Genomic DNA, 71,312 nt, shown 5'->3' with positions numbered 1-71,312 from the left:
TTTTTGGTTGTATAAATGTTGGTGCCATCTTGCTAATTGCCTTGGCAACTATTTTAACATGCCGGTTAATTGTTTCAAGTGAATGTTGAAAAGTTTCACAATCGTGAGGTGTGAGTTAAAGTGACTATATGTTAGTGAGAATAATAAATTTTATGTCGGTGATAATAATAAATTTTAAAAAATAATGATGTGATTATAAATTATATTTACATATGAAACAAATGGTTAGTAAATATAAATGTGGGTTGTTTTAACAAAATATAAACTCATGGATCAATTATTGTATTAAAATATCTCAAATCATGATATGAAATCACCATATAATTCCATATCATGGTTTTTGGAGAATATGGTATCACCTCTCATGATATGGAATCATGAGATGGAATCAACATAAAAAATCGCATGTTCAAACGCTGATTTCATCTCACGATACCATATCGTGATATGATATCGCATGGTCAAACGCCTACTAAATCTACATTTCATTTGATGATGCCAAAACTTCCGTTTTATGTTGTGGTATATTGTTCATTTATGTGAATCTAATATTTTCTTTTGTTCCTCGACCTATGCTACTCGTTATTCATTTCTACAGTTTCATGGCATACAATGATTGCATGCTAATGTTACTTAGTCTTTGCTTTTTAGGAAGAAACAGTAGCGGAATTATCAAAAACTGGTGCTGGTCCGCTCATTTTATTTCTTAACAAGAAGGACCTTGATAGAACTCTGTTTCTATTAAGATCATACTTAAGAACCCATGTCCCAGAGGTAGCCTTGAATTATAGTATCTTATTAAGTCTTTGATTTAGGTGATTTATATGGAAAGAGCTATAGTTCTTTAAGTTACCAGTAGTGTCTGTAAATCATATGATATGTTTGAGTGTCACAAGATTTCATCTCATAGTGTGTCCCAGCAGTTTATTCCATCTTCATTACTGCAGATCAAAAATCGTGCATTTCACATACAAAAGAATATTGACTCATGGGATCTTGTATCAAAACAAAAACAAAAATTTGCCAAAAGGTAAAGTTGTTCCATTGCAAAAAATCTTTCACAAATTCTCTTTTGCAGATACTCAGCCTTTTTTGAGTTTCTTCTAATTTAATGTTTCAATTCGCAAGATTACGATGAATTATGAATATACTGAACATGTTGTCTTGCTACAAGCAGTGATGTGAAGGAATAAAGCAGACGGGTGAGATGAAAATACTTTTCTTTCTTTAAAAATTGAGCTTTGAGAAAGTCACTCAGTGATCCAGCTTTCCAATAATTTTGTAACTAGTAAAGAGATTGAGAATTAAAAGAAAACTTGAATGATTTTATTCATTGCTTACATCTGCTTAAATACAAGTAAATGCAACTAACTTGACTAACTTAAAGGAACTAACTCGACTAGCTTTAAGCAACTAATCTAACAACTTAATCTTATCTAAAAGATTAGTTGACTTATTCAAACTAATTCAAAATTTAAACTTAAAATACTAACAAATAGATAACCACATGTTTATCTCAATACACCCCCCTCAAGTTAGGTGTGGTGCAACAACACCTAACTTGGCTAGACATCGAAGAAAGGCAGGTTTGGGCAGCGGCTTGGTTAGAGTGTCTGCTACTTGATCCATGGAAGGAAGATATCTGACAGTCACTTTGCCGGAGTTCACACTGTTGCAAAGATAATGGAAGTCTACCGCAATGTGTTTCATCTTAGTGTGAAAAATTGGATTCTTGCTAAGATATGATACGCCAATGTTGTCACAGAGAATACTTGGCGTGTTTGATATATGGTACCTCAGTTCATTCAAGAGGTTTTGGACCCATGTAAGCTCCACGAGTGCATTGGCAACCGATTTGTATTCAGCTACTGTGGATGATCGGGCAACTGATTGTTGCTTCCTGGAGGACCAAGATATGGGATTTGGTCCCAAGAATAACATATGACCCGATGTTGAGATTCTATCACTGGGATCACCTGCCCAGTCAGCATCAGCATATATATACAAATTTCTATCAGCATGATGACGAATTTCGAAGCACGATGTTGTTGTTGACTTGAGGTAGCGCAGGACCCTTTTTACAGCCTTCCAATGTTCCAGACTTGGAGAATGCATAAATTGGGATAATTTGTTTACTGCAAATGAGATGTTAGGACGCGTGAATGATAAGTATTGCAGCTTACCCAGAGTGCGTCGATAGAGGGTTGCATCGGCAGGGGGTGAACCATCATCTGCTTTAGGTGGCGAGCTAGAGCACATCGGTGTGGCAACCCCTTTGCAGTCTGTCATATCCACATCAGATAGAATCTCAAGAATATATCGAGATTGAGATATGATAATCCCATTTGGAACACGCTTAACTTATATTCCCAAAAAATAATTAAGTTCAACAAGATTCTTTAGTGAGAACCTGCTAGCCAAAGAGTTGATGACCTGCGCAACTAAGTTTGGATGGTTCCCAGTAATGAGAATATCATCCACATATACTAAAATGTAAATAGTAACAGCCAGGGATTTAAAAATTAACAGTGAGGCATCTGATTCGGACTTAACAAATCTAATAGTATTCAAATAAGCCATGAGGGCCTCATACCAGGCGCGCGGGGCTTGTTTTAGGCCATAAATGGCCTTTTTAAGGCTGCATACATGATCTGGAAAATCAAAATTAACATAGCCTTTGGGCTGAGTCATGAATACCTCCTCCTGTAAGTAACCCTGTAGAAATGCATTGTTCACGTCAAGTTGGTGAACCTGCCAGCTATTTTGGACAGCAATGGACAGAACAATTCTAATGGTGGTTGGTTTGACCACTGGACTAAAGGTTTCATGAAAGTCCAATCCCGGACATTGTGTAAAACCTTTTGCCACTAAGCGCGCCTTATACCTATCAATAGAACCATCAGCTTTTCGTTTATTGCGAAACAACCATTTACAGTCAACAATATTTTTCGTCGGCTCCCGATGAACTAACTCCCAAGTTTGGTTTCTCATTAGTGCTTCATATTCTAAGTCCATGTCTTTCTTCTATTCATTGTGCTTAACAGCTTGTTTAAAGGTGTTTGGAGTAGGGGAGAGATGAGCCAAGAAGGTAAATCGTTGTGTTGGTTTGAAAATGTTATTTTTGAACCTTGTGATCACACCAGATGATGTGTTCATGGTGGGAGGAGGGTTTTGTGGATGCTGGTTTGATATTTCTGAAGGGTGATTATGAGTGAGTGATGGAGTAGAAGTGGCATCTGCAAGATTATTATATAGACGAAAAGAAGAGGAAGAGATGGGGAAAATACCTGATTGATGGAGATCTGCTGTTAGTTGGCCTTCCGTCATGGACTCTTGATTATTTGAGGATGAGTTCAAATCTTGTGGATAACTAGAAGGAGATAGGATTGATAAGGAGATAGGGATAGGTGGCAGAAGAGTTAGAACAAGGTTGGAGTCCAAAGTCTGTTGAGTTTTTGAAGTCTTTTCTGAATGTGATTCTATTATTTCCCAGTTTATCTTGGAAAATTTATTTTTTAAGTGTGAGAACATGGTGGTAAAAGGAAAAATAGTTTCAAAAAATTGTACATCACGACTAACAAATACCTTTGAATTTACTGGATCAAAATATAAGTGTGCATGATGAACAATTGAAACTCCTAAATATACGCAAGGCGTGGATCTTGATTGAAATTTATTTTGAGTATATGGTTTGAGCCATGGATAACAGAGACAACCAAAAAAATTTAGCGAAGAGTATTTTGGGGTTTTGCCAAATAATTTTTGATAAGGAGACTCATTATTTAAACCAGGAGCAGGAAGTCTATTTATTAGATAGACTGCATGGTGACAGGCAAAGGACCACAATTCAGGTGGAAGTGAGGCTTCATTGAGAAGAGTTCTTGTTGTTTCGACAACGTGACGATGTCGTTGTTCAACTATGGCGACTCGTTGTGGAGTGTAAGGTGGTGAAATTACATGCTCAATGCCCTTTTGTTGTAGGTAGTGTTTAAGACCCATGTAGTCACCCCCGCCATCTGTATAAACAGAGGCAATTTTGTGTTTGAAAATATTTTTCACCAAAGGATGAAATTTTTCAAAGATAGTGGCAACTTCACTTTTATTTTTTATTGTATACAACCAAATATATTTGGTGTAGTGATCAACAAAGATGCAGTAATACAACTTTTTATCAATGGATAAAACGGGTGATGGACCCCATAAATCACTGAATAAAGTTTGTAATGGAGCATTGCTATTAAAAGTGAGTTGTTGAAATGGCAAACGATGAGCTTTATTGGATGAACAAAAATTACAAAACTCAAACTTTTCTTTGCTAGAAGTAGGAAGTGAAAATTTATTTAGGACAAAATTTAGAATTTTCAAATGAGGATGACCAAGGCGACGATGCCACAGTTGTCGAGAGACTTTGATGGAGGTGAAATTGATGGAGGGAAGATTTTGACGCATATGTGGCCACTCATAGAGTCCATTTTTGTTTCGGCCTCGTACCAGTAGTCTCCGAGTTTTGAGGTCCTTCACATGAAAAGAGTATGGAAAAAATTCAACAGGGGTTAGATTGTCACTACAAAACTTGGCAACTGAAATGAGATTCTTTTTTATAGAAGGAGCACAAAGAGTGTCAGAAAGCATGAAATTAGCATTAGAAACTTTTATTTGAGTTAAACCAGTAAGAGTAATGGGAATAGTTTTACCGTCACCCATGGACACTTCCTCATTGCCAGTGTATTCTTCAAGATTGTCCGAATCTGTCGTTACATGATGTGTTGCTCCAGAATCAAGGATCCAAGGATTTGCATCTGGGTGATGATTCGACACAAAATTAACCTTTGCTTCAAAGTGATTATGTGACTTTGAGCGAGACACATCAGCTGTGTGACAAATCTTTTGGCACAATTGACATTTCACAGCTTGCCTTGGTTGTCTGCCACTTTGTGGGTTGTCAGTGGACTCTTGTCGTTGGCCTGATGATTTTCATGATTGGTTGGAGAAGCGACGATTATTCTTGTATTGTTGAGGATGAAAGTTGGTCCTTTGTGCAACTGCAGCAGTCAAGATCTTGGTATTTCAGGAAGAGTTCTTGGTCCGTAAGTTTGTGGAATAGTTCTTCAAAGCTTAAGGCTGTATCTCGTGCTCATATGGCGGCAGAGATCTCACGATACTCAGGACCCAAGCCACTCAAGATCTTGACAGCGAGTTTTTCATCAGCTACTGGTGAACCAGCTACTTTGAGAGCATCAACAATTGATCTAATTTCTTGTAAGTAATTAGCAACAGACCTGTTGGCCTTTTTCAAATTTTGCAACTGATCTCGCAGACTGAAGATGCGAGTGTGACTCCTGTTGGCATATGGCGTATGAAGGAGTTCCCAAGCCAGTTTAGCCGAGAAAGCCATTGCGATCGTGGGAGCAATGGTAGGATCGACTGATGCCATCATTGCCTGTTGGATCAGTTAATCCTGGCAAAACCACATTTCAAATTCAGGATTTTCTATAGTGGTATCATTTTGAGTGATGGTGGATGGCGGAGCAGGTTTTGCTCCAGTGAGGTGCCCAATGAGTTTGTGTCCGTTGAGCAGCATCACCAATTGTGTTTTCCATGTTGCAAAGTTAAGATTACTTTGCAGTTTGATAGGTAATTGAGTAGCGGGATTAAATTGTATCAATTGAGGGATAGGAAGACCTGTAATGCCATTGTTGTCGGTGGTAGCAGCTGGACACATAGTATAGCTTAGTGAAGAAAAAAATGGACAGACTCGTGAGAGTTTAGAGAAGCTCTGATACCATAAGGAGATTGAGAATTAAAAGAAAACTTGAATGATTTTATTCATTGCTTACATCTGCTTAAATACAAGTAAATGCAACTAACTTGACTAACTTAAAGGAACTAACTCGACTAGCTTTAAGCAACTAATCTAACAACTTAATCTTATCTAAAAGATTAGTTGACTTATTCAAACTAATTCAAAATTTAAACTTAAAATACTAACAAATAGATAACCACATGTTTATCTCAATAACTAGGAATGTCATGATTCACGTTCCACTCTCTTTCTACATGTCCGTGTTGCTAAGTGTTTCATCTGCTGCTATAATCGTTGCATGATCTTATGCAAAACATTGTGTATCCTCCTAGATGGACAAGTCACTTCTTCGTCTGTCACTAATTAGTTCCTCAATTTTCATGGTTTACAATGTATTGCATGCCTAGTTCAACTGACACGAGGTGTAACAAAACTAAATTTTGACTTCAAGTACGGTTATTTAGGAACTTGAAAGCAATCAACGTCTTCACTCTCTATGGAGGGGAGGTCATATATACTTCTGCATCAACTTCTTACCATTTCGCGTTTTGTTCTTTTCTGACGTTGAATTATTTCCACCTTCCTTTTCTTCGCTTACCATCTAACAAATATTCATCTTAGGCCACTACATAATTTGTTGAAGGACTCTTATTGGCTCTGAAAAAGCTGTAAGCAGTAAGCATCACTTGTAATCATCTTCTTCACAATTGGTGTCTAACCCTGAAGAAGTGTGAATTTCACGCAAGAAATTACTGTAGGAAGAAACCAATCAAAATAATTTGAAGGTGTATCAGGGAATGAATATGCATATATCCCTTTTTATCTGAAAAATGAGGAGGTAGTATTCCATAAGGAGAAAAATAGAGTATGATAAAAATGGAGAAAAGGAAAACAAAACAGACAATATGATAGGGATGATCACAAGCCACAACTGATTTGAACAGCCCACCATGTTTGCTCTTTAATTTAATTATCATCACTTATTGTACCTATTATCCCATTAAATTAGAGAAATTCACGAGTAGAGTATTTTATCATTTCCTCCTCAAAACATATTTCAAATGATAGACAAGCAAGTCAGGAATGAAATAAAATAGATATCAAATCAAAAAAATTACTTAAAAGAAAGACCTTCTCAAAAGAGCTGAAGTTAGACTTGGATGCAATAGGCTTCATCCGTGCTTTTACTTGCTCGCATGTATCCAATAATGTAGCTCCATACATGTCAGAACTCGCAGAAACAGCTGTTGGTGAAGCATTAGGTACCTAGATTGGCAAGAAAACTAGATGATGCACGTAATAACTTTTTTTATAATCTGCAAACAAAATTGACATGCAACACAAGGAATTTGAATAAAATAATACGATGTGCTAGAAGAAATATCCACACACATACACCCCCCAAACCAAGCAATCCACCGCTTGGCTGAGGAAGATCAGTTTCAATTATTTTAGGTAGCAAGTGAAGGCAGTATCTAAGTTCAACATTTACAGACTGAGTAAATTCAAGTTTTAATATTGGTTATTATGGAAGGGGAGCCTTGGCATGAGTGGTAAGTGTTAGAAAATGAGATAGTTCTAGATGTTTTTTGTTTAATTGTTATTTTCTTAAATATTATGTTAAGTATGTAAAGGAAAGGTAGTCTTTATTTTATGGAATATGTTTTGTAAGAAAGTCAATAGTGGTTGGATATATATGGTCCTCTACTAACTTTGGAAAAACTTATGTAGATATATGTGTGTATGCTTTTTAAAAACTGAATATAAATGAAAATTTCCTCTGTTAAACCTTTTTTTTTCTCTAAAAGTTTCAAATCCTAACAGTGGTATCAAGAGCCCTTCTTCTTGAAGGATCTGTGAAGGCAAGAAGGCTAAGATTTTTTCTCATTCTAAGGTGAGAGCTGAGCAATAGTAACATGGCATCCAATAGCTTCTTGGGTGCAGGCCCTCCTATGTTTACAGGAGAAAATTATCACATATGGGTGATAAAGATGAAGGTTTATCTCAAAGCTCTTAGTCTATGGGAAACAATTGAAAGTGAAGATGTCCTCTTCCACTTGGACCAAATCCAACAGTTGCACAAATGAAGATTTATGAAGATGCAAAGTCAAGGAAACCCAATGCTCTCACATGTATTCATTCAACACTTTCAGATGTGATTTTCACAAGAATAATGGCTTGTGAAACACCTAAAGAAGTATGGGAGAAACTAAAAGAGGAGTTCGATGGAAGTGACAGAGTGAAGACTGTCAAACTCTTAACTCTCAAAAGAGAATTTGAGATGTTAAGGATGAAAGAAGGAGATACTGTGAAAGAGTATTCTGCCAAACTTGTGGAGATTGTAAACAAAGTAAGGCTGTTTGGTGAAACCTTTCCATATTCAAGGGTGGTGGAGAAGATGATTATAAGCTTACCAGCAAGGTTTGAGTCCAAGATTTCAGCAATAGAAGAATCTTGTGATTTGAAGACTTTATATGTGGCAGAACTGATCAGCAAGTTGCAAGCCCAAGAACAAATATCAAATATAAAAGATGAAGAAATAGCAGAAGCGGCATTTCATGCACAATATAAAGGCAAACAGCATATGAAGGACAATAGAAGGATGGAATGAGATAAATTAGAAAAGGGAAAACCAAGGAAGGCATCTTCAAAGAGATGGAAGTTTCCACCTTGCAGCCACTGTAAAAGAACCAATCATCAAGAAAAAGACTATTGGTTCAAAGGAAAGCCACTGATTCAGTGTAGATTCTGTAGAAAGATGGGTCATATTGAGAAAAATTACAGGGCCAGGCAGAATCAACCACAACAAAACCATGTGCAGCAGGCAAATTTTGTTGAAAAGTCCGAAAATGAAGAGGAAATCTTGTTTATGGCTTCTCATGTAGAAAAAACAGCCAACAAATCCTCATGGTTCATAGATAGTGGATGTACGAGTCATATGTCACACAATGAGCTCTTGCTTCACACACTTGACAAGTCATTCAAAGCTAAAGTTAGGATGGGAAATGGTGAAATGGTTGATGCACATGGAAAGGGTTCAGTTTCCTTTCAGACTACACAAGGTACAAAGTTTATACAAGATGTGTTGTATGTTCCTTCTTTAGCATGTAACTTGTTAAGTGTGGCTCAAATGATGTCTAAAAGCTATTCCTTATTTTTTAAGGACAAACATTGTTTGATTTTTGACTCCGAAGATAGTTTGATTGTTAAATTAAGAATGGTGGATAAAACTTTTCCTTTAGATGGGAGGTTTGATAGTGCAAATTTTGCAAGCAAGGATGAGTCATGGTTGTGACACAAAAGATATGGTCATTTTAACTATGCTACTTTAAAGTCTATGTATGAAAAGGGCTTGACTAAGGATTTACCTGAGATTTCACTGTCTAAAGAAGTTTGTGAGTCATGTCAGATGGGTAAGGTACACAGGAAATCATTTCCTAAAAGTGCTACCTGGATGGAAATTGAAAAACTTGAACTAGTTCACACTGATGTGTATGGACCTATGCAGGCATCATCTTTGGGACACAATAAATATTTTGTGCTCTTTATTGATGACTTAACAAAGATGACTTGGGTGTATTTTCTGAGTAACAAGTCTCAAGTATTTTCAGTTTTCAAGAAATTTAGAGCTTTTACGGAAATACAAAATGGTTGTAAGCTAAAGGTTTTGAGGTCGGACAATGGTGGTGAATACACTTCAAATGAGTTCAATAAGTATTGTGAAGATATGGGGATTGATCACAAGTTGACAGTTAGTTATTCGCCCGAACAAAATGGAGCCTCGGAGAGGAAGAACAGAACAGTAGTTGAAATGGCAAGATATTTGTTGCTGGAAATGAAACTGCCACAAAGCTTTTGGGCAGAAGCTATTCATACTTCAGTGTATTTGTTAAATAGGCTGCCAACAAAAGTTGTGGATGAAAAGACTCATATTGAGGCATGGAGTGGAATACAACCATCTGCAAAGCATCTAAAAGTTTTTGGTTCAATATGCTATTCTCATGTTCCTTCTGTTAAAAGAAGCAAACTTGAACCAAAAGGTGAATTAGGGATCTTTATTGGTTATTCATCACAAGCCAAGGGTTACCGAGTTTTCAACTTGCAAACAACAAGTATTTCAATCCGAAGAGATGTAGTCGTGGATGAGCATGCTTATTGGAATTGGGATAAGGAGCAAATTGAGAAAGATAATGCAGTTTTTCAGAACTTGAGTCCGCTGCCTGAAATCAAATCATTTGGGTCTGAAACTCTGGAAGAAGACGAAGAATCAGACGGGGAATCCTCACTTGATTCGCCAATTTTGAATACAAGGTCTCTTTCCGAGATATATGAAAGATGTAATGTTGCAATCTCGGAACCAAACAGCTATCAAGAAGCATCAAGACATGAAGTTTGGATTGAAGCTATGAAGGAGGAGATTGGTATGATAGAAAAGAATTATACTTGAAAGTTGGTTGATAAACCCAAAAATAGAAATGTGATCGGGGTGAAGTGGGTTTATAGAACCAAACTTAATCCAAATAGCTCAGTTTATAAATACAAAGCAAGGCTTGTTGTGAAAGGTTATGCGCAAGTTGCAGGTCTGGATTATGGGGACACATTTGCACCTGTTGCACGACATGATACAATAAGGCTGTTATTTGCTTTGGCAGCTCAATCAAATTGGAAGTTGTATCATTTAGATGTGAAATCTTTATTTTTAAATAGATTGTTGTAGGAGGATATATATGTTGATCAACCAGAAGGCTTTCAAGTTACAGGAATGGAGGATAAAGTCTACCGACTTCATAAGGCATTGTATGGATTAAAGCAGGCTCCTCGAGCATGGTACAGTAAGATTGATGATCATCTCATTCAATGTGGCTTCAAGAGAAGTGAAAATGAAGCAACTTTATATGTGAAGAAGGCTAAAGAAAGAGATGTGTTTGTGGTGTCACTCTATGTTGATGATCTTCTGGTAACAGGAAACAATAAAGCAATGGTGAATCAGTTCATACAAGAAATGGAGACCAAGTTTGAAATGTCAGATTTGGTGAAATGAGTTACTTTCTGGGAATGGAGATTTATCAAGCTATTGTTGTAATCTTTATTTCTCAGAGAAAATATGCATGGGATATTCTTAAAAGGTTCAAAATGAAGAGGTGCAAGTCTGTACCGACTCCACTGGTTCACAATGAAAAGATTTCAAAGTTTGAAGGAGGTGACAGGGATGATCAAACAGTTTATAGAAGTCTGATTGGTAGTTTGTTGTATTTGACAACAACAAGACCCGATCTCATGTTCGCGGCAAGTTTACTATCGAGGTTTATGCAAGCTCCAAGTCAAGTTCATCTTGGTGTTGCTAAAGGAACGTTGAGATATATCAAAGGAACTGCTAATTATGGTATTTGGTTTAAAAGGGAAGAGAAAAGACAACTGATGGGTTATTCAGATAGTGATTGGGCAGGAAGCGTTGATGATATGAAAAACACTTCTGGATATGCTTTTACACTTGGTTCAGGCATATTTTCATGGAATTCAAAGAAGCAAGATGTGGTAGCTCAATCTTCTGCAGAAGCAGAATACATCGCCGCTGTTGGTGCAACTAATCAAGCTCTATGGTTAAGAAAAATTCTACCTGATCTAGAGCAAAATGACATTGAAGCTACTGTCATTAAGGTTGACAACAAGTCAGCAATATCTATGGCCAAAAATCCAGTGCAACATGGTCGTAGCAAGCATATAAATGTGAAGTTTCACGCTATCAGGCAAGCAAAAAAGGATGGTGAAGTTCAACTTGTTCATTGCAGCTCAGATCAGTAGATTGCAGACATCATGACCAAGACTCTTCCTAAGGGGAAATTTGAAGTTCTAAGGGCTAAGTTGGGAGTATCCAAGAAAAAATCTCAAGGAGGAGTGTTAGAAAATGAGATATTTCTAGATGTATTTTGTTTAATTGCTATTTTCTTAAATATTATGTTAAGTATGTAAAGGAAAGGTAGTCCTTGTTTTATGGAATATGTTTTGTAAGAAAGTCAATAGTGGTTGGATATGTATGGTCATCTACTAACTTTGGAAAAGCTTATGTAGATATATGTGTGTATGTTTTTTAAAAGCTGAATATAAATGAAAATTTCCTCCTTATCTTTTTTTTCTCTAAAAGTTTCAAATCCTAATAGTAAGGTTATTGCCATGTGACCAGTAGGTCACGGGTTCGAGCTGTGGAAACAGCCTCTCGCAAAAATGCAAGGTAAGGTTATGTACAATAGACCCTTGTGCTCCTGCCCTTCCTGGATGCCCGACAACGGCTGTTATCATGCTCATAGGTACCAAAGAAACAGCTTAAATATATCCAGCCACCTAGGCCAGAGTAGAATGAAGGCAATAATTAAACTACTCACTACTCAAAGGAACATGGACCTAACTAGGAACTTTAGGGTGTACAACAAAGACAAGAATGTACCTGGTTCATAGACTTAAAAGTGAAAGCTATTCCAAATTTGGTTGGCACCATGGCAATACCTCGCTCGCTCTTCCATCGATTATGGCGATTGAAAGTTTCAACTTCATTTTGAGCATTAATGAAGTCACAAGAAGATTTCAATTCATCCCAGAGATGCCCCAAGGTACAGTCTTAGTGCAAGACTGATCCTTCACTGATGAAATTCATTTCCTGGTGGAAAAATGAAAATTGAGAAAACAATTCATATACATCATCATCTACAGTGCTAAAGGAAGTGAAAATGGTGAAGCTGCTGATATGCATCACATATGAAAATAGACTATTCAGACAATCATCAGAAACACCAGGCATACCTTTATTTCTTCTGGGCTTTTGTTAACTTCCACCGCAATCCTCTCCATCCAATTCTCAGCAATTGGCATACCCTGTGGCATCCATGTGGCATTAACAACTTCCGTTAATAAGAAGGGCACTTTTGACTCAATAGTTTGACGGAAAGGGTAGTTTTGAGCTGAAATATAGTTTAACGGTAAATATGAGCTATTTCGGATAGTTTAAGGATATTTTTAACCCTTTTCCATTTATATTTTATCCACATTTATCCTTATTTTACCTTATTAATATTTAGGAATCAATTTTTATAGTGTTAGGAGAACCATATCTAATAAAAAAAAGTGATTTAACTATCATCTTTATTTCCCCAAATTATTTCTTGAATGGGTGTCAACAGTCACATGTCTAATATTGATATTAGTGACTTAGGTTTAATTAATTGAGGGCTATAACAATAATTTATGTAGAGTTGCAAAATAGGCAATTAATTGAGGGCTATAACAATAATTATGTAGAGTTGAAAAATAGGCAATTAATTGAGGGCTATAACTATAATCAATGGTGGTTATTTTCCAAGAAGTTGGCTACAATTGCAATTCAAAAATAGGCCAAAAAAAAAAAAAACTAACAATCAAAGTCTCCCAAAATCAGCTAATTCATGCGTGCTACTGAAGCAAGCATATGGTTTGTGTTTCTTCACCTTAAATTTAAGCCATCCAAACTCATCCAATGGCTATAATACAATTAACCTTTTAATCATATATATATATATATAGCACTTTTGAGGTCAAATGGGCTTATTTGACGTAATTGAAAATGTGTTAATTTGTTCCGTTGAAATTTGTCATGATCCCTGATTCTCTATTATGCCTTCCTCTCCAGGTGGATGACTTTCTAACAATAACACACAATGCTTATGTCAGGGACTAAATACAAATGGAGAAAGCAATTTGAAAAAGTTAGAGTGGTATTTAACTATTCCATTAGAGTCACTTCCTTTTTATGGATTTAGAGGAAAACTTTCCTCTTGAATCATATTTTATTTTACTTTTCCTGAAAGGTACAAATGTATCGCTGAAGAAGCACTGTCATTCATGTGAAAAAAAATCTGCTTGAAAAAATGAAAGCTAGACTAATGTCAACAGTTACAAGATCAAGAGAAATTTTTTAGGATCTATCATTAATATTCTTAGTATTGTTAGTAGTGTAATTCTCAACTAAAAATTGTGTGAAATTACATTTTTCGTCTGATGGCAGAGATTATTTTTTTTGGTTAATTCTCAAAATTACAATTGTTGATGATTCTTTCCCGTGATTTTTATGAAATCAATGTGTTATATCAATTGTTGAAACATTTAAGTGTAGTTATTTTGGTTATCAGACGAACCTAACTATGCACCAACTATATCCTTTTTATGGTACTAATGCATTATTAACTTGATGCTGATACAATTTGTAATGACGAAAAATTTAAGGTAAGATATATTTTTTTGGTCCATTTTTTTTTAATAATAAATGTTGCATATTTGAACACATTACAAATCAAATTGTTGAGATTAGGCCCCGTGCGCACTTTCTAGTATATTTCTACATGTGTGATATGTTAATATGATATAATTGAGAGCTTTTTTAATTGTCGAAATCATAATACTCTATTATATGAATATATATTAATCAAAGTTGAACAAACTATGATTACCGATTTATCATACCATAGCATATCGAAACCAAACTTCAAAAATACCGAACCATACCAAATTAAATTGATATGATAATAATATAATAATTTGAAAATCAAATACCATTACGATTTCAAAACTTGCAGTACCGTACCATATCTATCATGTTCACACCTAAGAGAGAGCATTAATCAACTAAATTATTTAAAAAAAAAAAAAAAAAAGTCGTTCACGTAACTTGGATTTGGAGAAGGTAAGAGAAACAGGTGAGGTAATATTTTTAAAAATTAAAAAATAATTGTAATTTTTTAAAGTCACATCATATTACTTAATCCTTTTTATGCCACTCAATTTGTGTGAATATCCTTAATCTCATAAACAATGGCAATGAAAGTAACAAGTTTGGTCCTTCAATTATAGCGTTATTTTGGTTTATAAATGATTTTGCAACTAATCTGTTTTTGAATTTTCACTAAGAAAAGCTTGCAATTTCTTTATAATAAATAATTACGAAATATCTTAAACTTCTATCATTATTTTTTCATGGCGAATATCTTTTTGCAGCCTTCATCACTAATTGAAGCTAAATAACTTAATACTCTAATATCAAGTTTGATATAGGGAAGAGTTTTGGGTTGCATTATATTAATGAAATGAAGAAGTATTTCTTTTCTACTAATTAAATAGAAAAAAAAAGAGTACACAAAGATTGGAAAATATAATGTTGTATTTATTTTCAAATTCATTATTGTCTTGGCATGCAATTCCGTTATCGCTACGGAATTTGCATGATTTATTTTTTTGTTAAGTTTTATGTAATTATCTCTAACATAATTTATAATATTAGTTTTAAATTTTTTGGTAAAATATTGACAAAGCACCAAGCGCAACGTGTATGCTTTAGAAACTACTAGTTCATAGATAAAAGCAAATCCGAATGTGCTTGAAAAACAAGGTGATCATTATTGCTTTTGTTATCAGCTTGATTATCAGTTTATAACTATTAAATTTGATAAAAACGTACTTTCTATTTTAATGTGGGGTAATTTGACTCGGCACATAGTGTAAGAAAGAAAAGAAGACTTTTAAAACATGTGGTCTAAAATGAATTATAGAAATTTCTATAACTATAAATCATTTCATTGAAATAAAATGTATTATACTTTTTGGGATTGACTAAAAAGAAAAGTAAGTTAATTTAAAGTGGGACAAAGAAACCTTTAGAAACAAGATGACAAACCAAATAAAACATAACATGAATTGATAGATTGCATCTTGCTCAAAAGCAAACACTTACATATTTTAGAATAATCGAAAGTTCTAGACAACCACAAATAAAAGTATGAAACTATAAGCCAAAGACATATGTACCAAATGCATAAATATAATTTAGTTATTTATTTATTATCGGGCTATCGGTTAACTCATTAAGAAAAAAATCTCAAATCGTTAAAAATTGATAACCCAATAATAAAAGAAAATCAAAATTGTTATCGAAATCATTAAATTAATAATTTATTATCGATAACTCTATAAGTTTTTCTTTCAATTTAAATTATTAATTTCGATTCGAGTTTGAACAAAACCCTAATCCTAACCGATACAAAATTTGAAAGTCAGACAAGTGCAATGGAATTATCTGTTTAGTGCTTTCAGAACAATAGAAAATAATCCCTATCGCTTTTAACCAAGTTGTTGTTGCTGTTGCAAGGAGAAAACCTCGAATTTCTACGCAACGTACGTGTGGCAATTAAAAAAATAGAAGTATAAGTTTAATATTATGCAAATTCAACAAATTTTCTATCGAACCCATTGCTCGTTACTAGATTCACAATTAAATGCAAATTCAATAAATTTCCTAATACAAAACTAGAGCCTCTGATTTGTCCCAACCTATACCTAATAGTGTAGGTTGTAGCCCCGCCCCTACCTTTATGAGCAATTTAAGGGATTAAGGGGTCGTTTGGCAGAGTGTACTTTAAAAAATTATGTATGCCTTGACACAAATTTTCATGCTATGCATTAGTTATACACTCTACTTTGTATTAAGGAGTATTACAAATTTACATTAATTTAACGAGTTTAACCTTTAGGTTCTTACCATTAACTCATTACACATTAGAAATTATGGATTCAAGATTAAATTGTTTAGAAATTTAGTGATTTTCACATAAATATCTTACTCCATGTCGAAACTCGAAACCCAAAAATATTGAGATCAGTTGAACCAGTTGACTATATGTCATCCACTAGATATTTGATTTAATTACACAAAATTATACTATGTTTGTGGAAAGAAGGAAAAGAAAAAAATACTCCCGGGCTCAATCCTTGGAAAAGAATGAAAAAATAACAAGGCATACGTGAAATTTGAACCATCAATTTCACTTATAGAGATGAACTTCACTTATAGAGATGAACGCAATAACAAGACAAGCGTGGAATTTAAACCATATAGGACACTTTGAGCTTGGATGCACACATATAATTAAGTAAATTTGTATAAATATGACATTTCTATATATGGTTTAGGGAAAGGAGCATGGGTTCAGGGTTCACGTGAACCCATAGCCTCCACCTAAATACACCCCTGCCTAAATATGGCTATGTACATTACTATGAATAAAGTCTATATACGTTCTGTAACATACCCCCGACTCGTTCAGCTTCAAAGTTAATCTAAAAGTTCATAGCAGAATGCTAGGAACTCTGTCCACCATAGCGCCTCTGTCTTTGTTGAAAAGAAGATAAAGCCTCTAAAAACTCAGCTTCACCAAAATCAGGCCATTGTGAATGAGAAAAGAAGAGCTCAGTATAGGCCAACTGCCAGAGTAAGAAATTGCTAAGTCTAAGCTCCCCACTAGTCCTTATAAGTAAATCAGGACTTGGAAATTCAGTACATTTTGTTAGTAATTCCTGTTCTACTAGGAAACTATTAATGTCTTTGGGTTCGATATTGCCATCCTTAACTTTTTGAGCAATGGTTTGACAAGCTTGTACAACATCATACTGTCCACTATAGTTAATTGCAACGAGGATATGAAGTCGCGAGTTTGCTTTAGTAGTCATTACTGCTTTATCTATTAAATCCTGCAATGACTTGGGGAGCTTACTGGAGTCTCCAATTATAGATAATCGAATCCCTGCTCTGTATAAATCCAATGAAGAAGCATATACGGGAACTCCTTAGACTATACAGAGTCTATCATAAATTCATACTACCTCAAAGTTAAAGCTCTAAGAAGGAAAAGAGGAGAGGTTATGCAGATATGTGTATTTTGATTGTTCCACATTCTATAAAGCATAAAACAAAAACGAAAAATGCTGCATTTGTTGTTAAGTAGTACTTAGAATTTTACACCGGAAGCAAACGTATTACTTACGCAAGATTACACTAGTAATCCAAAGTTTTATATTGCAATTCAAACTTTGTATGAGTTGTAATGCAGAAATGTATATTGGGATTAGTTCCCCTTATGCAGCCCCCTAGGGAAATCATTAACTAACACATTGTTTACTCGGTTCGAGATAGATTATATACACATAGATTTCTTAACACAAAAAAGATTTGAGTCAAAATTATTGAGTTCCATCTAACCAGTAAAAAGTTGGGTAAATCCGCCCTGGTTAGAGAAACATAACTCTTGAAAACTTCAGTTTGGTAATTTTAGTTTTCAGTTTTTTCAAAAATATAGTATCACTAATTTTAAGTTCGATTTCAATATTTTGTGGTAAGATAAATCAATAGATATATAGTTTGTTCGATTGGCTAATGTATTATAATTCGATATCTATGTTACCATTTACCTGGCAAGATTTTCAAGTTCATCTTTCACTACTTTATCGAACAAGCCCATCAAAAGATCAACTTCCGCCTATAACATAAACAACATCAAACATAAATCAATAACTGAGCCCTTAGAAAAAAGAAAGAAAAAAAAAGAAAAGTTATAGACTTTACTTTAGGACGGAACCAATTTTCAGAGGAAAAAGCAAATAGAGTAAGAGCACTAATTCCCCAATTGTAGCTGAGCTTAACAAAGTTCCTAAGAGCTCGAATACCGGCTGCGTAACCTAACGCAACCGGTAATCCTCTCTTCTTTGCCCACCTTCTATTCCCATCCATTATCACTGCAATATGTTTCGGCATCAGTTCTCTCCTCAATTCTGGAGGCAACGACACTTCTTCTTCATTGATTGAACTCCTGTCCATGACGATATAATTGTGGTCAATGTTGCTAGTGGCGTTGTTTTGAGCAGAGGCAAGTGGATGAATTGACAGTCTTTTTGTTAAATTGGGGAAAATTTGAGGGTTTGGTGATATTGGTTGGGAGCAAAATTTAATGGGGGAAGGGAAGATTTGTTGGAGCTGAAGTGAAAACGCCATGTTTATGAAGGCAAAAGGGGCTCTTGCTCCCCAATTTATAGATTGGGATAATACATATATTGGACCTTAAACTTGACTTCAAATTTTAACTTTGACCTTCAACTTTCATAGTGCACAAACAAGCACTTTAACTATCCAACATTTTAATAAATAAACACGCGATTTTTGGAGCCAAAGAGCGTGAAATGCAAACGCTTCCACGTGTATTAGTGAGCTACTCAATGGCTGCCAACTAATTAAATACTTTACACGTCCATTTTAGAATTAAAAAAAAAATTAATTAAGGGTAGAGTTGTCATTTCAGCATTTTTTTTTTACTGTTGTGGGCCTCGAAAATTACTCCTAACTCGCGCAAAATACGTGCACATCACGCGTTTTGCCAGGTAAGACACGCGTGTTTATTTATTAAAAGGTTGGATAGTTAAAGTGTCTGTTTGTGCACTATGAAAGTTGGAGATCAAAGTTAAAATTTGAAGTCAAGTTTAAGGTCCAATATATATATTATGTCTTATAGATTTGGAGGGAAACGAACGGCTGTGATAAACTCCTTTTGAATTTTCACTTAAGGAAAGCTTGCAATTTCTTCATAATCAAAAATTACGAAATATCTTAAACTTCTACCATTAATTTTTCATGGCGAATATCTTTTGCAACCTTTATCACTAATTGAACTTAAATAGCTAGAGGTCTCGAGAGTTCAAGTCTCTTTGGGTACGGATTTATTTGTTAGGGAGTATTTTTATCCTCAATGTGAAATTTTTCGAATTCAAATATGAATATTAAACGTGAAAAAGAAACTCAATATTGTCTTGGCATGCAAGTCTGTTATGGCTAAGGAATTTGCATGATTATTTTTTTTGATTAATTTTTATGTAAATTATCTCTAACATAATATATATAGTTTTAAAATTTTGGTAAATATTGACAAAGCACCAAGCGCAACTTGTATGCATCTGTTTAGTGCTTTCAGAACAATAGAAAATAATCACTGTTGCTTTCAACCAATTTGTTGTTGTTGTTGCAACAAGAAAACCTCGAAATTCTACACGTACGTGTGGCTACTAATTAAAACAAAAAAATAATCCAAATTATTCAATTTGAATTCGACAAGCAATTTAGGGTGTTCACACATTGAATTAAAAAAAAAAAAATCTCTATATGTTCGACTTGATTTGATTTTGACTTTTAATTGATAAAATTTGAGTTTAATTTTATGCGAAAAAAAGAAGAAGATTGAATTGAATCAACTATATAAATATCTATTAAAAAATATAATTGCATATGTATGTATATTTTTATATAAAATTTTAATGATACATATTTATTTTTTACACTCTCATAGAATTATTCAAAATCGAATCGAAACAATTAATTAAGCCAAAAAAAAAGTTATTAGTTTATTGGTAATGGGTAGGATTATTCGAAATCGAATCAAAAGGAAACAAATAACTCAATCTAAAATAGTTATTGGTTTATTGGTAATGGGTAATTTGTTCAGCGATTTTGCTAACAGTCTTAATTTTATCATCATCGGGTTATCGATTCTTAATGATTCAATTTTTTTTCTTAACATGTTAACCGATAATCCTATTGTAAATCAATAAATTATATTTATATCATTTTTTGGGTGTTTGGGGTGACTTATTTTTGGTGACTTTTGACTTATAAGTTATTTTTTTATCATTTTGAAAGTGTTTGGATAACAAAAAACTACTTAAAAGTACTTTTTTAAAGCTGAAAAAATACAAAAAAAAAAAAAGAAAAAAAAAGAAAAAAAAAAGAAGTCTCAACTTATGACTTTTAACTTATAAGTAATTAAAAAAGAAGACAATCCAAACACCCCCTTAGAATATAGAGCCAGTGACTTAGATTTTAGTTTCAAACTTTTAGTTCTAAAACTCTTGGTTATTCTAATTGATATCAGTGTTTACCTTTGAACAAAATATAATCCGTCAACTCATGTATGTCTTTGATACATTTTTTCATGTTATACATTAGCTATACATTTGATTTTGTGTGTGTTGAAGAATGTATTACAAATTTACATTAATTTGATGTGTTTAGTGCTGGCAAAATGAGCTCATATTTTGATAACCCGCCCATATTTTAATGGGATGGGTGAGTGATTTTTTATATGGGCAAAATATGGATTGATACCCATAAAAATATGGGTAAACTATGGGTAAAATATGGGTAAACTATGGGTAAAATATGAATTAGCTAAATGGGTTAAGCATCCAACTTTTCTTCACTTAAATTCATGATATCACTAAAAATATTATAACTTCTCTTCCTTTTTATGTCTTCTATAAAGCTAATTATTCTTCTCTATAATTGAAAAGATGAAGTCTTTGGCCCTCCAAAAAATATATATTTTAAATGTACATTTCTTTTCTTAATTATAATTATATTTTTTATTTGTTTAATTTTATATTGGATAACATATAATAGTGTAAAATAAACAAATCATGTATTAGTATTGACATTGTTTAAAGTGCATTAAGCATGTTTTAGTCCTAAAATGCAAATATTCATTTACTTTGAAATTAAAAATATTTTCCCTTTGTTATTACATAAATTTATTTTATATTGAAAAGTTATAGGATTTTCTTTTTGACTTTTATGATATAACTAGATAATGGTGCTCGTGCTATGCACAGGCCCAATAATATAAATGATATGTTTTGGGGCTAATAACGGAGTTTTTGAAGCGATTGTTTGCGTGGATAAAGGAATAAGTTTTTTTAATCACAAACTTGTACTTTCTTTGACACTATTAAAATGGACCCAATAATGTTATTTTTGTTGTCTCAATTTATGTGACAAATAAAATTTGGAGAGTCATCCAAATTTTCATATTTTTTTTTTAAAATGTTTTAAGTTATTAATTATTGAGATTTATAATATTTTTATGTAACTTTCAAATAACCTACATTACTGGTGACTTTGTCCTAATTTATGTGATATGGATAAAATTACAAAATTAACCCTTTTAAAATGTCTTTTAGATATTTTAAGTTGTTAATTATTATTATTATTTATAATACTTTTTTGATAATTTTAAAATGATATGTGTTATTTTTTTTGTCCCAATATATGTGAGCCCGATAGAATTCTAAGAGTGAACCTATTTTATTATATAGCTTTTAAATATTTTAATTTGGTAATTATTGTAGTTTTTAATGCTTTTTAAGCCATTTGTAAATGATATATGTTGCTTCCTTTGTCCCATTTTATATAGTATAAATAAAATTTCCAAAACCAACTCAATTTTTAATATAAATATTTAAATATTTTAAATTATTAATTATTGCAATTTACAATATTATAAAAAAAATTAAATAGAAAATGTACAAAACTTGTATCAGCCTAAAAAATGATCACGATAATTCGAAGCCTACAGAAAGCAATAAGGTTGTACGTAATTTTAAATACTTAATATATATTACTCCGTTTGTCTCAATGTATGTAGCATAGATAAAATTTCAAGAGTCAATCAAACGTTGTTAATTGTTAAGATTTACAATACATTTTACGTAGTTTTCAATAATTTCACATTAAATAATACATATTACTACTTTTGTCTCATTTTATGTGACATTGATAAATTAATTTTAAGAATCAGTCAATTTCTTTTTTTGTGTTTTTTTAAAAAATATTTTAAGTTGTCAATTATCACGATTTATTATATTTTATACATAATTTGTAACGATAGATTAATTTCAAGAATCAATCGAATTTTTTATATGTTTTTATTTTTGAAATATTTTATGTTGTCAATTATCATGATTTATAGTATTTTTACGATAGATTCACTTCAAGAATCAGTGAAATTTTTTGTATTTTTTTCAAAACATATTTTATGTTGTCAATTATCATGATTTATAATATTTATACGCAATTTTTAAATATAAAAAACACAAATAAAGACAAATAAATTAAAATGGACCGAATATATGTTATTTTTGTTGTCTCAATTTATGTGACACAAATAAAATTTGGAGAGTCATCGAAATTTTCATATTTTTTAAAAAATGTTTTAAGTTATTAATTATTGTGATTAATGGTGTTAAATTGTCCAATAATATAAATTTTAAAGGTACAACCATAAAAGAAGAATGTACAACACTATCTAAGCACATGTAACACTTGTCATGTGCTAAGTAGTAGATATTCCCACTTATTATATACAGTAATAGAAAAATATATATAGAAATGACATATTTATTATTTAATTAAATAATAAATATGTAACTAAAAATCTTGTTAGCTTTTGGTTGAAAACTAACAAGATAGTTACAATTAGTTACATTGTGCCTTATTATATATAGAATATATATAACTAAATAAAGTATTTTAACATTTTTTGTCTAAAAAAAAGACTAAAATATTTTCTCCATCTTGAATTCTTAAGTAGAGCACTATTTTCTCATGAAAATATGGGTAAACTAGTATTTTACCAAATCCATTTGTTTTACCCATATCAAATAAGAGTGGGTTATAGTATTACCCATTTTATGTTGACCCATTTTCAACCCGCCCAAATTTGGCCCAACCTGTGCATTTGTCACCACTAGATGTGTTTAACCTTTGGGTCTTCACATTAACTCATTACACATAAAGTGACCACTAAAGTTGTCTCAAATTTTCAAAAAGACACATTTGCAACGTAACCGTCTTATTATCCCACTAAACAATTTTGAACATATATTATTATATTATTTTTTTATCAGCCCCAAATTTTAAGAAGCAAGTGTATTCACACACCAATCATTACATGACACGTGTTAATTTAATTTTTTTTCATTTTAAGTTTTTTCTTTACTCTCTCTCTCTCTCTCTCTTACTTTTTGACTTATTTTAATTTTGATTTCATTTTAAATTTCACTTCATCTTCCATTTCCTACTTTCAAGTGATTCATCCCTCCATTTTCTTTTTTCTTCTTCACCTCTCACCCTCACCCCACCCCCCACGTCTAGTTGAACCACACTCTCATTTTTTTCTTTTATTTTTTTCTTCTTCTCGAGTCAAATTCTTTATAGAATTCATACTATTTTTAGACTTTATTGAATTATTGATGACAAAATTAATTATTTTTCTAAGAAAATTTAAAATTTTGAAGGTATCATCAACTACTCATTTTCATATAACTTCAAAATTAGAAATGATAATTTTTAAAGAATCAATGAATTCCCAAAAATTGAAAGAACTTAATTGAAATCGGATAAAAAACTATATGATACTTCCTAATCATCTTGAGATTTAATGGGTTTATTAAATTGTTTGAAATGTAAGAAAATATTTAGATAAAGTTTTAAAATTAAAGAGAGTAAAATTAATAGTAGTAAAAAAAGAAATGTGAAGTTGTGGTAAAAATGGTAACATTGAAAGTGAGAAGTTTCAATGGAAATAACAATGATTTTTTGAAAAAGAAAGAGAAAAAATAAAAAGGAAAAAAAGTTGAAATAATAAGAAAATATATTTTATAATAAAATACTTATAAAAATAAAATTATATTAGTTACTTTAGGTTGATCACTCTCTTAGAGAGAGCGCACACCACACCCTATGTTAGGTGGACGAAAAATGATATAATAATACATGTTCAAAATTATTTAGTGGGATAATAAGACGGTTGCAAAGTTAATGTGGTTTTTGACAATCCGGACACTTTCAATAGTGACTTTATGTCTTTTCTCCTAAAAATGTTATAACTTCTCTTCCTTTTTATGTCTTCTATAAAACTAATTACTCTTTTCTATAATTGAAAAAATGAAGTCTTTGGCCCTCCAAAAAATATATATTTTAAATGTACATTTCTTTTCTTAATTATAATTATATTTTTTATTTGTTTAATTTTATATTGGATAACATATAATAGTGTAAAATAAACAATCATGTATTAGTATTAACATTGTTTAAAGTGCATTAAGCATGTTTTAGTCCTCAAATGCAAATATTCATTTACTTTGAAATTAAAATTATTTTTCCCTTGTTATTACATAAATTTATGTTATATTGAAAAGTTATAGGATTTTCTTTTTGACTTTTATGATATAATATAACTAAATAAAGTATTTTAACATTTTTCGACTAAAAATGAAATTAAAATATTTTCTCCATGTTGAATTCTTAAGTAGAGTACTATTTTCTCATGAAAATATGGGTAAATATGGGTAAATTAGTATTTTACCCAACCCATTTGTTACCCAATCCATTTTTACCCATATCAAATATTGGCGGATTGAAGTATTACTCATTTTAGGTTAACCCGTTTTCAACCCGCTCAAATTTGACCCAACCCGCCCATTTGCCACCACTAGACGTGTTTAACCTTTGGGTTCTTCACATTAACTCATTACACATTTGAAATTATGAATTCAAGATTAAATTATTTGTACAAATTTAGTGATTTTCACATAAATATCTTACTCCATGTCGAAACCCAAAAATATTGGGATCAGTTGAGTCAGTTGACTACATGTGCACCACTTTTAATATAGATATTTGATTTAATTACACAAAATTTTACTATGCTTGTGGAAAGAAGGAAAAAGAAAAAAAAAAACTCCCCGGCTCAATTCTTGAAAAAGAAAGAAAAATAATAAAACATATCTGAACCGTCAATTTCACTTGTAGAGATGCACCAAATAGCAAGACATGCCCGGAAACTTGAACCATATAGGACACATTGAGCTTGGATGCACCCATATACTAAAGTAAATTTGTATAAATATTCATTTCTATATATGGTTTAGGGAAAGGAGCATGAGTTCACGTTCACGTGAACCCATAGCCTCCACCTAAATACGCCCTTACCTAAATATAACTATGTGTATTACTATGAATAACGTCTATATACATTCTGTAACATACTCCGAACTTGTTTCACATAGCATGATGCTAGGAACTCTGTCCACCATAGCGCCTCTGTCTTTGCTGAAAAGAAGATAAAGCCTCTAAAAATTCAGCTTCACCAAAATCAGGCCATTGTGAATGAGAAAAGAAGAGTTCAGTATAGGCCAACTGCCAAAGTAAGAAATTGCTAAGTCTAAGCTCCCCACTAGTCCTTATAAGTAAATCAGGACTTGGAAATTCAGTGCATTTTGTTTGTAATTCCTGTTCTACTAGGAAACTATTAATGTCTTCGGGTTTGATATTGCCATCCTTAACTTTTTGAGCAATGGTTTGACAAGCTTGTACAACATCATGCTGTCCACTATAGTTTACTGCAGCAACGAGGTGAAGTCGGGAGTTTGCTTTTGTAGTCATTACCGCTTTCTCTATCAAGTCCTGCAATGACTTGGGGAGCTTACTGGAGTCTCCAATTATAGATATTCGAATCCCTGCTCTGTAGAAATCCAATAAAGCATATAAGGGAACTCCTTAGAGCATACAGAGTCCATCATAATACCTCAAAGTTGAAGCTCTAAGACAGAAAAGAGGAGAGGTTATGCAGATATGTATATTTTGGCAGTGCACATAAGAATTGGTATTCAATGAAGTTGCAGTTATAAACATAATGAACCTCTTTATATAGAGGCGAGCGAGATTCGTATGTGTCCTAGCTACATGTGAATCACACTAGATACATGTATTTGGAGCGAGATGGGAGAGATGTTATGTACCCCAAATACATATGAATTCACTTGGATATGATGTATCTGGAACAAATTACACCTAAAATTGACCTCATTGTTTTCAAGATGCATATATCTGGAGGCACTAAAATTTGATAAGATACATAATATTGCAAACTAGAGTGTATCTAAATAATTAGCTCCTAAATTAGTGAAATTTAGGCAAGTTTCCCAAATTTCAATTAATTAATGATGTTACCAAAAAAACTAATATTGGGCTTTTGGCTACTTACGATTTGTGAGCCAATACTACAAAATTGTAGTATAGCATACCATAAGAATTACTAAGGCTATAGCTTCTTTATAAACCAAGTTGTGTATTAAGTGATCATTTGGTTGACATACTAGTTTATATAAAATTACAATACAATGATATTATGCAGCGAAATAATAACATGGAAAGTGCTAAATATGTGATCGAACTTTGAGAAAAGGTTTATCTATTTCATCTATATCATTTTCATTTGAGAAAAGAGGCATCTATGCCATTATTTGTTAACGAAAAATAGTTCAGGTTTTGCAAAACAATTTTTTAGAAAAAAGCTCAAATATGTAATCGTAACTTTGAGATTTGATATCTACGTCACCATTTACCTGGCAAGATTTTCAAGTTCATCTTTCACTACTTTATCGAACAAGCCCATCAAAAGATCAACTTCCGCCTATAACATAAACAACACAAAAATCAAACACAAATCAATAACTGAACCCTTAGAAGAAAAAAAAAAAGAAGGGGAAGATATAGACTTTACTTCAGGACGGAACCAATTTTCAGAGGAAAAAGCAAATAGAGTAAGAGCCCTAATTCCCCAATTGTAGCTGAGTTTAACAAAGTTCCTAAGAGCTCGAATACCGGCTACGTAACCTAACGCAACCGGTAATCCTCTCTTCTTTGCCCACCTTCTATTCCCATCCAATATCACTGCAATATGTTTCGGCATCAATTCTCTCCTCAATTCTGGAGGCAACGAAACTTCCTCCGCCGAAGAATTAATTGAACTCTTGGCTGCTTCGATGTTGCTAGTGGCGTCGTTCTGGGCATAGGCAAATGGATGAATTGACGGTCTTTTTGTTAAATTGGGGATAATTTGAGGGTTTGTTGATTTTGATTGGAAGCAAAATCTACTGGGAGAAACGAAGATTTGTTGGAGCTGAAGTGAGAACGCCATGTTTATGAAGGCAAAAAAAAAAAAACTCTACCTCGCCAGTTTATAGATTTGGAGGGAGAATCATATTATATATCATATTATATAGAAAATTTTAATATTGTGGTTTTAGTATTATAATATTTGGTTGGTATATTATATTTGTTTTATTTTATTTTGATATTTGGTATGGTATTTGTATTTTAAAATAACATACTGAATATTATACCGAAGTATATAGTTACATATTAGTATAAACTAAATGTTTATAAGCTAAAACTTTGATTACTTCATTTTGATTGAGAATGTAATTGATTAACAAAAAGTTGTTTGTACTTTATTTTGAATATATATTTTTACATGGGTAATGCTTTAGTATGATATAATTGAGAGTTTTTCTAATTGTCGAAGTCATAATACTTTATTATATGAGTATATATTAGTTGAAGTTGAACAAACTATGATTATCGATTGACCATATCATAGCATATCGAAACCAAATTCAAAATACTGAACCATACTAAATTAAATTGGCATGATAACGATATAATGTTTCAAAAATCAAATACCATTACGATTTCAAAACTTGCAATACCGTACCACATCATATCATGTCCACCCCTGAGAGAGAACATTATTCAACTGAATTATTAAAAATTATTTCGTTTACGTAACTCAGACTTGGAGAAGGTAAGATAAATAGGTGAGGTGAGTTTAAAGTCCATAATATTTTTTTAAAATTAAAAGTCGCCTAATATTACTATTTATCCTTTTATGCCACTCAATTTTGGTAAATATTGACAAAGCTCCAAGCGCAACGTGTATACTTTGGAAACTAGTACATAGATAAAAGCAAATCCGAAGGTGATTGAAAAACAAGGTGATCGTTATTGCTTATTAGGTATTGATCGTTATCGGTTTGATTATCGATTTAACTATTAAGATTTGATTAAAAAAATATTTTTCTGTCTCACTTTATGTGAGGTAGTTCGACTCGGAGTTGAAGAAAGAAATGAAGAATTTTAAAACTTATGGCTTTAAAAGAAATTATAGAAATGTGTGGGACTATAAATCATTTCATTAAGGGTAAAATTGACATTTTTAAAATTAAATTGTTACTTATAGAATGTGTTATTCCTTTTGGATTTGACTAAAAAGGAAAGTAAGTTAATTTAAATTGGAAAAAGAAACCCTTAGAAACAAGATGACAAACCAAATAAAACATAACATGGGTTGATAGATTGCATCTTGTTCAAAAGCAAATACTTACATATTTTGAATTAACTAAAAGTTCCAGACAATCAGAAATAAAAGTTTGAAACTATATCCTAAGTCAAAGACTTATGTACCAAATGCATAAATATAATTTATTTTTTTATTATCAAGCTATCAGTTAACTCATTAAGAAAAAATTTCAAATGGTTAAGAATTGATAACCCAAGAATAAAAGAAAATTAAAATCGTTATTGAAACCATTAAATCAATAACTTATTACCGATAAATTAATAACTGTTGTTATTAATTTGAATTCTTGATTCCGTTTCGAGTTTGAACAACCCTAATCCAAACCGCCACAAAATTTGAAAGTCAAACAAGTGCAATGGAATTATCTGTTTAGTGCTTTCAGAACAATAGAAAACAATGACTATTGCTTTCAAACCAAGTGGTTGTTGGCTTGTTGCTGTTGCAAGAAGAAAACCTCGAATTTCTACGCAACGTATGTGTGGCTACTAATTAAAACAAACAAAAAATCCAAATTATACAATTTGAATTCTACAAGCAATTTAGGGTGTTCACACATAATCAAAAAAATTGAAATTAAAAAAAATGTTTATATATGTTCGATTTGATTTGATTTTGACTTTAAATTGATAAAATTTGAGTTTAATTTTAAGCAAAAAAAAAAATCGAATCAAATTAACTATATAACTATCTATTAAAAATTATAATTGCATATGTATTTATATTTTTATATAAAAATTTAATGATACATATTATTTTTTTACACTCTTGTAGGATTGTTCAAAAGCGAATCGAAACAATTAAGTTTAGCCAAAAAAAAATTATTAGTTTATCGATAATGGATAGGATTGTTCGAAATCGAATCAAACCGAAACAAATAATTCAAACTAAAAATAGTTATTGGTTTATTGATAATGGGTAATTTGTTCAGTGATTTTGCTAACAGTCTTAATTTTATTATAATCGGGTTATCGATTCTTAATGATTCAAATTTTTTCCTTAATATGTTAACCAATAACCCTATTGTAAATCAGTATATTATCTTTATATCATTTAGTTGGGTGTTTGGAGTGACTTTTGACTTTTAAGTTATTTTTTTATTACTTTTTTAAAGCTGAAGAAAAAAAAAAGAGCCTCAATTTATGACTTTTAACTTATAAGTAAATTTAAAAGAATCAATCCAAACACCTCCTTAGTATATAAAGCCAGTGACTTAGGTTTTAGTTTTAAACTTTCAGTTCTAACTGTATCAAACTCTTGGTTATTCTATAAGATATCAGTGTCTACCTTTGAGCAGGATGTAATTTGTCAACTCATGTATTGATTCATTTGGTTCGTCACTTGTTTTTAAGTAATTTTCAATGATTTGTCACATGTCACGTACTATTAAAAGAAAAAACAACAAATTCCGACACACAAAAACTCAATTTAATTGGTTCGGTTTGATTTCCTTTTTAAGGAAAAACAGATCCAAATCGAACCATCATTAAACTATATGCATCATTACATGTATCACTTGCTCAAACTACGAATTCAAATGCATCATAGCGGCATCATGTAATTGCAACTTTCAGCAAGTTGAGGCAATGTAAAAGGAAATTAGACAAACAAAGAAAAGATGATATGCCGATATTGTGAAGACTGCAATCACGATTTACAATAATCAAACGCGCACCACGAGTCACTTATCTTCCCTCATTTCCAGTCTATACCAGTTGTTTGTGACCATCCCAGATGATTCGTGGTCAGGTGTCTGAGATACCGTATATACCACCTTAGCAACAAGTCATCGATCTTGCCTCGTGTGCTAGTTGGAGACAAGGTAGAGCTCGCTCTAATTGGCTATTAGATGAAATGTCTCACAGCTGTCCATTTGCAGGATCATGAGACAAGGGTTACCCAATGCTGCGCGCTGCACCTGCATTGGATCCTCCAAAAAGGATCAGACAACATCGCTCTTAAGTACCTCAGACTTGTTTCTCATAAGAACTCACCTTCAATGATCTCAATAAGGTTTTCTCAGCCTCACAATTAATCCAAAAGTTCATGGCATAAAGCTAGGAGCTCTGTCTACCGTAGCGCCTCTGCCTTTGTTGAAATGAAGACAAAGCCTCCATAAATTCAGCTTCTCCAAAATCAGGCCAATGTGAATGTGAAAAGAACAGTTCAGCATAAGCCAACTGCCAGAGTAAGAAATTGCTAAGCCTTAGCTCCCCACTAGTCCTTATAAGCAAATCAGGGCAAGGGAAATCGATACAGTTTGTTTGTAATTCCTGCTCTATTAGGAAACTATTAATGTCTTTGGTTTCGATAATGCCATCCTTCACTTTTTGAGCAATGGTCTGACAAGCTTGTACAACATCATGCTGTCCACTATAGTTAACTGCAACAACGAGGTGAAGTCGTGAATTTTCCTTAGTAGTCTTTACAGCTTTATCTATTAAGTCCTGCAATGACTTGGGGAGCTTACTGGAGTCTCCAATTATAGATATTTGAATCCCTGCTCTGTAGAAATCCAATAAAGCATATAAGGGAACTCCTTAGACTACACAGAGTCAATCATTATACCTCAAGGTTAAAGCTTTAAGAAGAAAAAAGAGGAGAGGTTATGCGAATATGTATCTTTTGGCAGTGCAAATTAGAATTGGTACTAATGAAGTTGCAGTATAAACATAATGAGCCACTTAAGTCAAAGTTATCGATCAACTAGCCTTAACACGTTCAACATTCATCTCGACAGTAATTTCAGCCAATTAATGATCTTACCAAAGCAATTGCACTAATAAAAGTTGAAGCTTTCGATCAACCAGTGTTAACACATTAAACATTCATCTTGACAGTAATTTCAACTGATTAATGATCTTAGAAGTGCAATAATAATATTGGGATTTTGACTACTTCTGACTTGTGAGGCAATACTACAAAATTGTAGTATAGCACACAACAAGAATCACTAAAGCCATATCCTTATAAACAGCGCTTTGTGTACTAAGCGGTCATTTGGTTGATGAACTAGCTATACAATATTACACAAAGCAATGATGCTATGCAATGGAATAATAATACAGAGATTGTTCGGCAGTGAAAAGTAATATGGAGCTTATTATATCGGAATTGTCTGACTTAAGAGCATTTTTGTCTTCAGATACACTTTTACTATTATATTTCTTCCACATTCTATCACGCATAAAACAAAAAACACTACATTCGTTACTAAGATGCATGATACCGGAAGCAAACATATTAGTTAGGCAAGATTACACTAGCAATCAAGATAACCATGAACCGATATAGAATTAACAAACACATTGTTCATGAGTATTGACAAAACTACAAACATTTAGAGAACAGAGTGATTCAGAATTTGAAGTTTATGGATTCTAAAGTCATTTACCTGGCAAAATTTTCAAGTTCATCATTCAGTGCTCTTTCGAATAAGCTCATCAAAATATCAACTTCCACCTATAACATAAGCAACAAAAAAAAAAGATCAACAACAGCAAACACAAACAAATTACACAACACTTAATAAAATGGAACTTATAGACTTTACTTTAGGACGTAACCAATTATCAGAGGAAAATGCAAACAAAGTAAGAACCCTAATTCCCCAATTTCCACACAGCTCAATAAGATTCCTAACAGCTCGAATACCCGCTTCATAACCTAAGGCAACTGGCAATCCTCTCATTTTAGCCCACCTTCTATTCCCGTCCATTATCACTGCAACATGTTTCGGCATCAGTTCTCGCCTGAGCTGTGGAGGTAAAAGTACTTCCTCAGCTGAACCGTCAATGGCGGCGACACCAGTACTGTCAATGTTGCTAATGGCGGCGTTTTGAGCAACGGCGAGTGGATGAATCGACGGTAATTTGAGTGAGATTAGAGGATTAGTTATTGATTTTGGTTGGGAGCAAAATCTAGTGTGCGAAAGGAAGATTTGATGGAGCTGGAGTGAGAACGCCATTTTTTGTGAAGGGAAAAAGGCTCTTTGTGTCAATTTTTCAGATATGACTTTGGAGGGAGATGACTTTCAACTTCCAAAAGACTTTGTATGGTTGATAATAAACCAACGGCTGTGAGAAAAGGATAACATGACAAAATTGGTGTCATTTATATAGAGGTAGGTCAAAAAGTAAAAGTAATCTATTGTTGTTTGACTTGACACGAATCTAGCGTTGTTGATTATAAATTCCTTTTTTTTATAGTTCCTTTGACATCTAATAAACAAAATTTGTTTAAAAAACAAAAGCCGAGATACCAAGATAAGTTATCTCAAATTCAGCTGTTGAAGTTTTATTTGTGAAATTTAGAACTTCGTAATAGTTGTTATTCTTCAATTACATGGGGAAAAAATTATTTTGTGTTTTTTGGGGATTTTTATCCTTTTTGTTCAAACGATTCGTAAGGGATAGTCCCTTTTATCTCTATTCAATGAAATAATTTCCATAAAAATAATGCTGCTGTGAATGAATATGAAAAAATCTGCTTAAAAGATACACTCTAGGATAAACACTACTTCTCAAAACTAATATCCTAAAAATATCAAATGAGACATTACCAGGCTAACTGTTACATTTCATTATGGGACTTTCCTCTACATGTAGGTAGGTTCATGTGTCCCGAAAAGAAAAGAAAATAATCATCGTACACCATCCAGTCAGGTACTTCGATTAACATTAAGAACTCTTCATACCGGAGGAGCATTAACGAGGAGTATTGCAGAACATGTACGAGCCCCATCTACTGGAAGAACAACACATGAAGATACAGCAAAGGACACTAGACCCTATGCCCTCGCGGTGGAGGTAGCCAGCACAAAGTTAAACCTCAGTTCCATAAGCTCATAAAGTTCACTCAACGTATTCAATGGCACTGGTTTCTTTGGGTTTAATGCAATACACACGAGATCCCAAATGGTTTACTTCAAGACCAGCCCTTTCACATCCTGTGAAAAAGAGTGATTCATCTTCTTTCCCTATCCTGCGTCTCCAGCTCATTAAGAAAGCTGGCCAAAGCAAAGGACATGTATCTGAGCCATAAGTTTTGATAGACCGGTTAATTAGTGATGTCTAAGATTAATAGGTAAGCTTTACAAAAAGTATATACTGACCTTTTTCTTCACTAGTTCCAGAACCTGTTTCATTAACTTTTGGCTTGTAGGATTTCAATAGAAAGCATAGAGTCTTTACCAAGTTCTCATATTGTTTCACATCTGCAAGTAGCAAATGAACAAGAAGAAATGAGAATTAAGGGGAAAGTTCGAGGATGCACACAAGAAATACAAGCTTGACACGTACAAGATAATTGCAAGGGATAGGATCGTAGGAAGGATCATAGAGAGCCTGAGGCGAACTACTTACATAGTAAGATATCACTTGCAATGATGAGGTCCCAGTCAGGATCAGCTACTGGAAACACATCTCCCCATGAATCTGAGAGCAATGCCAATTTATTTTCGAAAGTTACGAAAGCATAACTTGTATACACTACATCAAAAATGATCAATAGCGGCAATTAAGAATTAATTGCCGCTAAATATGTATTTTTAGCAGCAATTAACACTCTTTGTATATGTCCCCAAAGCCTTTAGCGACATTGGTTCTAATGGCACTTAACTAATGCCGGTAAAGACTTTAGCACTCTTTATTAATGTCAATATTTAATGCCGCTAAAAGTTGTTTTTGTTGTAGTGATATCAAAACAGAAGTTAAGTGTTCATGGTTTATAAGTTTTTTCCCAGAGAGAATTTGCATCGTGGTGATAAAAGAAGGGAATAAACTTCATGGAGAAAAGAACTAACGCCTTATGTGAGGAAGGGCAGGTGAAACGCCATTCGCCTGGCAATTATGTGCTATGTTCTCTTCAATATCAGGATCATCATAGTCCGACGTTGTAATATCAAGTTGATATGATTTGCTCAAGAATATAGCCAAAGCTCCGGTTCCACTGTGACAAACTCAAAAGGTAGCACGAGGACCACCATGTTCAATAAAGGGAAGGAAGCAGAAAGAGGAAGGAAAAGACACCAGTTGATATTTATAACTTAATGTTATTCTTATCTTCCACTTTCACATTAGATACACATGAGAGCCAAGGGGACAGAAACAAATGCAAATAAAATAGAACTCTTTCAGTCGATAGCATGACAGATACAAATGAGATTGCCAACTGAACAACAAAAGAGAATGAAAAATGATACAAAAGTGTTTTTATTAATGTTCTCTATTACTTTGCAGAGCTTAGCAGTAGGGGTGTGCATCGGTCGGTTCGGTTTTATGTGTTATTGATTCGGTTTATCGGTTTTTGGTTTGTAAATACGTCAAACCGATAACCAAACCAATAGCATATTTCTTATCGGTTTTTGGTTAATCGGTTTATGGTACTTAACGGTTCGGTTTTCGGTTTAACCAATAAGAAAATATTCATATATATTATATACACGATAAGAAAATTTTCATATTAACCATATGATTTTTCCAGCATTTGGCATGAAAGTAATAATCATAAAAGTAACTTCTTGCAAGTTTAGACACTAGACACATTCAAAGGAAAATGTGAAAGTAACAATCGTTTAATCATTAACAATAAGACTAGTAAATTTAGTATAGTCTTATTGGGTTATCGGTTTAACCATTAACAAAAATCATAAAATCGAAAACCGAACCAATAAATCAATAAAAAAAATTGCAAAACCGTTTAAAAACCGTTAGCCCAATAACCCAATATCAATAAACCAATAGTGTTTTTTTCGATTCAGTTTATTGGTTAAATCGGTTTTTGCACACCCCTACTTAGCAGTATAATTGAAAGGATATTAGTTGGAACAGCATCGTGCAAACATTGGCTACAGATGAAAATAGTCACTGAAAATTGCTAATATGACAGTCATTAACAAAAAACATTATTTGATATTGAAAAGGAAGTTTGTTTCTTAAGCTTATAACGAACATTTAAACAGAATAGCAGCAAGGTTCGCTTGCACCAGAACTTTGAAGCAAAGTTCTACACAGCTTGTGCAATGGGCACATGCTAAGATCATTTAGCAGAGAAAATACTGAAGAAGGTCCAACCTTTTTGGATGAGAGGACAACATATTTAATGCTTTAAGGTATTACCTGCCTAGCTCAATTATGCGACGCCCTCTTAACCAGGATGTATGTTGCGCAAGCCATTCCGCAAATGCAAATGTCCCAGGCCAAAGTAAATTAGCATTCATCTGGTGAAAAGAAAACTCTTGGATAAGCAACTCCTGTGGACAAACCAAAGTGTATTAGTTTCCATGCTGAGCAAAGCAATAAATAACCTACACAGAACTCACATATCTCTCACACACATTTACTTTGGCAAAAATACAAGGAAGCAGCAGCATTGTGATAAATCCTGAAACATGATTTGATCTCTATTAACTTCTGACAAGTGAAGATTTGGTCAATAAACTGAATGGTGATATATAACAATCTCAAGCTATTTATTTAGTTGGAAGATGGTATTATTGTGCAGAAAAATAAAATCCAAGCCGAATAAGCCCAAACATCCACCCACAAGATAAGGCAACGAGAAAGGAAAATTTTCCAGGTAATCGTCCAAGTGAACTATAGATAATTTGAAAAGATTCATTAGATCATTACATTGCAACTTGCAACCACGATGTTTCTTTTAAACCAACAAGATTTGATAAGCAGCAAGCAACTTAAAATTCTCCAGTAAAAACAAAAAGAGCACATCTCATGTCCTTAAATATAAACATAGTAAAAGATAACAACATGAAATCGGTGAGTGAATGAATGTACAAACATCAATCTTCACCTAAGACCAAGGGGAAAAGCGACCTCACGGTTCAAATCCTATCACAGAGATCTTTCCTTCTCAACTAAAGGAACTATCTTTCTGATTTATGAAGTTTAGCAACTAAGGGGTTGTTTGGTTGGGAACAAGTTATCCTGGGGTTAGCTGTCCTGGGATAACTTATCCCACCATGTATATGGAATAACTTATTCCACCACTATGATATAAATGGTGGGATAAGTTATCCCAAACATGGCAACCAAACAAGATACAAAAATCTCATCACTATTTATTTTTATCCCTCACACCAAACGACTCCTAAAGGTACTATCTTTCCTTCTCAAAATAGTAACAAGACTCGTGAAATGGCTTGAGCGACCTATCATCTGTTGTTCTAGCCTTGGTGGACAGAAGTACCTAATACTTATTATTGGTGGGAGGTTAATCGAGGTTCACACAAGTTGGCCCGGCCACCACAGTTATCGAAAAAGAAAAAATTATACCAACTTCCATTTACACATATACAAAAGATCTGGCGTCTAAAAATCTTAATACTCATTTATTAGCTCTTGAATTTTAATGGTAATAATCAATAACTACAACAAAATTGCTATGAACCCAAAATACAGAATCTAATTGAACTCACCATTTCAGGGAACTGGTGCCTCCTCTCCACAAAATTTTGCTGAGCCTCCGTGTTCTCTTCATCTGCCGTCAAAAAAAAAAAAACTTTAACGAATGTAACATGAATGCATTACGAAAATCATATATGAATATTGTTAGAATTTTTATTTTTTTGAAAAAAAGTGTACCGGAGGAGTTGCTATCACTGCCGCCAAACAAGGAAGAAGGAGAAAACAGAGCAGTATCCATTACTGTAATTGGAAAACTTGGGGAAAGAGGAAGACTTGATTTTTAATCAATTTTATTAATATCAAACCTGGCCCTATATGTTATGTAAATTACAATTTACCCCTCATTTCTTTTAGGGAAAATTGTATATAATAACAAACTATTAATTCAAATTAAATGCTATAAATATAGTTTGATTTAATTGTACCTCATAACAAATTGTTGTTATTTCACCTCTCTCCTGGTGAATCTCGCTCGCCACTCTCGTTCTCTCCCTCGCCTCTCTCGTTTTTTATACAAACGCAAGTGTATAAAGTGTGTTTGTATTTGTATAAAGCGAGAGAAAATTGTATATATACATATATTTTCGTTCCCCTCTCTCCCCTCTCCCAGATCTCGCTCGCCACTCTCCCAGATCTCGCTCGCTCACTTGCCTCTCTCACTTTATACAATTGATCTTTTTGTATATGTATACCAAAACAGATTATACAACTGCTTTCTTTTGTATAAGTATAGCGAAATATACATATTTATGTTTGTTATGAAGCGTAATTATGCAAACTTTGCTATAGCATATAAATGAAATTTTGTGTTTGCTATATGTGAAAGTTGCTCTTTCTTTTAATGGTTGGTCAAATTTTTAAAATTATTATTTTATTTTATAGATTTTTTTAAATTTAAGTATGTACTTGAAAAAATGCTAAATTGATGTTGTTTTTAGGTTTCCTTCTAACTTTCTAGACAAAACATTTCTCTTGCATCTCAAATATATAAATCTCACTGGTGTAGATTCTTATTAAGTGAACTATTGAAAAACAAAATCAAGATAATTGAATTATTCAAAATTTAAGAGAATTGTTAGAATTAATTTGGAAAAATTACCTAATTAGACAAATATTTTAACTATATTTATAAATTCTCTATATTGTTTAAAATAATTACATATTGTCTCACTAATTAACAATTTCAAGTCAGATACACATATTTTGGTCCTCAGATACACTAAAATAGGGAGAGAAGCGAGCGACAGAAAGAGAGAGGCGAGCAAGATAGGGCGAAGCAAGTAAGATTCAGATACATGTGAATCATAGGGAGAGAAGCGAGCGACAAAAAGAGAGAGGAGAGCGAGGCGAGTAAGATTCAGATACATGTGAATCATACTAAATATATGTATATAGAATACCAGATATAGGGGGAGGAGAGTGGCGAGTGAAATAGGAGACATGTGAGTGAGTGAGTCATATACACGAGACTCCACTTGATGTGAATCATACTAAATATATGTATATAGAATACCATATATAGGGGTAGGAGAGTGGCGCGTGAAATAGGAGAGAGATGAGTGAGTGAGTCATATACACGAGACTCCACTTGGATATAGTGTATCTAGAACAAATTACACGTAATTTTGACCTCATGTATCTGAGGATTGAGATTCATGTATCGAGACGTATCTGGACGCGTCAGATACATGTATATGAAGTCCAAAATCTGGTAAAATTCGTAATATTGCAAACTAGCGTAAATCTAAGTAATTAACTCCTAAACTAGTGAGATTTTTGTAAGATACTTAATTATTTTTTTTCATATTTTTTCTTTATTTAATGATGGTTTTTAACTATTTTACATTTTCTAGTAGAATAGTTTGAAATTAATCAAAATCGTGATAGTAAAAAAAGTAGTACTCCATTTAATTATGTCCTTAAATATTTTTAAAAAAATTTGTCATATCCCAATAAGTTTGACTAACATTTTACGGTGTATTAAGTAAATTATAAGTTTGATTAACATTTTACGGTGTATTTTTTTATCATGTTGATATGTAAAAATTATAATTTATAGTCATTTTTGTATAGTTTTTGAACATCTAAATCTTTTATTTAAGATATCAAATTAATGTAATCTAGTTTAACTTTAAAAATTAGTCAAATTGGCTTTTAAAAAACACAATATGACAATTAAAAATGGACGAAAAAATTCGAAGGAAAATGATGAAATTGCGTAGTCTTAATGCACATTACTCCTTCGTAGCCTAATCTCCCAGTTATCGGTAAATGAGCCATGAGTAGTTATTAATGATTACTTTCTTCGTTTTAAATAAGTGGTGTTTTTAATGTCTTTTCTCTTTAAAAAATATTCAATCCTAGAAAATATAGAATATTTTTACTTACTTACCCACATCAAAGAAAAACTAATTAATTGTTCTTACTTATGTAAACAGGGGCATTTAAAAAAAAAAATAGGATCTATTTCTTCCTGAAACTCTAAAATACCATTTATTTTGAAACTAAGAAAATGGTATTTACAAGACGCTTATGAGGCGAGTTTTAGAGCATGGATAATAAAGATACAATGTGCGGAAGTATCGTGAGGCATAGACGTAACTCGTAAGCCCTATCAACTTAAGCATACATTTATGTTTGAAAAAGTTTTTGCTTTGAGCTACGTAAATTCGAATCTAGAATTTGAACTTTATGAATTTAAATTCATCACTCTACTATATTTATCAGATTATTAAATACAAAATCTATTACCGGTATATGATTTCTTTAACATGTATATATAACTTTAAGCCAAGATATAGAGGTTTAGACGAACTCATAGTTAATACATTGGGCATGTCTTTAATCGTATGCTTAGTAAATCTCTTTTAGGTAAATTAAAATTGCTAAATAAGTCCTTAAATTATACTAAAAAATAAAATCCAACTTATTAAATTTTAACAGATTACAAAATTTAAGAAGTAAAAATATTTTTTACTTCCTTTTATTGATCTGTTTTCGTCTTTTACCGAATAAGGAAGATTAATAATCAATGAGCAGAAACAAAAAAAAAAACACATTATTTTTCATCACGTACTTTGATGTGATGTTTCATATCGTCTGTTTTTTTTTGTTTGTTTATTTAAAAGGTTAGAAAAGACATAAAGTCACCATTAAAGTTATTTTAAATTTTTTTTAAAATATCTTAGTTTTGCGGGTATTTTATTATCCCACGAAACAATCTAAATCCACAATAAATATAGGGTAAATCACCTAGGTATCCTATATTATTAAGAAAATATTTACCATTTATAACAATATAAATTTTATAACTAAATATAACAATTCCTTAATATTAAGCAATTCTCTTTTTCTTTGTCTCTGTTTATCCAATGTCTTCTTCTCCTTCGCTGCAATTTTTTTCTCTTACAATCATGATTTCTCTTCATCTTCTTCCTCTTCACAATTTTCATCTAAAAAACTATTTTTAAATATTTTTATCTTCAAATCGATTGTCACCCATGTTTCATGATTTTCACCTAAAAAAACAACGAGTAGAATACAAAATCCCAAAATTTATACAAAATCGTGTGCACAAGCACGCATTCAAAATCTCTAAAATTACAATAGCATGAATTCACCTTTGATAGTCATTAAAAAGCTTTAAACTTTGAATTCATTATTTGAATTTTACAAATTTGAGATTTGTTTAGATCAGTTGTTCTTGCAAACAGTTGAAAATATAATTTGGAGTTTATATCTCAATTTTAATGGGGATTGATTAAATTTAGAATTGATTTTAGGAGTAAAAATTAGATTAAAGCTCGAAAAAAATGAAGTTTTCATATTTGTATTAAAATTGTATTAGAATCATTTGATAATTGTATTAAAACTGTATTAAAATCATGAACAATACATTTATAATACATATGACAGACATATCCCCTTTTTTACTGATATCAATCAAAATACTTTAGGTCACATACTTAAAAAATATATATAATACAAACATACTACATGTTTAATACGTGTTGCAAAAATCACCCGCGTTCTTAGTGATACAAATCAAAATAACTTATAAGTCACATATAATACATGTTTTATTCATGAATAATACAAGTTTAATTCAGTCTATAGATCATTCTCTTATCTTTTGCTAGTTACGTTTTTCATTCCTTCTTAATTCTCTCTTCTAATTCAACTTTAATATTGTGTACTACACTTTTAATGCAAATTTAATTCATTTTGCAGTTTATTGGTGGATTTATTACTATTGGATTACTTGTTTAATTCATTATTGATACAAGTTTAATTCACTTTATAGATTAATGTATGGTCTTTTATTAGTTATGTTGTTTTATTAATGCTTAATTATCTCTTCTAATTCAACTTTAATATCTGTGTAATACACTTTTAATACAAGTTTAATTCATTTTGCAGTTTATTGGTTTATTTGTTACTATTGGATTACTTGTTAAATTCATTATTCATACAAGCTTAAATCACTCTACAGATCACTGACTGGTCTTTTATTAGTTACGTTTTTTATTCATACTTAATTATCTCCTCTAATTCAACTTTAATATTTATGTAATACACTTTTAATACAAGTTTAATTCATTTTGCAGTTTATTGGTTGATTTGTTATGACTGAATTACTTGTTTAACTCTTCCTTCTTCTTTTTTATTCTTTTTTTAAAAAAAAAATTCATTTAAATAACTGTTTTAAATCAGTTTTTGCCCATATTTCACTATTTTTATCCAAAAACACGACGAGAAGAGAAATAGAAAAATAAAAAAATTGTACAATATCATGTTCTCAAATAGAAATTTCAAATCTTTAAAATTATAGAAACAAGAGTTCACCATTGATGGTCATTATAAAGATTCAAATTTTGAATTCATTATTTGAATTTTACGAATTTGTGATTAGTTTGGTTAGGTTGTTCCTACAAATAATTGAAAATGTCGTTTGGAGTTTATATCCCAATTTTAAGAGGGTTTGGTTAAGTTTATAATTGATTTTAGGAGAAATATTAGGTTGAAACTCGAAAAAGGTGAAGTTTATGGAACAGTATCGCGATTATATTAAAGTTGTATTAGATATGTTTCATAATTGTATTAAAATCATGAACAATACATTTACAATACATATTAGAAACTTCACTCATTTTTTAGTGATATCAACCAAAATAATTTAAGTAACACACTTGTAATACATTTATAACATATGCACAATACATTTGTAATATATATTGCAAACATCACTCATGTTCTTAGTGATACAAACTAAAATAATTTATAAGACACATATAATACATGTTTTATTCATGAATAATACAAGTTTAATTCAATCTATAGATTATTGTCTTGTCTTTCGTTAGTTACGTTTTTCATTTATTGTTAATTTTCTCTTCTAATTCAATTTTAATATTGTGTAATACACTTTTAATGCAATTATTTTTTTTGTAGTTTATTATTTGTTACTGTTAGATTACTTGTTTAATTCATTATTGATATAAGTTTAATTCACTATATAGATCATTGTCTGGTGTTTCATTAGTTACATTTTTTATCCATGCTTAATTCTCTCTTCTAATTCAACTTTAATATTTGTGTAATGCACTTTTAATACAAGTTAATTCATTTTGCAATTTATTGGTTGATTTGTTATGATTGAATTACTTGTTTAATTCATTGTTGATACAAGTTTTATTCAGTTTACAATAATGCTCTTTTGTTTGCTACATTTTGCATTCATGTTTAATTCACTTCTAATTCAACTTTAATATGTGTGTAATACATTTTTAATTCAAGTTTAATTCATTTGGCAGTTTATTATGTCTCTTCATTTGTTAGGATTAGATTACTTGTCTAATTAATTATTGATACAAGTTTTATGCAGTTTACGAATCATTGACTCATCTTTCGTTTGCGATTAGTTTGGATAGGTTGTTCCTACAAATAATTGAAAATATCGTTTGGAGTTTATATCTCTAAAGAGGGTTTGATTAAGTTTAGAATTAATTTTAGGAAAAATATTTGATTGAAACTCGAAAAGGATGAAGTTTACAGAACTATATTGTGTTTGTATTAAAGTTGTTGCATTAGATATGTTTCATAATTGTATTAAATACATCCTACATTTATAATACATATTGCAAACTTCACTCCCTTTTAATGATATCAGCTAAAATAATTTAGGTAACACACATAATACATTTATAATACATGCACAATACATTTTTAATACATATTACAAATATTACTCACTTTCTTAGTGATACAAACCAAAAGTAATTTATAAGGCACATATAATACATGCTTTATTCATGAATAATACATTTATAATACGTATTGCACACTTCACTCCTTTCTTACGGATACCAACAAGAATAATTTAGGTAACACCCTAATAATACATTTATAAGACACGCACAATACATTTTTAATACATATTGCAACCATCACTCATTTTCTTAGTGATAAAAATAAAAATAATTTATAAGATACATATAATATAAGTTTTATTCATGAATAATATGAGTTTAATTCAGTTTATAGATTGTTGTCTTGTCTTTCGTTAGTTACGTTTTTCATTCATTCTTTATTCTCTTTTCTAATTCAACTTTAATATTGTGTAATACACTTTTAAATACAATTTTAATTCATTTCGCAATTTATTGGTTGATTTGTTACGATTGAATTACTTGTTAAATTCATTATTGATACAAATTCATTCAGTTTACAAATCATTGAATGCTCTTTCGTTTGCTACATTTTGCATTCATGTTTAATTCTCTTCTAATTCAACTTTAATATGTGTTTAATACATTTTTAATTCAAGTTTAATTCATTTTGCAATTTATTATGTCTCTTCATTTGTTACGATTAGATTATTTATTTAATTAATTAATTATGATACAAATTTTATTCATTCTACGAATCACTACTCTACGAAAGAAACTAGAGAGAGAGAAAGAAAGGGGAAAAAAACAACAAAAAGAGAGAGAGAAAAAGCAACAAAAAGAAAGCAAGAAAGAAAAAGGCAACAAAAAGAAAGCAAAAAAGAAACAGTAACAAAAAGAAAAGAAGGGAGAAAGAACGACATAAAAAAAAGAAGAGAAAGAGCGAGAATGAGAGATAAAAATTATAAAGCTGAGAGAGAAAAAAGAGAAAGAGGCGAGAGAGAAATCTAATAAAATATATAGTATTGTTATATATTGCTATAAATGGTAATAATTAAAGAGTATATTTAAAATAAGTAATTATTTTTTAAAAGAGATCCACTTAAGTAATTAATCCATAAATATACCCTTTTGACTAATTTTAACACCACTCGTGTTGTCACGAAATTTGGGCGCGTAAATGACTGTTCATACAGCATCAGACCAATGTAAAATTGGCACTCCCAATTTGACTTATTTTGAAAAAATATAAAAATCCATGTATTAATTGTTTTTTTTAAGCTTTATTAGAAATAATTTTTAATTTTCAAATCTTTTTTTTCATCTTCCCTACCATCATTAGATTACCCATATTTCTTGGGCATCTATGTCTTCCTTATTTTTTTTAAAGCTAATGTTATTGTGTTCGTTCGTATTCTTCTTCTTTTTTAAAAATCAAATTAGTTTAGTGATTTTATTCCTCCTACAAATCAAGTTTGGGATTTGGGAATAGTGAAACTATGAAAAACTCGATTTGGGAGTAAGAAGTTGGAGAAGGAGGTGATTTAAATGTCAGATTTTGACTTGGTGATATTTTGAGTATTTAGATTTTGATTATTTGACGATATTTATTTTCATAAATAAATTAATTGGTGGTAACTTGACAAAAAATTGATAATGCTGCCGAGAAATTCCGTCCCGCCACAGCGGGTTTGGCGATTGTTCTTCGCGAAAGGAATGGCAGAAGCTAAGAACAGAGATTGATGCGAAGAAGAAAGAGAAACAGAAAAAAAAAAGGAAAAAGAAAAGCAAAGAAATCTAATAAAAATAATTAAAAATTACTTTTAACACGTGTTAAGTGACTATTAGTGCGTGACTTACAAATATTTTTGTATAAGTGGTACTGGGTGAAAATGGGGTATACATACTATTGTGAAGTTGTTCAATGGGGTAATAGGACACCCGCAAAATTAAGGTGTCTTTTTGAAATTTTGAAACAAGTTCAATGGTGATTTTATGTCTTTTCTCTTAAAAGATAAAAGACTCAAATATGTCATTAAACTTTGAGAAAATACTTATTTATGCTATCCGTTAAAAAATTGGCTCATTTATATTATTGTCGTGGTGTTTATGCATTTTAATATTAAAATAAAAATATTAAGTGCATATGTTAGTGGGTATAAGTTCACAAGAATGTGAAGCTTTGGACTCTTCAACTAATCCAGAGTTGCTTGAGTTGTACACATTATTGGTTGTTGTATCCTGAAGGGGACAAGTCAAGAGATATACTGCTGAATTGGTGTAGATTATGTCACAGTGGACTTAAATCTCCATAAAGAGAGCGAGATATTCGCGCCTCAGCCTAAATATTTGATTATTCATTTTTGTCATTTTAATTTCAACTGTAATATTTTGTATTTGTGGTATATTACACCAACAATTGTTGTTAAAGAAAATGCTTATTCACGTCATTTTTAACTCCAATTTTGCAAACCCATTTTTTATACCCAGACAACTTTTGACATTTTTCAATTGGGATTTTTGGATCAAATGTAGTCTTTTTGCTTATTCTTCCTTAAGAACACCAAAAACACCTTAAGAACATTAACAATTTTCAAATTTTAAACTTTTTTCAATTCTTCACGAAATCACTTTAAATTTCAAGAGTAGTTTCCTTCCGAGCTAGATACCAATCTCAGTATTTTTTGAGCTCGAATTCAACCTAACTCAACAAGACCCGCATGAAATTTTTTCAAAGTTTCGAAACTTCAACATTTTTTAATGGTAGAATTTTCTCCACAACTTTAAATCATTTGAAATTTAGAACATAGACTCAAAAAATACTAGGAAACAAAGATCTAATGTCAAAAATAACTACAAAAACACAAATCAAACCAAATTATTGAAATTTTGGGACTGATTTTCATTAATTTTTTTTTGGAATTTTCTTAATTAACATGTGAATTTTTTAAACTCTACAAATAATTTTAGAGTTTTTTTTAAAAAAATAAAAATTAAAATTAATGATATAGTCAAAAATTGAGATGATTTCGTGAATAATTGAAGATGTTGAAAAATTCTGAGTTGTTTCTGTTCTTCATGTATTCTTGAAGAGTATATTTGATCCAAAATTTCAATTAAAAAGTGTTAAAAATTGTTTGGGGTGTAAAAAATGGTTTTGCAAAATTGGAGTTAAAAAAAAGGCATGAATGAGCCTTTTCTTAAACGGTAATGACATAAATGAACCAAACTTTTAACGAATCACATAAATGAATCTTTTTTAAAAATTCAATTGCATATCTAAACCTTTTCCCTATTTAAAATTAATTTTTTTTTATAAATTTCTAGTCCATGTGTCTAATTCGGAAAATAGGGTCTAAAAAGACAACTCTTAATAAGATTAGATGCTGGACCCAAATTATTAAATTCTCTCAATGCCACAAACAACAATTATTTAAGTTTAGTTCTGATAAAAAAAACAAATAAACAAAAAATGGTCCTGCCTTTAGCTCTTCCACACAATTTTATTAATTAGGTCCATTTTTTCTGTGGGGCTGTAACTAACAGTACTTTTTTGATTAGTCCTATTCAATTTAGATGCATTTGTCGTGAAGGCGTTTGGGCATAAAGCAAATTAACTCTTTTTAATAGTTTGAACTTCGTAAAGTATATTTGATCATAAAATTTTAAAATTAGTATCTTCAAAGATTTTAATAATAATGAAAAAAATATTTTCACTTTAAATTACTCACAAAGAGTCAAAAACAACTCTAATTTATATTAATAAACAAATAAAATTTTAATTTTCATCCATAAGGATTGTGATAAAGTGAAAAAGATTCTTTCGTCTTTAATCAAAAGTCTCGAGTTGACTCTATCTGGATACAGAATCGAATGTAAACCTTTTTTATTTTTTTGCTTTTCTTCTCCATTCGTTATATATCCAAGCACCACAAGGAGACGGTAAAGGGGAAATTAAAGAGGATTCTTCTTCATCATCTTCCATAGACGAGACCTCCAATAATCTCCATGGCTTTCGGGTTTTTCGCTACTTGTATGACTGCAATTTTGCGATTCAAAGCTTCGCTTGAGGTCAATTTCTCAATCATAATCTTACTTTCGTTTATAACAGCTAAATGAAATTTAAATATCAAATGTTAACGATACCTCACTATATATAGTATCCATATAATTTTCAGACATCATCATAATCATGATCAATTATACTCTGTTTTCAACTTGTCTGTCTAAATTAATATATGAAAAGTTAAAAGATATTTTTTTTAATAATTTTGAATTTTGAATTATTATAATTTATAATATTTTTTTAATTTTCTATATCTAAACTAAATTCATATTGAATATTAATTAATTTGAGGGATAATAAATTGGGATAATTACGTTAAAAGACCATTTGGTGATCAACTCTTCTTCGTCCTTCTTCTTCTGCTGTTGTTATTGTTGGTGTTGCAATTTCTTCGTCTTCTTCTTCTTTAAAATTCGACATAGCATAAACGTGTCGTGAACTTCTTTTCTGGAGAAGAAGTAATGACGGTATTAGGGGAATAGGCATTCGGTTAACTCAAATCTTTTCAAGCTAATTATATATCAAAAACTCGAAACATTAGTAGGATCTTATATCTAAAATTTGTGACTCTTTAGAGGTCATTTTGAGTTGATAGAGATTGAATAGTTAGAATATACTTCATGTATAGTCTGAGTATACTTCATATATTATCAATGTATACTTCATATATATTAAGGTTTTTAAGTGTATCATAATTAGTGTATAACTCAGGTATAGATAAGTTATATTATATAGTCAGTATATATTTTTTATGACTTCTGACAAGCTATATTGTTTGATTGACGTATACTTTCTGTGACTTTTTGTCTAGATTACTATTTGAAAAGTTAAAAGATATTTTCTTTAATAAATTTGAATTATAAATTATTATGTGTGTATTTTTAAATATATAAAAAATTCTATATCTGAATTCATATTGAATTTTACTTAGTCTGAGGGATAAATTTTTTGTTGTTTGTAGGAATCCATCATTATAAATAAAGTAAGTATGTGGAACTGTTTAGGACATCAAAAAGGAAAATCTATTGTTAAGAGAAAAGATGGAACAAAAAATATTATAGGACCAAATCGTCCAATTTTCGTGTTATTTGGATCATCAATAGTGCAATTAAGTTGCGACTTACATGGTTGGGGTGCAAGCCTCACAAACCTTTACTCTCGCAAGGTAATTTCTTGATCAACTTTCGTATAGCACATTAGTATATGTGTTAATTACTCGAAATAACGAATGATAATATTGGACGAATATATTTCATATCTCACTCTTCTTTCTCTTTCTCTTTCTCTCATCCCTTTTTTCCTTTGTAAATGTGTTTCTCAATTTCACGTATTTGGTGTATTTGTGCATATCAATTCTATCTCTAGTGTATCAGGTATTAAATATCTAATGTATTCAATATTAGTTTTATGTATCTAGTATAAAAAATGCATTGATATATTCAGTGTATCTGTGCATAGTTACAAATTTATTTCAAGAGGACACCGATGCAGCTAGTGTATCAGAGATGTATTTGTGTATAAATACATCTATCTAGTACTCCCTCCATTCAGAGGCAAATGCAAAATAAAGCTTGAGGCTTCTTAATTTTAGGACAGAAGAAAAACATATTGTAAAACATGTTTCCTTTAATTAAAAAAAAAGGACAAAGGTTTGAACCCACAACACTAATATGAAAGACATTTCTACCACCCCTTCCTTACCACAGAGCTATAAATTTTGTTGGGGTTCACAAGTTAATATATACATATATATATATATATTATTTTTATTTTTTTTCTAATACAAATACAGGGTCTACGGAAAAGCTAGTGGGTTCGTCCGAACCCACGAACCTCCACCTAGCTCCGCCTCTACCTCCATTTCAAAATAATTGAATTGTTGAGACATTTTTCATATTTCAGATTAACTTAATTGTCAATCTTTAAGATTATTTTTAAAATATTCTTCCATTTTTACCCTTCATTTGAATTTTCTATGTGATGAGTTCAAGAAACTTTAGTTGCTTTGAATTATTTTCTATGTGATGAATTCAAGACATTTTTGAATTATTTAGTACTGAAATTGGTTATTATGATTAATGTTTAGACGATATTCTAAAGATTAATTTGACAATACTTAATAAGGGTAAAAATGAAAAACAATGTTTAATTTATGTCCTAATCTTGTTTTCTTAAAGGGTGTGAAACACCCAACAATTCAATTATATTGAAATGAAGAGAGTATCAAACAATCTCTATATTGTTCTAACAGTCTTCTTACAATATAAATGACTTTTGTAATAGATGGTCCGACATGAATCCAAATTGATATTTGGAAGATAAACATATCCCTCCAAATTCTCATCTCGACCATCCTCTTTCAAATTTTTTATAGTATCACTTAGTGTAAACCTAAATTTGCAATGACAAAATCAGAATTCAGACAATAAATTCATTTTTTGCGTTTCTTATCCACACTTTACTCATAAATTATAATAATATGTTTTATGCTCAAATAAATATCATGACATATTTAAAATGACAGAACTTGACTTTATTGAGATTTGGCAAGAACAACATTTTAGTAAATTAAATGAAAATATTTTTTTGTAGTATAAGTTTAGGTGACCTTGTGTGTTATTTGAGAGACCTTCGATAACTACACAGGCCGATATTTTCTTGCGTGGATATAATGGTTGGAACTCAAGGATGGCTCTTAATGTTTACAAGCAAATTTTCCCTAAGGTAAATAATATTGCTTCATGGATATTTTATTTTCAATGATTTAAAAATTATCTTAGCTCTTGATAAAAAAAATTTTATTTTCTTTTTTGCTTAATTACTAAACACGAGAAAATAAGTAAGAAGTCAACATGTTTTTTCAGAAAACATTTTTTAGGAAAATATTTTCAATGAAAAATATTCTCCTTCATACCAAACAACACATTAAAATTGAATATCTGATAAACATTTTTAATATTGGTGAATTTTAAGTGATGTTGATTAATTTTATTTTATTTTGCTCTAATTTATATATATATAAATTTATTTGCGTGATAGTAAATTGTCTCATTCTTTTTTCTCGAAAACCTAATTTGAGGGAGCTCATTTAGATGTCCACAGTTGAAGTATTTTTCTTCATTGATATTCGATTTTTATTACTCAAAGTAGTTACAAAATTTACACAAATATCACCGATATTTAAAGTAATAAAGCTATAACTAAAGGATATGAATCTAAAACAAAAAAGACGTAGCTTAAGTGGGTCCCACAATTTTAAAAAAGGAAACTTTTTTTATTCTCCTAAAAATATCCTTCTTGAAACACACATCGATGAAATGTTTGATTTTGCCTCATCTCTCTTTTATATAATAAGAGAACTTGTTTAATTCACATGTAGGATGCAAAAATTCATCCTTCTCTTGTCATATTTTATTTTGGTGGAAATGATTCAGCAGATCCTAAATTTCCTTTAGGCCCAAATGTCCCTCTTGACGAATATGTTGAAAATATGAGGAAGATTGCACTCCATATAAAGGTATGTACTAACCCTTGAAGTTTAATCTTTTTATCGAATATTTATATCAAATTATTTTTCTATCGAATATTTATATCAAATTATTTTATTAATATAAGTAAGTATTTTAATAAGCCAAGTATGCTTAGTAATTCACAATGAATTATACTTCAAGGAGAGGTGAGTATGCTTTTTTTTTAAAAACGAAACTACATATCATGCTTTATTAGTTATTAGTTCAACGAAAAAGTGTTAAAATATCTTTAAATTATGTAAAATTAATAAAAACGTTATACATTAATAGTTTTGTTAAAAAATATCCTTATCGTTAATAGTTTGGTTAAAAAATACCACTATTATTACTTAACTAGGCTAAACATGTGTGCACTTTTCCTAATAAATATAGTTTTTTTTCTTTTTAAACACATTCTTTTTCCAATAAAATTATTATTTTTAAACAACCTTCTCTTAGTTTCTCTTCTTTTATAAAAAATCTCTTTTAATTAAAATAAAATAAAAAAGTTAGAAATAATTTTTGCCCCAATTGTCGTACAATTTACTTTGCTTTTTTGTGCAACATTTTGATGCATACACTTGCAGTGCCTTTCGGAAAAGACTCGTCTAATTATGCTAAGCGCTCCGGCAGTGAACGAGAAACAACTTGTTGAATATTACGGGTAATTATCGAAGTATTAATAACACCCTCGAACTCGATGCGAATTTCAGTTTTATCCATGAACTATTGACTAACTGAACTTAGATAACCATTGATCCTGTATCATGAGTAAAATACACCTTTAAATTCTCAGCAAGTTTTGGGGTGTTTTCAACACAACTTTTCTCGATTTTTTATTAAGAGCCTCATGCTCCTACAAGCGTTTGAGACCACTTATTATGTCATGTTGCAGTTTAGATAGTAGTGTTTTTAACGCTGTCAATAGTTTGGAGACGAAATTAATAATTTGCGTCAAGTTTAGGGGTGTTTTCAATACTTTTCTTTTTTCGACTGTTTTAAAAAGATACTTCTTTATATTTTTAACAAATCTTTAATTTCAACTTTAAACGTGACATATTTTTTTGATACATTCTACATATGTTTAGTATTATTTAAAAGTATGCATCTTTTTTTGATTAGGGATAATCGAGGTAGAACAAATGAGAGAGGTAAAATATACTCAGAAGCTGGTATTAAATTAGGCCAACAATTAGGCGTGCCGGTTATCAATCTTTGGTCAGCCCTTTACGAACGCCCTAATGTCTTCAGGTAATTCAAATTTAATATTACTTCTACACTTTCATTTTAGCGTTATTATAAATGTTGTATAGTATATTATTAGAGAGGCGGAGCTAAGGTTAGGAGTTAGGGGGTTCTAAATCAATTTTATTTGGGGGTTTACATGTTAATAAACATATATTTAATTAATTTTATAATATAAATATCGGGTCTAACAAAAAAGCTAGTGGGTTCGTCCGAACCCATGAACCCCCACCTAGCTCCACCTCTGAATATATATATAATTCATGTATAATATCTGTATAATCAATGCATATTTATGTATTTCGATCGAAAAAAATACATTCTGAAAACTTGGTCAAATGGCTGATAACATGTGATGATCGGGCTGAGGGCTACAACCTTGAGTTATCAAAGTCTTTTTAACTTGACCTGGTCTGATCGCACTATAAGATTGGCACTTCAAAATGCAAAGCTCATGTTATTTACCCTTTCACCTATTATATATTAAATTTTTATTTATTAAGAGAAGTACATGTAATTAATTACCTAATAAGTGACATGATTGTAGGTATAAGGTTTTTTTGTAGAGTTTTTGGCCAAAAACATCCTTGTACTATACCTTTAACTTAAACTACATCCTTATTATATTTTTGTAAGCAAAAAACATCCTTTACATTTCTCAAAGTTAACAACTCTCATCCTTTCAATGCTCCACTGTTAAGAAACTAGCGGGAGCTTCAAAATCATATGCAAAAAACGTGACTTTCACATGTCTAAAGAAAACACGAAAAGAAAATTTAAAAGATAAAAAAAAGTTTAAGAAATGCAGGATATATGTGCTCCTCCCAAGTCCCAACCCAAAGATGAAGAGGATTCCACTTACTAAACAAAATTCAGATTTTTAATAAAACGTGTTATCATCTATTGAAATAAATCATAAAAGTTTCATGCAATTTAAAAAAACGAAATTTAGATTAATTAGATACCGTGAAATTGATAATCTTTTTAGTGATTTTTAGGTGGACATTCGTTTTGTTCGATTTTGAAAATTTTGGTTCAATTTTTTCAATTTGAAAAAATCAAAACCAAATCAAAATTCATTCCGTTTGATTCATTTTTCTGAAATTTGATTCGATATTATTTCGTTGGAAATTTTTATGTTGGGTTCTTGAATATGCATGTGATAATTATATTTTCTGAGAAGGATATGTGATAATTACATTTAGTTCCAATGTAATAAATATCTAAAGTCAAAAAGAAATTGGAAAAAGAATATTTTTAAATATAAAACAAAATAATATTTTTTTGTGAGACATCATTAATATCAAATTAATTATATGATGATTTGAAAAATAAACAAACAGCTATACATGCGAATAACTTTCTGCCATGCTATATTTCTTTCACTTTGAGTTTTTTTTTTTTCCTTTTTGATTATGTGGTTGTGAAATTACGTGAGTTTTCTGTTAGATTTTAAGCTGTTAGTAACAGAAGGATGAAACCTGCCAATTTTGTGAAACTTTAAGGATGTTATTTGTTTACATGAATACTTTAAGGATGTACATTAGGTTTTGAGGATAGTATAGGGATGTTTTTGGCCAAAAACTCTTTTTTTGTACTACAAAGAATTTGTGAATAAATGGTGGGGGTTTGAATTTTGTTTGTGTAGGGATGGAATGCATTTAACAAAAGAAGGAAGTGAGATTGTGTTCAATAAACTCAAGGATGTAATATCAATGGCAGAGTGGGAGCCAAGCCTAGATTGGAACAAAATGCCTAATGAGTTTGCCAATATAAATGGGTGAAGGAGAGGATAAAAAGGGGCATTTCGGTGCACTAAAGCTTTTGCTATATTAATACAGGGTCCAGAGAAGCGTCCGATCACAAGAACCTATTATATGTAGTCTTACTTTGCATAAATAATAAAACGAAAACTTACATAAATACACTATATTAAGAAAATATTTATCATTTATAGCAATAACATTTTTTTAAGACTTAAGTACTAGATCAATTTCCCATTTTCATGTTTAGTGTGCAAAAGATCAATACCATTAAATGTTCCTAGGAAGGTTTTGCCTTATATTGGGAAGGGGTTTGCTTTCTTGTACAATGTTTTTGAGTGTGCTATATAACATAGTGTATTATGTGAGTTTATAAATATTCAAATGAAATAATGATTGTAATCAAACTTAAAAACAAACAATTACCAAAGTAATATTATGATTAATAGTATTTTGTTTTGATTTTCTTCATTTTAGTTTTTTTTTTTTATATTGCTTTGAATTATTTTTTTCTTGAGTTGAGGGTGTATTGAAAACAACCTCTCTACCTCTGGAGCAGTGCCGTGGTGAGGTCTGCATACATTCTACCTTCCTCACACTCCACTTTGTAAAATTACATTAAATATATTGTTATTGTTCGTTGAAAATGGGGTTTAATTCATTTTGCGGTTAGGTACATATTGTTTTGTTTAATGTAAGTTTTATATAGAGAAACTATTTTATATATAAAAGATCTGAACATAAATGATCTTTGACTTTTTAAAAGAGAAATAAATACATAAATTCAAACTATAAATGTTTACGTTGAATTTTTTCTCATATGTTAGTTGGAGAAGTGAGACTATCATTATGACTAATTAATTGAAATATATGTCCAGCATAATTTTTATGGGTAGAAAAATTATTTTCGAAAGATCTTTAATTCAATTCAAATAAGCTTGAAATGATTATTCATTTTATATTTATTCTTACAAAAGTTATTAAACTAATTTGTATAAATTTAAAATGACTAAATTTATGGCTAGTTATATTTTACTAATAAAATAAGTGTGACTAGAAAATATTCCCTTCTCAAGTTTAAATGAGATTAGACCCGTCCCTTTCTTATTTTTTCTTTTTCTACCCCAATGTAATTTTTCAAAAAACCTTGAGAAGAATATTTAAATTATAATTTTATATCACATATTCAAACAGACCATTATATATATTAGAACAAGCTTGAGATATTGATGCAATTATATGTTCTTAATTCTTATCCATCCATCATATGTAACAATAATTTATCCAGTTCTCATTTTCCATATGTTATATTTTTTTGGTTTAGAAAACTACAATCTTCTCAAAAAGCACTCCTCCTCATGATGCCATAATATAATAAATGGGCACATGGCAAGGTGTATTAAGTAATGACCAACATATTTAATTTTAAACTTCTAGAGATTGATGTGGAGATTGACTAAAATTTAATCTTTAGTATATAATAATAATAATAATATATAATAAGTTGGTAACCAAATGTGAACTAATACCAAAAACATGACGATGCACAACATATTATTTTATTGGTATGAATATATGGAGGAAGAAATTAATTAATCTCGTCTCTTGTAGGGATGGAGCTAGATGTTTCTAGGATTTTAAATCGCGATTTTAATTTTTTAAAATATAAAATTTGATTATAAGTTTATATCATGTACTCATATTTGGAATGAAGAAATTGTTTGTATTGTATGGATTATAATGATTATATTAAAGGATAATTAGCTAGTTGTAACTATTGTTGAATAGTGGATTTTTGAAAATTATGTTTATTTGAAAGTTTGTAATCGCAAATATTTATTCATACAAGGAATTTGGACATCTGAGATTTATCAATTTGGCACCTTATAGTTATCAGATACTCCCTCCGTTCCATTTTATATGTCAACTTTATACTTTGCACTTGCATTAGAAATGATGTAACTTTACCCTTCTACCCTTATTTAATTTTTTTGGAACTCAAGTTTTCAATCAATGAATATGAATTAATTTATTTTGATTAATTAATTTAACCAATGAACATGAATCATTTACTTAACTTTTCTAAGTTGATCAAATGTATGTTTTCAATGCTAATAACTCACAAGGGTAAAAAAGGAACAATATGCTAATTTATGCATTGATTTTATAAAATGATAAGTATTATGAACCAACTATTTATAGACAGAAATGACATATAAAATGAGACGGAGGGAGTATTTTGTTTATGAACTATGATTTGCTCATTTGAATCTTATAATTTAAAATTAAAATATATCAAAATATTTTTTAATCTTGTAATTTTAAACACTCGTCTGGAAAATTAGAATTAAAAATTATAAAAATATATATATTTTTTTAAAACATACAAAAAAAAAAAGTTACTAATAAGAGTAATATTTTTTTTCAAAAGCACTCCTCCTCATGGCCAGCTGTATTAATTAATTAACAGCATATTAAATTCAAACTTCTTGAGATTGCTGTTAAGACTGACAAAATTATTAATAAGTAAAAAATAGAATATTTTGAATATAACTATGGGTCTAATATTTATTTGTGATGTTATCTTTTAAGTCGTGTCTTCAGTCAAATAAATTTCAATTTATTTAAAATAAGTCACATTAATATAATTGTATGATAAATCATCTAATTAAGTGTAAAGTGAGATTCAAATAAGTCTATTTTTTATCGTAAATTTTTTATATATTTTTAAATATTTTAAATTTTCAATTATTGTGACTTATAATACTTTTTACGTAGTTTACAAATGTATAAATTTCATTTAAATTTTTTTGAGGATTCTTGAGCAAATTCTTGGTCAAACATAAACTCTTTGACTCTCGAAAAATGAAATGTGCACATAAATTGGGACGGATGGAGTATTAACATTGTAAATAGCTAAAATTTAATATATATATATATGTGTGTGTGTGTGTGTGTGTGTGTGTGTGTGTGTGTGTGATAGTAAATCATTGTTGGTAATAAATTATTGGGAAAAACCTTTTGGCCAGAAATTTGGCCAGAATTTGGCCAGAAAATTTAAAAAAATATGTTATCTTACCTTTTAAAACATTTTTACCCTTTTAACTTTAATACATTTTAATTAAAAAATGGAAAACAAATCAGTTTAACTTTAAATAAAAAGAATACTATATACTTTTTTAATTTTCTAGCCATTTAGCATTACCCATTTATCTAAAATAAGTTATTATGTATTTGTATGATAGTAAATTATCACATTAAGTGCAAATTGAATACCTAGAAATATTAATAACATTGAAATTTTAAGTGGTGTTGATTCTTATAATAATTTAAGTTATGTATATAAATTTATTTGTATAATTGTAAATCATCTCATTTAGTATAATATAAATATCTCCAAATATTATTACAACAACAACGATGATGAATTCGGTAATTCCAGAAGTCTGAAGAGGATATAATATACACAAACTTTACCACTATCTCTTTGAGATAACCTACAAATATTATTAATATTGTAAAATTTAAGTAGAGTGTTAACTAAAACAATTTTAAATATTTATGGAGAATAAATTATATATAAATATTTGTGTCGTAGTAAATCATTTCCAGTGTGGAGCCAAAAACACGAAGATGCACAATATAATATTTTATTGGTATGCATATATGGAGTAAGAAATTAATAAATCTCCTCTTTTGTAGGCATTATTATCCATTATAAATACAAGTGTTATGCAAATGTTTGTAGCATCAAAAACACAAAAATTGTTACTTATAAGAAAAAAAAACACACACAAAACAAAATGAGTGAGCCAAAGGTAGGACCAAATCGTCCATTGTTCGTTCTATTTGGTTCATCAATTGTGCAGCTAAGTTATTATTTTGATGGCTGGGGTGCTGCCCTCACAGGATTCTATGCTCGTAAGGTATTATTATCGTGTGAAAAACAAATTTAAAATTTAAATTTTATAAATCTTCTTCTCTGACATTTTCCCTTTATTTCAAAGTTGAAACTATTATGAAACTATTACAAGTTGAATATTTACTACAAAGGATCATTTGGTAGCATGTATTAAATAAAATAATGTTTGTATTAATTTTAGCGTAATGTTTGATTGCAAATTTAAGTAATTCTTGCACAATGAATATCGATATTACTTATACATCTTATCTAGTACTATTCAAAAATTAACGTCATCCATTGACTTGTAAATGAAATACATGTTGAGATGATATTTATGACTGCTTACAAATTGAATAAAAGAAATTAATCTTTTTAGAGCTTGCTATTACTCCATTATGCCATAAGATTGATAAATATATTATATTATAGGCCGATATATTTGTTCGTGGATATGGTGGTTGGACCTCAAGAAATGCTCTTCAAGTTTTGAGCAAAGTCTTTCCACAGGTACTTAACTTAATTTTGGAATATTGCATGTATGTTTCATTGTTTTTCTATTGAAAAATATCTCGTTATTTTCATAGAGTTTTGATTTAATCAGTGAAAAAAGAAGAAATGTTCATTGACTATTTTTAATATTTCAAAGGAAATTTGCTTTTCACCGTAAAAATTTTCAGGGAACCGGTTATTCGATGAAAATGAGATGGAAAAGGTTGTCTTATAATACACTTTAATTTCTCATTAATTCGTGGTAAATAAATCTTTATTTATAATTGTTATTTACTAAAGGGGGTTCTCAATTATGAAGATCTAATCCGAGATCTCTGATTCAAATGTGGATTTATATACATCATGCATCCCACTACATCCCTCGGTGATAGATAAAAATTAAAACAAGTATTTTCATTAGAACTAAACAAATAGTTTAGACTTTATTTGTTAGTCGATTTATAATTTATTATGATATTTGTTTTTCTTCAACTTTTATTTTATTTTATGTGAAATTCTAATTTGGTTTATTCACATGCAGAAAGATAAAATTCAGCCTTCTCTAGTTATACTTTATTTTGGTGGAAATGATTCAACAGATCCTGATATTCCTAATAGCCCTAATGTCCCTATTGATGAATATGTTGAAAATATGAGAAAAATTATACTTCATATCAAGGTAAAAAAACACAACATTTTAAGTTTAAATCATTATTTGTAAGCTAATTAATGTGATGTCAACTTAATTATTTGTTTTTTCTAACAAAAATTTGCAGGGCCTTTCACAAACCACTCGTGTAATTATGCTAACCGCTCCTGCAGTGAACGAGAAACAAATTATTGACTTTTATGGGTAATTAACCTCGATATTTTTTCGTTCATTTTTATTTGTTTATTATTTCAAAAATAGATTTTTACTTTTACTCGTCACTTTTAACATATCAAGAAAAGACAATTATTTTAAATAGGTCAATAACCTGCTTATTTATTAACTCAATCTATTTTGACATGCTGAGTTTTAACTCAACCCGCTCATTCGACGCTCATTGTTTTCAGGAGTAATCTAGGTAGAACTAATGAGAGAGGTCGCATATACTCAGAAGCTGGTATCAAATTGGCCCAAGAATTAGGGTTGAAGTATATTGATTTTTGGTCAGCCCTCCAGGAACCTTCTGATTGGATGGATACAGTCTTCTGGTAATGATTATTCTGCTATACACTTTATGAGTCCCAAAATAAGTGTCACTTTGGTGAAGTTACTAGGAAGTTTAAAAGTACATAAAAGAATTAAGTGTTTTGACCAAACTTTTATGAGAATATATAAGTGATTTTTAGTAGCAGCAGAAATTGTGTTTTAGAAGTTGGAAATATAGAATACTTTTCGAACCTTGATCAAGCACAAACAAACAAAAGTTTTTCGCGGATTTATTAGTCAAATATAAATTGCTAGTCTTTAAAAAAGAATTCAAAAAATACTTTTCAAAATAAACAGATTTTGAAAGCTTGATCAAACGGCCTATAACACACTATCACATGTGTTTCCTAAAATACTTACTTTTTAACAATCAATTTACAATAATTTTTATGAATAAATGGTTGGGTTTTTGAATTTATTTTTGTGTAGGGATGGATTGCATTTAACAAAAGAAGGAAGTGCTATTGTGTTTCATAAAATCGCAGAGGTAATCCAAGAGGCAGAGTGGGAGCCAACCCTAGATTGGGAGAAAATGCCTGATGAGTTCGATGGGAATCAGCCTCATAGTTTGTACCATGAGAAGATGATGGAGGGTATTAATAGAATGATGGGGATTCCTGCTTCACGTCAAGTTAAATCAGAGTAGCTTAATTATGTTACATCTTTTTCGGAAATACATGATAGTTTATGTACCAAACTATCCAATAAAATAAAAATATGCAAGAATAATTAGAGTAAGTATTAGTCAATTTCCCATTTTAATTTTTTTTTTGATGTGTCCAAATAAACTCTTTTGCAAAAGAGTACCAATAAATGTTCCTAGGAAGGTTTTGCCATTTTCTAGGAATTAGGGTTTAATTTGCTTTGTTGTAGAATGTTTCTATGTGTGCTATATATGTAACAATGTATTATGGAAATATTTGAATGGAATAGTGATTATGATATTGGTCCATCGTTCATTGAAAATAGTGTTCCAATTCATTTTGTGGTTCATTACATATATATATTTTTTATTTAGTGACAAAATTTTTAAAGATTTTTATTTTATTTTATACATAAGAGAAGATCTATGAGTTTTTTTTTCTTCAAAAATTCAAAATGTAAATGGTTATGTTGAATCATTTTCTCCGCATGTTAGAAAGAGAAGTGAGACTATCATTGATAAAAATTGACAGTCAAAAATACATCTAAATTATTCATTTTTTTTAGTTTCATACCTAAATTATCACTTATTAGTTTGAGAAACACATCTCAGTGGTGTGTGTAATTCACTCTCTTTTATTTGAAAAAACCTTGACACATAAAATTTCACATGGATAAAATATTCCATCTTGACAAAAATTAAATAATAAACTTTTAATGTTAATTCAAAATTAAAGATTAAAGTATTACTATCCCTAGAAAAGATAATTTTATTAAAAATAAAATTTAAATTATTTTTCTTACCCCACTCCACCACTCCTCCCCCCCCCCCCCCAACAACTCATACTTCACTCCCCCCTCCCCCCAAAAATTGATATTATTTTCAAAAAAATAAAAATTCTACACTACCCTATTTAACTCTCCACTCCTAATTTATTTATTTTATTTACGTTTTTCTCGTTCATGTGGAGTGTGATTGACAATTTTTTTAAAATAAAAGAAATAGTGTATTACACACACCATGATGAGAGTGTTATTAAAGAGAGAAGTGTGTTTCTCCAACTAATAAGTGATAATTTAGGTATGAAACTCACACTATCAATAGTTTAGGTATGAAACTAAAAAAAAATAGTTTAAGTGTGTTTTTGATACTTATTTCATAAAAATCAACTACTTTCTTTGATGAAAGTATAATTCAAAAACAAATGACAAATGAATGATATGTATGAGCTATTTCTTGAAATGATTATTCAACAACTATATACCTCATATAATTTTGAAAGTGAAATTTGAAAATGGTGGTGTGTATACAGATCTTATTTAGATTCCTATTTTAGGAAGATAGTACATCCGATTCAAGTAAGCATGAAATAATTGATGAAAAATCCTTTACTACATATTTTGTTCAATAATATTTTTTTTCATAATTTAACTTAGTGGATCTCAAAGACAATGCAATATCATAATAAAAATGTAACTCCTAAGATATTAATTAGATTAAGATAAATTTTTTTTTTGAAGATTTAGCTAAATTCGTTTGTCTATATTTCAAGTCTAAGCAAGAAAATATAATATGTAATTTTGATGGGGGTATAGGGAGCACTATCCCTCCAATGGACCCTATTCATCGCGAATTCGAAAAAGTCTAATTTATGAGTGTCAGACAAATGAAAAATAAAAATAAAAAGAATAATAAAGGAGCATATTAGTAATATTGGTGTTTTGCTTTGAATATATGAATAATTGAATATAAATTTCACAAAAGACGTAACAAGAAATGAGAAATTAACATTATAGAATATAAGAAAAAATCTTTAAAGAAAGAAAACATAAACATACACAAAATGGCTTCTACACAAAGTTCATAAATGAGATTTGAAGAATAATGCCTTCTTTTATAAAAAGACTTTAAAATAAAAAAGGAATCGAAAGACTAACAAGGTATTTGAATTGACTTAATAGTTGATCAGTCTATTTTTAAGTTAATTTTTGACTTCTCGTATTTGACAAAGTTAAAAATAGCTTAAAAATAAGTTTAACATGACTTTTTTAAAAAGTTAAAAATAAAAAATAGGTCAGTCTTTCCTACTTTATATGTTTTTTTTAAGTTAGTCCAAACATGCTCCTAAAAAGAAAATAGAAGGATAAATATAATTTTTTAATTAATTTTTAACTTTTAAATATTAAAATTAAAATAATAATAATTTTAGAAAAATAATATATATATCAATTTTGTTTTCGGACCAAAATAGTCCTTTTCACCACACGCCCTCAATTCAATGTTGTTCTTTTTTTCTAGTTCAATAGGTTTATAAAAATTGAGATCAATTTTCCTCTTTTGTTGTTAGCGATAATTTCAGTTTGATTTTATTTATTTGGAGGAATATGGCTTCAATTTCTTCTAGTCCGAGGACTGTAGAAGAGATCTTCAAAGATTACAGTGCTCGCCGTGCTGGGATACTTCGTGCTTTAACTAATGGTAACTTCTTCATATATATGCATGTTTTTGCCTGCAATTTTTTTGTTTTTTTTTAATGGATGTGAAATTGTTTTGTGTTTTTTCAGATGTGGAAGAGTTTTCTAATATGTGTGATCCAGGTAATTTTCAATTCTATTGATTTTGTGTTGCTTTATAGATCGAATTTAAATTTGTGGCTTGGGATTGCAGTAAAAAGAACTGATTTGCTAAGTCAATGAGAAAATTAGTTATGTTAGTTTTTACTGCTCAATTTGCAGTTTGAAATATTTGAGGTTTAGTAGTAATTGAGGTCGAGAATTAGGGCAGAAGTAGGGAGTGACAAATTAGGGCTTGCAAAATATGTACTAATTTTTTTGTTTGATATGGTTTGTATAGCTATAAAAAAGAAGTTTTTTTTTAAAAAAAATAAATCAGTGATGTTTGTTAAATAAACAAAGAAATTAAAGTTTACTAATAGTTAGGTATGTGTGGAAGGTTGGCTATTGTGGGTATAAAGTGAGGTAAAGGTAAACCAAGAAAGTTTTGGTGAGGTGATTAGATAAGACATGATGACATGATCCTAGAGAGGAAGATATGTAAGTCGAGGATTAGTGTTGAAGGTTAGTAGGTAGTCAAGCGTTGTCTAGTTCCCATATCAATATATGTTCTTTCTTTGGTTTAGATATCATTTTATTTGTTGTTGCTACTTGTTCCCTTCTTAATTGTTTTAAGCATGACTTCTTCGCTATTGTATTTGCTTTACATACTTGATTTTTGATATGCTTACTTTAGTCGAGGGCTTACCGGGAACAACCTCTCTACCTTCACGAGGCTGCGTACACATCACCCTCTCCAGACCTCCACTTGTGGGATTACATTGAGATGTTGTTGTTGTTGTACTCACAGTTATGTAGGTAGGGTTATGACTCATTTTGACCCAACCATCTCTACCCAACTTATTCTTGGGCAGGTCGGGTAGTGACCCATTTATTGATTTAGACCTTTTTACCCCAAAGTTCTGCCAAACCACCATTTTCTACCTCTACTGCTGGTCAATGATCTTTAGATTTTCTCAGGAATTGTCTGCATTAATTTACTAGGGATGAAGTAGTGCTTAAAGAACAAATTTCTCTTAAAAAGATGCCATCTTTTTGACAAGTATTTACTAGGGATGAAGTGGTGCTTAAAGAACAAATTTCTCTTAAAAAGATGCCATCTTTTTGACAAGTATTTGTTGCAACTCTTTTTAACAAGAGAAGTTGATCTTTGTGGAGTATCTTTTACTGAACCTGCTGTGACTTCTTCAGTTTTCTCTAAATCGTTTTCCTTTTAAAAGTATGCTGTGGTTCTAAGTTTGTCTCGCGGCAACTTTTCTCTCTGTTTTAAACTCATTGACATCTCTTTTGTAGAAAAGGAAAATTTGTGTCTGTATGGACATCCGAACGAAACATGGGAAGTCAACCTTCCAGCTGACGAAGTTCCACCTGAACTCCCAGAGCCAGCTCTTGGGATAAATTTTGCAAGGGATGGGATGAATCGTATAGATTGGCTTTCATTGGTTGCTGTGCACAGTGATTGTTGGTTGCTTGCTGTGGCCTTTTTTTTTGGAGCTCGTCTTAACAGAAATGAAAGGTACTCTTTTATTTTTACAAAATTGGGATAAATTAATATAATCAGATGTGAAAAGAACTCTAAAAATGTAGGTTCTTTTTCCACCATTTTCCAGTGTAGTTGTGCATATACCTCAAAAATTCCTACTCTCTGATATATCTTACTGATGGCACATGATATTATTTGTTGGAGCTTTTAAAATAGTTAATATATAATTTATTTATTTTTATGACAAGGGGAACCTGCAGCCGCTACTCTTTGTGTGCGGACAGGGTAAAACCTCCGCTCCTATGCAATAGCTCGCAAACCACACAGGAGAGGTAACCCGCACTAGGCAAGCCCGGTGTGACGAGCTCGACCCATAAGGCAAACCCCTTGCTTTTGCTGGCAAGGGGTTTCGAACTTGAGACCTCCAACATGCAAGTCCCAAGCCCAAACCACTGGGCCACCCCTTCGGGGTAGTTAATTGATAATTATATATTGTTATGGTTATAACTCCCCTTCACATACTATTCTTGCTATTCTTTTGGTGTCTTACATGGAAAGTAGACAATTGTTCGATCTTGATGTTGCTAACGGGATAAAATTGAATATTTTAGTGGTTGAGGAAGGTATTAGCAGGAAAGTGTCACAAGTTGCCATTATAAATGTTAGAATATGATTTATACAATCCTATTAGAATAGGAATAGGTTTATACAATCCTATTAGAATAGGAATAGGAATAGAAATAGAAATAGGAATACTAAATAGTATCCTACTTGGTAAAGGATTGTATTCTAGGGTCTATAAATAGGGTCTCAATGTAATAATGTAAACAACAACAATTCAATAATATTCTTTTCCTATATTTCTCACATGGTATCAGAGCCTCTACGAACTTGGTAGAGAATTAAAGAGCTTCCGCTGCCGGCGGGTCGCACCCATATATGCTGCCTGTCTAGCCAATGATTATGTTTGTAAAAGTTGGGTCACCATGCATCATTCTAGTGACTACTTTCTTATATCTAATTTGTGTAGCACCGTGCCATCATTCTGATGACTACTTTTTCATATCTAGTTTGTGTAGCACTGTGCCATCATTCCAGTGACTCCTTTTTCATATATAATTTGTGTAGTACCGTGCCATCCTTCCGGTGACTACCTTTTTTTGCATATCTGATTTACGTAGCACCGTGCATCTCTCCGGACTACTTTTCATATTTAATTTGTGTAGTACCATGGATTTTTCCGAACTATTTCACATATCTGAGTAGCATAGCATCATGTGTCTTTTCAGTGACTCCTCAGATTTGATTTGCATAGTTCCATTCGTCTTTCCGGTGACTCCTTAAATCTGATTTGCATAGGATTGTGCCATCATTCCAACCCTACCCGTATAATTTTTCTTTTTCAGTAGGGTCGTGCCATCATTCCGACCCTACCCATATTATTTTTCTTTTTCAGTAGGTGCCATCATTCCGACCCTACCCAAATTATTTCTCTTTTTCAATGGGGTCGTTCCATCAATTCGAACTATCCTATATAATTTCTATTTTCTAGTTGGGTCGTGACATCATTCCGACCCTAGCCATATAATTTTATTTCTTAGATTGTGACCACTTTTACCCATCAAATCTAATACTCCGGCATATGAGCATATTTCGGGTAGTTTTTCGGTGACTTGTTTAATATCGACTGTCTATTGATTCCAACATGAACCATGTACTTTATACTAGATTTTGAGCACTTACAATGTTCGCTGCATTGTGAAGAAGTCTATATGGAGCAACCACCTAATTTTGTTGCTCTGGGGGAGTTTAGTAGCCTTGTATGTTGATTACGTAAGTCACTCTATGGTCTGAAACAGTCTTTGCAAGCTTGGTTTGGGAAGTTCCAACACTGTAATTTTATCATTCTGTGTTTTATCGGCATTATGCATCAAATTCAGTATTTCATGAGAAGATCAAGCACATTGAAATTTATTGTCAATTTTGTGAAGTCGAGTGATCAACTCGCAGATGTCTTACCAAGCCCCTCATCGGTCCTCGTGTTAATTACATTTGTAACAAGCTAGGCACATGAATTGTATGCACTAGCTTGAGGGGGAGTGTTAGAATATGAATAGGTTTATACAATCCTATTAGAATAGGAATAGGTTTATACAATCCTATAAGAATAGGAATAGGTTTATACAATCCTATTAGAATAGGAATAGGAATAGAAATAGAAATAGGAATACTAAATAGTATCCTACTTGGTAAAGGATTGTATTCTAGGGTCTATAAATAGGGTCTCAATGTAATAATGTAAACAACAACAATTCAATAATATTCTTTTCCTATATTTCTCACAATAAACATGGATGACAGACTAGCCCGATTTCTTTTGGTTATCTTGTTTCCTATTTTTCTTCTATTATACTATATTTAAAGGGAAATTGGTATTGTAATGTTGATGATTTTCTCTTTTGCTTAGAATTCATAAGAAAGTCTCCTTACATGACATTCTTTCTTTTTGTCCTGCCATTGTTCTAGACTTCATGGGAAATCGTAACTGCAACTTGGTGCAAGGAATTTATATCATCTTATATAATAGGCATTATGGAAAATGATTGACCTTTATGCTTGTAACTGATGTTCTTAGTACTCCCTCTGTCTCAATTCAAGTGTTACTTTCTTTTTTTGGCCTGCCCAAAAAGAGTGTCTCTTTCTATATTTAGGAAGTTCTTCAATTCCAACATTCAACATAGCAAGTTTATGACCACAAGATTAAAAGGACTAGACACATCTTTAATTTAAGACCACAAGATTCAAAAGTATTCCTTTGTATTCTTATATTTCGTGCCCAGTCAAACTAAGACACTTAAATTGGGACGGAGAGAGTATGCCTTTGAAACAAGGACTGAGAGTTATGTTTAACATCAACTTCATACATGTAAGAGAACTAATAGGACACGGTTTTCATTAATCCGTACGTTCTGGAGCACTGTCTAAATTCTTCCTATGTTATGGGTTCATGTTGCATGGGAGTCATTACATATCTGGTGGCGCATAAACTGGGTTTTCTATGAGTAAACTCTGTTGGAAAAGGAACATCTATTCCCTTTTTTAAGTGTAGATGGAAATGTTGAAGTGCAAAAATTTGAGAAATCATTAAGTTGCAAGAGTGCTCTGTCAGATGATTGTTCTTTCTAAATGTGTTCGCTTGGAGATATTTCTTATTGGGTGGAATGGATGCTTTCAATTGATCGTGTATATTGTCTTGTTTTCCCAACAGTGGTTCGCAACAGTTTGCTAGAAGATTGTACTTCACTAAGACTACCCCTCAACAATTAGGATTTAGGATTACATGTATCTCATGCTTGTACCGCTTACTTTTATCTATAACTCTCGTTCTTTTGCATGAACACAAAGTTGGCAAAACATTTTCGTGATCTTTAATGAACATAACATTTTTTTATATCCCTCACACCGTCTATGAAAATAAATCAGATTGTTCATTGATTCTAGTTGTGATTAGAGTTGTTAAAAGTCATTATAACTATCATATATAGGTTTTCATGAATTATCTACCCTCAAGGAGACTAATCCCTGTTATGGAGATGGTGTCTGCTACAACTTCTAATTTTAATTTGCTATGTGTACTCACCAACAACTTACTCTTTCATTTATGAAACACTGATAGTTGCATCTTGTTACAGAGTGGATGTTGTGAATATCACGAATTAGAGTAGAAGGTTAGCAGGCGTAGGTTGTTGTCTTGCCTTGCTTTTGTTATCTATCGTCATATGTTGTGTATTGTGTTTTAATTATCACACTATTTTGCTGCTGGTATAGTTTCTTTCCTGTAGGTTCTGCACTGCTTTTCGTATTAACTGTTATACTTTCTTTGTTGTTTTCCTCCTCTTTTACTTGGGTTTGGTGCACTTGAGCCGAGGGTCTTTCGGAAACACTCTACCTCCATGAGGTAGTGATAAGGTCTGCGTACACTTCTACCCTCCCTAGACCCCACTTAGTGGGATTTCACTGGGTATGTTGTTGTTGTTATGTTTCAATCGAAACATTGTTTACCGTCTTCACGAAGAAAATTTTAAATTGCTCTATCCTTGTTGTGCTTTAGTATTTATCCACCTTTTTTGATGCGGCTTGGCTAGTTTGGCTCTTTATGTATGTGCTAATTAAATATTCCAAATTTTCAATTGGTTGTGGTGGATGTCTGGAGACTTGGAGTAGGAAAGTGAATCAACATATAGTCTCACTCTGTTGTCCATGTGGATCCATAAACAAGTGATTTGACAGTGTTCATTTCTGCTCCTGGTTAAACTTCATTAGACATGTGTTGATCTCCACTTTATGGTGTAATTTTTCTGCAAAATTTATATATATTCTTACGCCCCCCCCCCCAGTTTGCACTTGTACAATCTTCCTCAATCGATAGCACAATTTTCTTTGTGAGTGACTACTTTCTTGTCTATCAAATTTTTCTTACTTTTTATTTGTATCCAATGAGTCTGTTTAGATTAAATTTAGTACTATCTTTCATTTTATGTGAATTCTTTCCAAAAAGAATGACACTTTTCTTTACTTGCAAGCAATTTAACTTTAAACTAATTATTACTCTTGATGGCATGCTTTTATAGCCGCAAAAATGTTGTGGTATGTTTAAACCCACATGTTCTAAAGTTACCAAGTTTCACAAAAAAAAAAAACACATGTTCTAAAAATCTTTGTTCTTTTCTAAAGTCCCATGTCCTGTCGAACAATGTCAAATAAAATGAAGCGGATGTAGTAGTAATCAAGTGAATTTCTACTAGCTATACAAAAAGGGAAGGGGGTGCATTTGATTGGTCTGCATACAGTCTACCCTCCCCAGGCCCCACTTTGGGATTTCAATGGGTTTGTTTGTTTGTTGTTGTTGTATAAAGAAAAAATACGGAAGAGATTATCCTAACTTTCCTCTGTTGGTTCCTGCTCAGGAAGCGTCTGCACAGCTTGATCAACGATTTGCCCACTGTTTTTGAAGTCATAGCAGAAAGAAAGCCCATACAAGACAAGCCTAGTGCAGATAATGGGAGCAAATCCCGTGGTAGTATGCAGGTATGAAAAAACATCCTTCAACAATATCTTCTCGTTGTTGTTCCTGAGTTGGTAGGTTCCATTTGGTATCATCAGGTTGTTGATGTTTGGTAATTAAGTCCATTGTGCTTCGATCTAATGGAGATTCAGATTTTCTGTGTGTCCTGATCTAATATTATCTTTTTTCTTTGGATACGAAATAACTGCTCTCACATTTCTGCAGAGGACAAGTGACGTTCAGGCTAAAAGCACTGCAAAGCTGGCAGATGAAAGTTGCGACGAGGATGAAGAAGAACATGGTGAAACACTATGCGGATGTTGTGATGGGAATTACAATGCTGATGAATTTTGGATTGGTTGTGATATCTGCGAGAGATGGTTCCATGGTAAGTGCGTGAAGATAACACCTGCTAAAGCTGAGGGTATAAAGCAGTATAAATGCCCTGCATGTAACTTGAAGCGGCACAGACCATAGTTGTCTCATGAATTAGAGAGAGGGGTCATATGCTTTGGCAACTAACAAAATAGATAGTACAGCATTATGTAATGGGAATCCTAATGGTAACGACTTCGCCATGACCCTTGGGAAGGAACGAAATTTGGCTTCTTCCCTTAATCCATTTTCGGATATATATAGGAAGTTTGTTAAATTTTTCGTGATCGATTTTTATGGTTTGAGTTGGTTAACAGACGGTTATACTATAGCCTTGTTAGCTTGTTGATTGCCATTGATTTTAAATTTCTTCACCAAAATGGTGTAAACTGTAAAGTAGAAAGCAAAACATCAAGTTCAGGAAGTTTGACAACCCTTTTAGCTTGGCTTAGTCTGTTTCTAAAATTGCCTATTATTTTCACAAAGAGCTTCTCATATATTCACTTTATAAGTTAACAGGTTTTGTTTAGGATGATTTGTCAGGTGTTCGTAGTATTTTGCCATGACTGTCTTCTTCTACGTTGTTTATATCTATTTTACTTTGGACTGTTTTTTCCCCATGAGCCGAGAGTAATGAAAACAACCTCTCTATTTCTAAGACATTAGTAAAGTCTGTGTACATTCACATTCTACCCTCCCCTGATCCTATTTTGAGGGATTACATACATTCGGATGTGTTGTATCTTTTTGTGTATAAAGTTCGCGTAGACAAGATAGTAATGCCAAGTTAATGCTTGGCTATGCCAACTTCAGACATACGAGTTTGAAGTTAGGGAGGCCAACTTCAAACATTACCCTGCAAATTTCAACTTTAGTCTCATAGATCTGAATTTGATTCGAAAATATATTTAATGTATGAATTTGATTCGAAAATGTCTCTAACATTAAATGCTTTGTAATTTTAGGTCATTCTTTAAATAAATCCGGCAAATGCACCATCCTTTATTTAATACATCAATTAAGAGATGTAGGCCATAAAAAGTTCAATTAAATGCAACAATTTAACATATAGCCAACCACATGGGGAAACAATAGGTCTACTGGATTAATATTATTTGCCAACTGCCACTCTGTTTGCCATTTGCTAAGGCTAAATTTTAGTTAGGCAAATGGAAGGGGCTATTTGGGAGGCCGAGGTTGATATGCAGATCAGATATCTTTACTTTTCGATTGTTTGAATACTTTTTTTTATTTAACATTCGAGGACAAAAGTTCTTTTAGTGTGACATTACTCTCTTCGTTTCACATTAGTTGTCAGTTGATCATTTTTCTTTTTCATACGCATTTTTTTTTCTTGATTTAGTAAGGTGAACAATTAATATGAGTCATGAGACAACTATTTTTAGTAAGATAATTAACTATTATAAGACGAAGGAAATAGTAATTACTATGACGTGTATTTTTATAAATAAGGACGGGAAAAAATAATCAATTTATTTTTCCAAAACTCTTTTATGAAAATGTAGTTAGAGGATTCAATCATGTTTTTTTTTTCAAAGAAGTATTTAATTAATCATTTACTCTGACCCCATTAAAATTAAAAGCGTATCCTGTAGGTACAAATGAGGAAATAAAATCTTTTGAAGTGTACCAACCAAGACTCTTTGACTGTATTGAATATGAAGTTACTCATCTTATCTGACTATTTGTATTGAATGCTCAGTTACGTAATTACTTCGTC

General features: G+C 31.2%; 7 protein-coding genes across 7 annotated transcripts; 3 read left to right on the top strand and 4 right to left on the bottom strand.

Annotated features, from left to right (window-relative positions):
- Window positions 1-16,951: 16,951 nt before the first annotated feature.
- Window positions 16,952-18,681, bottom strand: LOC125823389 (dehydrodolichyl diphosphate synthase CPT5, chloroplastic). The gene is made up of 3 exons (XM_049502771.1): window positions 18,219-18,681; window positions 18,065-18,132; window positions 16,952-17,405 (listed from the first exon to the last, which is right to left on the bottom strand). Exons 1-3 carry the CDS (start codon window positions 18,642-18,644, stop codon window positions 16,958-16,960), a joined length of 942 nt encoding a protein of 313 aa, XP_049358728.1. The 5' UTR covers window positions 18,645-18,681; the 3' UTR covers window positions 16,952-16,957.
- Window positions 18,682-25,441: 6,760 nt separating this feature from the next.
- LOC125823390 (dehydrodolichyl diphosphate synthase CPT5, chloroplastic-like) lies at window positions 25,442-27,500 on the bottom strand. The gene is made up of 3 exons (XM_049502772.1): window positions 27,037-27,500; window positions 26,879-26,946; window positions 25,442-25,995 (listed from the first exon to the last, which is right to left on the bottom strand). Exons 1-3 carry the CDS (start codon window positions 27,451-27,453, stop codon window positions 25,548-25,550), a joined length of 933 nt encoding a protein of 310 aa, XP_049358729.1. The 5' UTR covers window positions 27,454-27,500; the 3' UTR covers window positions 25,442-25,547.
- Window positions 27,501-30,103: 2,603 nt separating this feature from the next.
- Window positions 30,104-32,650, bottom strand: LOC125823391 (cis-prenyltransferase 4, chloroplastic). Its single transcript, XM_049502773.1, has 3 exons — window positions 32,225-32,650; window positions 32,066-32,133; window positions 30,104-31,176 (listed from the first exon to the last, which is right to left on the bottom strand). Exons 1-3 carry the CDS (start codon window positions 32,636-32,638, stop codon window positions 30,729-30,731), a joined length of 930 nt encoding a protein of 309 aa, XP_049358730.1. The 5' UTR covers window positions 32,639-32,650; the 3' UTR covers window positions 30,104-30,728.
- Window positions 32,651-33,097: 447 nt separating this feature from the next.
- On the bottom strand, window positions 33,098-37,393 carry LOC125823393 (uncharacterized). Its single transcript, XM_049502775.1, has 7 exons — window positions 37,272-37,393; window positions 37,106-37,167; window positions 35,790-35,923; window positions 34,475-34,620; window positions 34,035-34,106; window positions 33,785-33,886; window positions 33,098-33,703 (listed from the first exon to the last, which is right to left on the bottom strand). The coding sequence occupies exons 1-7, from the start codon at window positions 37,330-37,332 to the stop codon at window positions 33,525-33,527; spliced, it is 756 nt and encodes a 251-aa protein (XP_049358732.1). The 5' UTR covers window positions 37,333-37,393; the 3' UTR covers window positions 33,098-33,524.
- Window positions 37,394-47,157: 9,764 nt separating this feature from the next.
- LOC125823379 (GDSL esterase/lipase CPRD49-like) lies at window positions 47,158-53,885 on the top strand. The gene is made up of 7 exons (XM_049502762.1): window positions 47,158-47,332; window positions 48,289-48,492; window positions 49,974-50,051; window positions 50,707-50,844; window positions 51,424-51,500; window positions 51,959-52,087; window positions 53,730-53,885. The coding sequence occupies exons 1-7, from the start codon at window positions 47,270-47,272 to the stop codon at window positions 53,863-53,865; spliced, it is 825 nt and encodes a 274-aa protein (XP_049358719.1). The 5' UTR covers window positions 47,158-47,269; the 3' UTR covers window positions 53,866-53,885.
- A 3,762-nt stretch (window positions 53,886-57,647) lies between these two features.
- Window positions 57,648-60,078, top strand: LOC125823381 (GDSL esterase/lipase CPRD49-like). Its single transcript, XM_049502764.1, has 6 exons — window positions 57,648-57,770; window positions 58,178-58,255; window positions 58,779-58,916; window positions 59,014-59,090; window positions 59,294-59,434; window positions 59,862-60,078. Exons 1-6 carry the CDS (start codon window positions 57,648-57,650, stop codon window positions 60,076-60,078), a joined length of 774 nt encoding a protein of 257 aa, XP_049358721.1.
- Window positions 60,079-62,336: 2,258 nt separating this feature from the next.
- Window positions 62,337-69,860, top strand: LOC125823382 (PHD finger protein ALFIN-LIKE 1-like). The gene is made up of 5 exons (XM_049502765.1): window positions 62,337-62,553; window positions 62,640-62,672; window positions 63,942-64,164; window positions 69,099-69,219; window positions 69,422-69,860. Exons 1-5 carry the CDS (start codon window positions 62,460-62,462, stop codon window positions 69,671-69,673), a joined length of 723 nt encoding a protein of 240 aa, XP_049358722.1. The 5' UTR covers window positions 62,337-62,459; the 3' UTR covers window positions 69,674-69,860.
- Window positions 69,861-71,312: the final 1,452 nt, after the last annotated feature.

Source organism: Solanum verrucosum, unplaced genomic scaffold, assembly GCF_900185275.1.
Source record: "Solanum verrucosum unplaced genomic scaffold, falcon-dt-bn FXZP01000013.1, whole genome shotgun sequence".
Taxonomy (NCBI): Eukaryota; Viridiplantae; Streptophyta; class Magnoliopsida; order Solanales; family Solanaceae; genus Solanum; species Solanum verrucosum.
Note: the sequence above shows the minus strand (reverse complement) of the source record. Positions and strands in the feature narration are given on the sequence as shown.

What these genes read in the sequence shown, in the direction of transcription:
- LOC125823389 (XM_049502771.1), bottom strand. Translation starts at nt 18,644, where the DNA reads ATGGCGTTTTCACTTCAGCTCCAACAAATCTTCCCTTCCCCCATTAAA. An exon ending in AAAATTGGTTCCGTCCTAAA is followed by an intron (nt 18,133 to 18,218) that starts GTAAAGTCTATA and finishes TTTATGTTATAG; the next exon opens with GCGGAAGTTGATCTTTTGAT. An exon ending in GAACTTGAAAATCTTGCCAG is followed by an intron (nt 17,406 to 18,064) that starts GTAAATGGTAAC and finishes GGATTTATACAG; the next exon opens with AGCAGGGATTCGATTATCTA.
- LOC125823390 (XM_049502772.1), bottom strand. Translation starts at nt 27,453, where the DNA reads ATGGCGTTCTCACTTCAGCTCCAACAAATCTTCGTTTCTCCCAGTAGA. An exon ending in AAAATTGGTTCCGTCCTGAA is followed by an intron (nt 26,947 to 27,036) that starts GTAAAGTCTATA and finishes TTTATGTTATAG; the next exon opens with GCGGAAGTTGATCTTTTGAT. An exon ending in GAACTTGAAAATCTTGCCAG is followed by an intron (nt 25,996 to 26,878) that starts GTAAATGGTGAC and finishes GGATTTCTACAG; the next exon opens with AGCAGGGATTCGAATATCTA.
- LOC125823391 (XM_049502773.1), bottom strand. Translation starts at nt 32,638, where the DNA reads ATGGCGTTCTCACTCCAGCTCCATCAAATCTTCCTTTCGCACACTAGA. An exon ending in ATAATTGGTTACGTCCTAAA is followed by an intron (nt 32,134 to 32,224) that starts GTAAAGTCTATA and finishes CTTATGTTATAG; the next exon opens with GTGGAAGTTGATATTTTGAT. An exon ending in GAACTTGAAAATTTTGCCAG is followed by an intron (nt 31,177 to 32,065) that starts GTAAATGACTTT and finishes GGATTTCTACAG; the next exon opens with AGCAGGGATTCAAATATCTA.
- LOC125823393 (XM_049502775.1), bottom strand. Translation starts at nt 37,332, where the DNA reads ATGGATACTGCTCTGTTTTCTCCTTCTTCCTTGTTTGGCGGCAGTGAT. An exon ending in CAGTGATAGCAACTCCTCCG is followed by an intron (nt 37,168 to 37,271) that starts GTACACTTTTTT and finishes TTTTGACGGCAG; the next exon opens with ATGAAGAGAACACGGAGGCT. An exon ending in GGCACCAGTTCCCTGAAATG is followed by an intron (nt 35,924 to 37,105) that starts GTGAGTTCAATT and finishes GTTTGTCCACAG; the next exon opens with GAGTTGCTTATCCAAGAGTT.
- LOC125823379 (XM_049502762.1), top strand. Translation starts at nt 47,270, where the DNA reads ATGGCTTTCGGGTTTTTCGCTACTTGTATGACTGCAATTTTGCGATTC. An exon ending in CAAACCTTTACTCTCGCAAG is followed by an intron (nt 48,493 to 49,973) that starts GTAATTTCTTGA and finishes ATAACTACACAG; the next exon opens with GCCGATATTTTCTTGCGTGG. An exon ending in CAACTTGTTGAATATTACGG is followed by an intron (nt 51,501 to 51,958) that starts GTAATTATCGAA and finishes TTTTTTGATTAG; the next exon opens with GGATAATCGAGGTAGAACAA.
- LOC125823381 (XM_049502764.1), top strand. Translation starts at nt 57,648, where the DNA reads ATGAGTGAGCCAAAGGTAGGACCAAATCGTCCATTGTTCGTTCTATTT. An exon ending in TGAGCAAAGTCTTTCCACAG is followed by an intron (nt 58,256 to 58,778) that starts GTACTTAACTTA and finishes ATTCACATGCAG; the next exon opens with AAAGATAAAATTCAGCCTTC. An exon ending in CAAATTATTGACTTTTATGG is followed by an intron (nt 59,091 to 59,293) that starts GTAATTAACCTC and finishes CATTGTTTTCAG; the next exon opens with GAGTAATCTAGGTAGAACTA.
- LOC125823382 (XM_049502765.1), top strand. Translation starts at nt 62,460, where the DNA reads ATGGCTTCAATTTCTTCTAGTCCGAGGACTGTAGAAGAGATCTTCAAA. An exon ending in ACTTCGTGCTTTAACTAATG is followed by an intron (nt 62,554 to 62,639) that starts GTAACTTCTTCA and finishes GTGTTTTTTCAG; the next exon opens with ATGTGGAAGAGTTTTCTAAT. An exon ending in TTCTAATATGTGTGATCCAG is followed by an intron (nt 62,673 to 63,941) that starts GTAATTTTCAAT and finishes TCTCTTTTGTAG; the next exon opens with AAAAGGAAAATTTGTGTCTG.